The following is a 72,089-nucleotide window of genomic DNA, read 5'->3' as shown; positions in this document are numbered from 1 at the left end:
TACCAATCAGCCACTAGTGGTCCCTTCTCCTCGATTACTGGCCCCCCCCTTCTGGTAGCCTTTGTGACTCGCCCCTTGATACCACTGGCGGCCACCTCCTCTTGATCACGCTGCCCTGCAGCTCCGACCTTCAGCTTCAACTGCAGCGCCCCTATGTCATGCACCAACCCGCCCCCTCAAGCCCTCACTGGGGAGGCCTCTCCTTCTCGGCTCCTGGCCCTCCTGTGGCACTGCTCACTAGCTGCAGCCCATCCATGCACTTAATCGGTCCGTGCGGCCTCTTCAATCCAACTGAGGTGCTGCCCTGCAGCTCTGGTGGCTTTTCACAAGCCAACTCCTTCTCTGCTAGGCCAATAGCAACCTCGCTAGTGGTCGCTTACCTCCTCAAAAACTGACCCGGCCCCTCTTTTTCATGTCGCCCCCCTGGCGGGTTCTCCTCTTCATGTTCACTGGCCTTCCAAAACTGGCCCGCCACCCTCTGCATGGTGCCAACACTTGGCCTTTCTTTTCCTATGCACTCCTCGTCGACTACAACAGCTGAAATACATTTTTTTTTATATATTAATAGCTTTAAAAAGTTTTCTTCGGGCTTAGCCCCCTTGCACACGCCGCAACGGTCGTCTTTGATTGTCAATCAAGAAAACCTCCATCGGGACATTCCTTTGCATAGCCTTGACTTCTCAGGTCCCATTGTCTCAGAAAACACCTTAATGTGGCTCACCGCTCCAGGAAGCACACAGCCATTGTGAGGACCAACAAACTCTGTCGCAATTTGATAGAACTCTTTTCGGACAATGTATCTCGGATGAAAAGCATCACGCCGAGAATGGCCTGGCTGCCATGGTCGTTGACAAACTGGAGCCGAGCTACTAGCCCTCGACTTTCAAGAATTCAAAGAGGTTCGAAACCGTCGGAATGGTGCCCTCATTTTGCAACACTATAACATGAGCTAACAGAGGTACCTTCCACTTACCTTCCACTTACCTGCAATGCCCAATGTACCTTCCACTTACCTGCAAACCTCCATGCATGGACTTCTTACACTTCCATAGATCGACACAGTTTGGTTGTACCAGCGTGTCAAAACAGCCAGCCCAATTTGAGTCCAAAAAAGCATGTAAGTCTGGCGGCAATGATTCCCCCTTCGGATAAAACAAGCCAAGATGTAAAGTGCCACTAAGGTAGCATAAAATCCTCTTGACAGCCTGCCAATGCTTAGACCCTGGGCTATGCATAAATCTGTTGACCTGTGAGACTACAAACTGAATATCTGGCCTCGTGTTGCATACATAAATGAGGCAGCCAACAGCAGTTTGGTAAAGAGTGACATCAGCAAGATTGCCAACATCATGTAGACTCAACTTCAAACTTGTTTCCATGGGAGTGGCAATAGGTTTGCAATCCTCAACTCCAAATTTACATAGCAATGTCACTATGTAAAATGTATACCCAAGTAATGATGCAACAGTCCCAAATCTTTCATCTTGAAATTAGCATTCAAATCAGCCTTAAATTCAGAATTCTCTCTCATTTGGTCCAGTGATCAACAAATCATCTACATAAAGAACCACAATGAGAAGTACATCACCCTCATGCTTTACATACAATGTGATTTCTGTTGGACTGTTACGAAAGCCTTGTTTGACCAAATGAGTGTCATCTTTCTCATACCAAGCACAAGGAGATTGCTTCAACCCATACAAAGCCTTGTTACATTTGCCCACTTTGTCCTCTTGTCCTTTCTTGACAAAACCGCGAGGCTGCATTAGATAAACTTTCTCAAATATGTCACCATTCAAGAAAGCAGTAACAATGTCTGATTGATGTACATCCCAACAAAAATGAGCTGTCAATGCACATAGAAAATGCACAGTAGTCATAAAACAAGTGGGAGCAAAAGTCTCTTCATAATCTATGCCTTTTTGCTGTGCATAACCCTTTGCAACAAGTCGAGCCTTATGGCGATCGATCTCACCATCTGGCTTGCATTTCAACTTGTAAACCCACTTCGTACCAATGGCCTTTTTTCCAGGTGGCAAATCACATAATGTCCATGTGTCATTTTCTATAAGTGCATGGTATTCTGATTGCATGGTAGCCATCCAATTTTCCAAATTCTATGCTTCATCTAAAGACAGAGGCTCCTCAACATCATGTAAGCTAGACACGGCCAAAGCATAACAATCTGATGCATAAGATGCATGGTGAGTGTTGGGATTCAGGCCAACTTGCCGGACATCCCACTTACTACTAACCCATCTACTAACTTACCCTTATACACTTATTCTTAAATACAACAGAATAAGGAGCTGCAACAACAGGATAGAGTTGATGTGCACTCCACCCAAAGTAGGTCTCTCCCTGTGCTCTCTCACTTGCACTTGCACATTCTTCTCGTGTCACCTTCAACTGGTATCAGAGCAAGGTTTGTGCTTGCCGTTTTCACATCCACGCGCGCGCACTTCTAAAAGTGCAAACAGGTTTCCGATTTTGGCATCGGCAAATTTAGCGTTCTGAGAGCGTTTCCATAAGGTGTCCTGAGTTTTAACCCCCTTTTGAAGCTGTTCGTGCAGTCGAAAGCTTCATCCGAGCTACTCTTCAGGAGTTGTATTTTTCAGCTCCACTTTTTCTACATATACAGATACACGTACAGGACACATGTGCAAGTTGTTCAGAGACTATTTTGGGATTGTACATAGCTGTTTTATGGCTATTATGTTCTAGTAAGACGATGTTTACGGGATGATTAGGAGCACTTTTTGGCATCGACATTGTCTCGGGTTTTTCAGGCATCCTTCTCCTCACAGGTTCTTGCATACATACAGGACATCCAAGTTTCTTATAGGTTGCAGTGTTTAGCATCAGCACAGATTTCAGTGGGAGTACTTGATGCACATATGCATTGTTTTGGCACTTTTGATAGTGCTTGAGCTCTTTTGAGAGCGGTTTTACTCCCCATAGAGATTTGTTTACTACTTGCACATTTTGTTTGGCACCTATTTGAGCACGTATACTACACCTTGCAGTATTGTTGAGTGGATGTACGTTGGGTTGCGGAAACTGCCATATGTACCTTTTGTGGAGCCGATTTGGCTTGTTTCTAGCAGTCTCAACCGTTTCTGAGACTCGGTTCAGAGGCCCTTTCTGAGACTGGGCTGGTTTCTTGTCTGCATAACCTTTTCTGAGGGTCGATAGCGTGAGGTTTTCTTGAGCTGTGGGATTCTCAAAAGTTGAGATCATTTCGGTGATACAGGTTGCTGGAGTACCCCTTTTTCGTGTTCTCACCATAGGACATGTATAGAGAGGGCTACATGCATTTGACGCCGTGTTGGCAGTCTTGGGTCAGCTTTTGACTTTTTATGCACAGTTAGTGGTTGATGCGCCTGTCTTATGCTTTCAGAGCATTACTTTTGATGCGTTACTGATCTCTTGTGGCAGTTTTGGATTGAGATTCTGTCAGTTTTTCTGGGAAAACTCTATCAAATTTTTCCCAAAATTACCAGTGTTTATCACCATATTATCTTTAGTTTGCAACCATGTCATCTAATGATGAAAAGGATATTTACAATATCCAATATTTTGATGGGACGAATTTTGCTATTTGGAAAAAGCAGATTCAAGATGTTCTTTTACAAAAAGGCCAGATGGATCCTATCATGGAGCGCCCAGAGGGTGAGTATACAGATGTTGAGTGGGAGAAACTTGATGCTAAGGCCAAATCTACCCTTTGTTTGCATTTGGCCAAATTTGTGTACTTTACTATAGTTGGAGAAAGGACTGCTAGAGATGTATGGGATAAGTTGTGTTCCAGTTATGAGAACAAAAGTGCCACTAATAAGGTTTTCTTGATGAAGAAGTTGTTTGACTTTTGTATGAAGGAAGAGGGCACTATTTGTACTCACATTAATGAGTTCAATATCATTTGCACTCAGTTGACCACTCAGGGTTTGGTCTTCGATGAGGAAATCAAATGTATATTCTTGCTATGCAGTTTACCCTCATCTTGGGATACGTTCTATACTGCAATTAGCAACTCAGCACTTGGAATCAGTCTAGTGGACAATGACGTCCTTGGGAGTTTGTTTACTGAGGAGATTTGCACAAAATCTCTCAAAGGCAAGAAGGATGTTGATGCGTATGTTGCTAGTGATAGACAGAGGGTTTGCACTCAAAGTCGTGCCAAAAGCAAGGAACATGGGGGCTCACGCAGTAAGTCTTCGGGTTCTATGCGTAATGTCGAGTGCTATCACTACCATAAAAAAGGGCATGTGAAGAAGGATTCCAGGAAATTGCAACAAAGGAAGAAGGATAAAAAATCCGGTGACACTTCTAAGTCTGATGACAACAAGGGCAAAGCAAAGTTAGAGGAGATCAATGTGCTAGAGTCTTCAAATGCTCCTATTGTAGAGACTGTTCCAGTGGTTGTTATGCCACTTACCTCTGACGTATTCGTCTTCACAGCAGATGTGCCTATCAAGGCTCTTGTTACAGAAGATGCACATTATGCACAGAATTGGATAGTAGATTCTGGTGCGAGTTTCCATGTGACACCACGTAGAGAGTGGTTCTCTACTTAATCTCGCTCTTGTGGCAAAGTGAGACTTGGTGATGCTTATGAACTAGACATTGAGGGTGTCGAAAATGTCAAATTGCATCTAAGGAATGGCACACACTTTACTTTATGTAATGTCAGACATGTGCCCAAGTTGACTAAAAGCTTGATTGTTGTTGGTCAGCTTGATGATTTGGGCTACAACACCACGTTTGGCAATGGTTCGTGGATAGTACGCAAAGGTAATCTTGTTGTACTCAGAGGTCGGAAGCATGGTACCTTGTATTCCATGCATGTGTGAGATGTTGGTCATGATTACATATTTATAGCCGAGCTGCCGTCTATTGAGTTGTGGCATTGCCGGCTAGGTCATATTAGCTAAAAACGAATGAGATCTCTGACTCTCGTCTTGGCTACTTACTTGTCTTGTCTTATGTTCACTTTCCTATTTGTGAGCACTGTATCTATGGAAAACAGACTAGGTCCGTTCACTTACCATTGAGTCAAAAGCGAGCCGAACCTCTAGATTTAGTACATAGTGATGTTTGTGGTCCTATGTCAACCAAAGCTCTAGGGGGGGGCAACTATTGTGTGACATTCATAGATGACTCTACTCGAAAGGTGTGGGCGTATCCTTTGAAACATAAGGACCAAGTTCTTCCTATGTTCCAAAAAGTTTTAGCACTCGTTGATAATTAGTCCGGCAAGGAAGTCAAGAGGTTGCGGACTGACAACGGTGGAGAGTATGTCTCCAAGAAGTTTGACAATTTATATGCTAAAAGGGGGATTAAAAGGCAGTTTAGTGCACCATATACACCAGCTCAGAATGGAGTTGCTGAGCGCATGAATCGTACGATTCAGGAAACAGTCACAGCCATGCTTTCTAGAGCAAATCTCACACAAGGCTTTTGGGCAGAAGCCGTCTTGAATGCATTGCACATTATAAATCGTTCACCTAGTACTCCATTGAATTATGAGATTCCAAAAGATTTATGGTCTAAATGTAAGCCCCACTATGACCATCTACGTGTTTTTGGTTGTGAAGCTTATGCTCACGTGCCTAAACAACTTCGACAGAAGTTAGAGCCAAAGTCACACAAATGTATTTTCATTGGATATGATGCAGATGGAGAGATGGGATATCGTCTCTGGCACCCGGAATCTCGTCGAGTCATCCGTAGTTCAGATGTGATCTTCAATGAGTCAAAGATGCACAAACAACCTATCAAGGAAATAGAGATTCGGAAAGTCACTTTTGAGGATGTTGCCTCAAAGACAGTGAAATCAACTCAGCAGGCTAGTGATGTACCTTCCACTAGCAATGCTCCAGAGGGAGAGGATAGCAATGGTCAAGGAGTGAGACGGTCTAATAGAGTCTCTCGTCCACCTACGCGTTTTGAGCCAGGTCTTGATTACATCATGTTGACTGATTGCGGTGAGCCAAGCTGCTACCAAGAAGCCATGATGACGGATGATGTGGTGAAGTGGGAGCATGTTATGGAATTTGAGTATAACTCAATTCTGGCTAATGACACTTGGGACTTGGTAGAACTGCCAAATGATGCAAAATCTTTACCTTGCAAATCGGTTTACAAGAATAAATTTACCTCAGGTGATCCAAATCCAAAGTACAAGGCTAGACTTGTAGCCAAAGGGTTCAAATAGAAAAAGGGAGTTGATTTTGATGAAATCTTTTCACATGTGGTCAAGATGACAATGCTTAGAACCGTACTTGGTCTTGTAGCGATTGAGGACATGGAACTTATCCAAATGGATGTGAAGACAACATTTCTTCACGGGAATCTCGATGAGGATGTTTACATGCAGCAGCCTGAAGGGTTTGTTCAGGAGAACGCATCTCGTGAGGAGCTATTATGTAAGTTCAAAAAGGCACTTTATGTCTTAAAGCAGGTTTCAAGGCAGTAGTATGATCAATTTGATGCATGTATGAGGTCTCAAGGATATAAAAGGAGCGAAGAGGATCACTGCTTGTACACAAAAAAGCTAGATGATGGCTCGATGATCATTCTAGTTCTGTTGGGTACGGGCGGCAGGTGTTTACGCTTCAGGAACAGTGATGCATCCATCGCGGGTTCTGCGGATGCAGACTATGCGGGTTGTGTCAACAATAGGAGATCTACATCTAGCTATGTCTTCATATTTGTTGGAGCAACAGTATCTTGGAGGTCATGTCTTCAAGATTGTACGTCGTCTTCCACTACGGAAGCAGAGTACGTTGAATTATCGGATGCAAGTAAAGAGGTTGTATTGTTATCTCGCTTAGTCAGAAATCTTGGCATTGATGAGACTCCAGTGATATATTGTGATAGTCAGAGTGCTCTTGCATTGGCAAGGAATCCCGTGTTTCACTCCAAATTGAAACACATTGAAGTCAGGTATCATCTCGTGAGAGATTTCTTGGACAAAAAGCTCATTGATTTGGTCAAGGTACACACTGATGACAACCCAGCAGATGCTTTGATGAAAGGCTTAGCTTTGGAGTGGTTTACACGTTGCAGTGAGTTGATGGGTATAGGTTGAAGCCACTAGATTGCTTCACGGTTGTACATACCACGTCACTTGGGCTGCGTTGGCCTTCACGTGGGAGTTTGTTGGGATTCAGGCCAACTGGCCGGACATCCCACTTACTATTAACCCATCTACTAACTTAACCATTATACACTTATTCTTTAATACAACAGAATAAGGAGCTGCAAAACAGGATAATGTTGTTGTGCGCTCCACCCAAAGCAGGTCTCTCTCTCTTTACTCTCGCACTTGCACTTGCACACGCTTCCCCCGGCACCTTCAATGAGAGTCTGAACGAGTACGACTAGACAAAGGTCCATCCAATTTACTGTAACACAATGTATGCACTAGCCATTTTGGCATACCTCTAACCTGCTCATTTTCAACCCTTTCCTCATAAATTACATCATGTACCTCTGCATCAGTAATAGGCTGATCTGTAACATTTTCAGAAACCCCCATAGGCTATACATTTGCCTCACTAGAACTTACATTTGTATTTGCACCACTGAAAAAGAGGCAACAAAGTGTCATAAATGTCCTGTGAGCTTACATTACTGTCTCTAGTACAGGGCTGAACAGAATCTTTTACAAACACTACATCCCCTCAAACCAGAATAATCTTTGTTTGCGGATGATACAACCTGTAACCTTTGCTTTCAACACTATAACCAACAAGAAAAATACATTTGACAGCCTTATCATCCAATTTTTTGTGCTATGTTTATGTCACCAAAGCATATGCCAAACAACCAAAAACACACATGTGCTCAATAGAGGGCTTTCTATCATGCCATGCTTCATATGGAGTAATAGACTGCAAAGATTTCGTAGGACACCTGTTTAGTACATAAGTGGCACACATGGTGGCCTCGAGCCAAAAAGAATGCAGCGAAGCTTGACATTTGACCATACATCGTGCCATTTTCGTAAGTGACCTGATTTTCCTCTCGGCAACACCATTTTGATGAGCTGTATAAGGCACTATAGATTGGTGTTTTATCCATGACTAGCCAGAAATGCATTAAATTCATGAGACATATACTCCCCCCTCGATCAGAACGGAGGGTGCCCATAGTACATTTCGAGACATTTTCAGCCATAGCAAGAAATTGTTTGAAGCACATAAAAACTTTGAACTTCGATTTAAGCGGAAATACCCATGCATGCCTGGAGTAATTATCAAGGAAATTCACAAAGTACAGGTAAATGCTCAAGGACGGAGTTTGCATGAGCCCACAACCATCACAATGCACAAGCTACAACTTGCATGTGGCCCTAACTGAACCATCCTTTGGAACCTTAGAATGCTGCATTTTACCCAGAATATAGCCTTCACAGACATGTTTGACAGGTGCTTCAAGAGGCGGCAAAGAAGCAACCATATCAGATTTCTACAAACGCAGCAAACTGGCAAAATTTAGATGACCAAAATGTGCATGCCAAAGTTTTGCATCTGAAATAGCCCTTGAATTTGCAATTGCATTTGCAAAATTTTTTCCACACTTGTCATACAAAGTGATCTTATACAGCCCACGGCACAAAACGCCAGATGCAACGATTTCATCACCAAAACTGAGATCATGAATTGTACATCTGTCATCCACAAATTTGACCAGAAGTCCAAGTCTAGCAAGTGCGGATACAGACAAGCGATTCTTCTTGATCCTAGGTACATAAAGTGCATCAACAAGTATGAAAGAACTGCCATTTGCAGCAGTAAGCACAATCTTTCCAGGTCCATGAACCGGATAAGAGGCATCGTTGGCACAAGTGACTGAATTCCCATGAGGGACAGACTCGAGAGAGGTGAACAATTCACGATGTGAGGTAATGTGCGTTGTAGCATCACTATCGAAATACCACACATGTGTATCTGCACCAACAACTGACATGCATGCATCATGGACAACAGGATTGTAAGTGCACTCTGCACTAAAAGCCCATTCTGCATCAACATCATCATTACAGTCTCCTTTCACAGAAGACTCAACAATGGCTGCATTTGTAGTAATACCAGCATTTGCAGTGGAACCACCCTCTTTCTTCTTAGCCTCTTTGGCCTTCAACTTAGGACTCTGCTTGATCAAGTGATCATTAGCTTTACAATAATGGCAACACATCTTCTTTTTTCCCTTATCACCAAAATTGCGAGACGAAGTGCTGCGAGCAGAAGCATTAGGAACAGAGTTTTTGCCACTCGCAGCAGAACCATAAGAAGTGGTTGCATTACCACCCTTTCTTTGAGAAGCAATAAAAACCTATTCAACTACACGCTACCTAGTCCTGTTTTTTCTGGAAAGTGACTCTTGCAACAGCAATGTGCATAATGCATCAAACTTTACGTTGCATTTATACGCCCGTATAACAAAAATTATACGTGTAAAACATCATTATACGCCGTATTTCCGAATAATACCCGAATACACGTATAAAACAGTTTTCGATCGAAAGCTTTTTTGATCGAAAAATAGCTCGATCGAAAACGTCTATATATATACAACTGTTGCCGTATTCGATCAAAAATCATTCTGGAGATTTTGGGAGTTAGCAAAGCTTGGAGCTTTTGAGAGATTAGCAGATAGCAACAGTCCCTTCGGTTTACAACAGTTTTCAAGTATATTTTTAAATTTTCAGTAAATACTAACTTTTCTTTTGTGTTGTGCCAGACTTGTGTGGTGCAGTAGTTTCGACTCTCACCACAAAGTTGGCTTGCAAGTCGTAGACCACTTCGTGGTGTGTAGCCATATGGCTCACACCAGAAGTGTGTAGAATATAGTCTCCTTTGTCGTGGTGTGTAGTCATATGACTCGCTCCATGGAAGGCTTAGGGTAAATTTAGATTCTCACTCGTATGGTGTAGTAGTATACCTCTCACCATAGAGATGAGTTAGGATTAGAGGTCGACTCGTGAAGTGTAGTAGGCATGATGCTACACCTCTCACTTTAGAGTGGCCTATAAAATTTACAATCTTAAATTAAGTCATTGTTGATTATTCTACATAGAAGCACAAATATTAATGTTCGTCATTTTAAGAGTGCACAGATGCATACTTTATGCCCTCTTCATCTTAATGTGACTTTCGTTATTTTTGTGCTTCTATTTCTGTAGTAACATCATTGTTCATCAGCAGATGACTTGGTGTTACTCTGAACATAGATATATACAACAATTGATTTACATTTGAGATTGTTGAGCTGTTTGTTGATGGTTGTGTTGTGCGTTCCACACACTCCATTGGAAATAGCTTATAAAATTTACAATTTTAGATTAAGTTTTTCTATCATATGTGTTACATAGAAACACAAGCGTTACCACTCGTTATATTAAGAGTGAAGAGATGCGTATTTTCATGCCCTCTTCATCTTAATGTGACATACTGGTTACTCGTGTGTTTCATATTCCAAAAGAATATCATTTTTCATCATTAAATGACTTGGTGTTGTTTTGGACGTAAACACATACGATAGGTAACTTACATCTGCAAGTGTTAATTTATCCACCGCACCACTGATAGTTGTGTTGTGAGTTCCACACACTTTATCAGGGATTAGATTGATAAAAACTATCAATCTATTTTACAACAGCATCCAGGACTTGTGCTGGGAATATCTCACACTAGCTGGGTTGTTCACATGTACGATTTTCCAATCCTTTAGATGTGATTTCTTTCATCATCTCACACTTCTGTACATAGCAGGGTCCAGTTCTTGTGCTGAGAGCATCTCACACTCCTAGCCTGTTTCTCTCTCTCTCTCTCTCTCTCTCTCTCTCTCTCTCTCTCTCTCTCTCTCTCTCTCTCTCTCTCTCTCTCTAATTTAATTTTCATGGTCGATTCGCACAATGTGGTTTGTAATCATAAGATTTTCTCTTTAATTTGCAATAATTTCATATTGTTTAATAAATTTGTATCATCATTTAATATATATAGGGTTAACAACTTAACACTCATTATATAATAACTATGGTGTACAATCTTATCGTAAGATTCTTAATTTATAATTTTGTCATACAGATATGGCAGACACGAAGCTAGCGAAACATCAACGAAAGTTCGTCTCCGAAGTGATTGTGAGACACTTTCATTACATGTCAGAGGCAGAGATTAGGCGTTGTTTAAACCCTGTCGCTCCGGAGCCTTTTTATCAGCTTACAGAGACTCTGACCAAGTTTGTGTTTGAGCAGCTCCAGGCAGAGTTTGCACCAGCTATTTTTGACATAGCCCTCATGACATCAGGTGCTTTAGTAAACATGGTCGAACAAACCATTGTGTAGATCATGAAAACCTTTCAAGAATTGAAAAATCCTACAATTACTTCCTTGCCAAACATAGCTGAGCGCATACATCTTGTGCAACAGCTTTATACAGAGTTCAAGAGCAAGGAAAAGTTAGAAAGAGCAGCAAAGCATGCAAGAGTGGAAGCCAGCTCTTCCGAAGTTGCTATTGAACCAGAAATTCTTCTTAGAACAGAGCGTGCAGCGTCATCCGTTGCTGCATTAGACCTCTCTCAGCTACCACCTATTTTACACCTTTTACCCGACATAGCTGTCTTCAATATCCAAGCTCCACAGCTGGGAGAGGGAAGATGGGTACATGTGAAGCGTGTGGGTGTCACACATCCCGCTTTCAAAGATCAAGTGTATGTTGCAAAAGTGTTCAAAGTACACTTACATGGGCCCACCATGGAGCAACAGGTCAAAGACGAAGCAACAATTTTGGATATTTCACATCGTGGTATTATCTACCCTCTTGCCATGGTGCGCCATGTGGAGTGACCTATGCTCATTTCACGATTTTGGAATGGCGGCCATGTGGAGCAATGGATAAAATAATGCACTGAAGACGGCAGCCAGCTTGTCATTCGCAATTACGTTCTCACTGCAGGAATAGTAGAGCTATTCCAGGAGAATATTTTGCAGATCATCAATGCTCTCCTCCAAACTCTGAAGTATATACATATGCATAACTACCTCCACAATGATCTACACTCTCGCAATATGATGCTGCATTTTGGCGAAAAAGGTGTTTACGCCGGCATTGTGGATTGGGGTTCATGCACCAAAACAAATACGACAGCCGGTTTTCCTCCTCTACGCGATATGCAAATAGAAACTAGAAAACAATATGAGAGAGATTATCCAAGGGCAGCCCCCGAATCTATATCTAGTAATCCTCCCTCCTGGACCAAAGCTATGGATATTTATTCCATGTGTCATACATGTAAACGCATTTTGAAGTGCTTACCAGAGCCCCAAGAACAAAGCAAGAGACATTTTTTGAGTAATGCATGTTGAAAGCGGCAAGCGCATTCACCCCAAAACCCGGCCTAATGGTTTTGATCTCTCCTTATGTTTAAATGGTGCCCATAGAGTGGGTTACAACATTGTAATGACATCTGTCTTACGACCAGTTGATGATTAATGAAAACGTAGTCTCATGATTTCATCATTGTTTTACTTTTGGTGTCAGATTTAATTGTATGTTTAATTGAGCAAAATTCTATGTTTGTCATTCGATATACTATCAAATTAATTGAATGGGTATTTAAAAGTAATGACATGTTCACCTGATATGTAGATATGGAAGAAGAACTCAACCACGCTGAAGCTCAGACAATTTTTAAAGAAGAACAAGTTAGATGTGGACAAGCAGATCTTTCTACTATTGCCAACATTGAAGAAGATGAATCTGAGCTGTAGGGCTAACCATTCACCCGTAAAGAGTGCAAAAAGCTTTTCCCTAATCACTTTGTACGCCATCAACTATTTCAAATAAGTGGCAATGCAAAAGATATAGCTCCGTTAAAGCTCTCTGATTTGCAACATAAAGGACTGGCACGTGTATTGCTGCAAAGGTTACGATAAGAGAGATGCCTACCAAACAACAACCAAGTAGCAATTTACTTTATCCATAGCAATGCTATGTTCGATATGTTTTTCTGAAGAGAGTGGATTGGTCAGATCGTCCAGGCACCGCTGGCGTTGGACGTGGATGCATTGCAAAAAAGGTGCCAGCACGCAATGCAAATAATCCAATGCCTCCTCGCAAGCTTCCTATTGTTTTACTTCCTAAAGAGTCAGAAACACTGACTGAATTAGCCAGCCAAGGACAAGACCTTGCCAGCCAAGGAGAAACACCGGACATGCTTCGTGGTCGGATTCTTGAGCTTGAAATAGAGATAAGTGATGCACAAGCAAAGCTTCAATGATATGAATCATTGTGTGGACCTTTGCCAGATGATACTACCACTTCACATCAAGATGTTGCCGAACCATCCCACGAGCTAGGAATTACAGATTTTACCATAGACGTACTTATAGCAAATCTATCAAACTCATAAGTCACTCAAAAGCTTTTTGTAATCTCAAAATTATATCAAACTCTTTTCGATTGAGTGATTTCCCAGAACCTTGTTGTAATTTCAAACCTACATCAACTTTATGTAATTTTTATTCGACAAGATATTATCGACAGTTTATTATTTTCAACTAAAGAGACCACATCTCTTAATTGTGTATATATTTGAGTGTGAGTGAATATGTGTGTCTGAGAGAGAGAGAGAGAGAGAGAGAGAGAGAGAGAGGTTTTGATGTGAATGACAACGAGATAACACTTTCTTTCATCATATACAAAAACTTGTTGAGTAAGTATTACAATGGTACTCTCACAAATCATCTCCATCTTCAATAGTAAGTATTGCTTTTGAGTGGCTCTAGGTGCAATGTTTTGAGGCTTATGAATAAGTCTCATATTGCAAAAAACATACACCAAATCAGCAGCATGTTTAGTATGAAGTCTGTTTCGCTTTTTAGTGTGCACAAAGTCGAATGCTGACCAGTTTCGCTCGCAACTTCCACTTGATGCAGCTAATGATAAAACTCTAACTGCAATGTGTTGCAACTCCACTTTCTCTCCACTGTACTCCTTCCACCATAAAGGTGCACTTGTTTTGCCAATGGCATCTATATGCCACGGATCCTGAAACATACTAGTTCTGTTTGAACTTGGCATAATCTACTCGCTGATGAAAAGCTACTTTTCCATCTTCGTGCCCTAAGAGTTGGGAGCACACTGTTTTGAAGTCAGACATAACTTCTTTGTTGGCAGATTGCTGATGCATTTGAAACTTAGGATCCAATACAAAAGCCGCACCATGCAATGGTGTATGCAACTACACCCAACGCTTGTTAACAATTGTAATCATGGTAGCTTTATCCTTTGTACCAAAACTGACATTTTCTTAGCTTGTGTATAGACTCTGACATATACCAGTAGAACCGACCAAAAATAAAAGAATCTGTGTCAACTGCTCTCAAAAGATCTACAAATGGCTTTGACACAGTTACTATTCTTTCTACATTACGCCAAAAGACTGGCGAGTTTACTATTTGCGCACATCGACCAGTTGCTTTGTGATAACTTGGATGTTTGCTGATCCATCCATCCCATCTTCTGTCTACTAAGGTTTCCATCAATGCAGGCTTCAACTCTTACAAAGCAGCAAGAACATAGTATGTCGTAGCAAACCTTGTCGCGCAAAATATTTGCAAAGCTTTATTTGGTGACTTGGTTCGAAAAAGAGCATACGAAAATTGATGCTCTCTAATGAATTTCACCACATGATTTGCATCCAATAAAGTTTGCTTCACACATGCTATTTTACCAATATCTTTTAAAAGCAAATTTAGAGTGTGAGTTGCACATGGTACCCAAGAAATCTCTGGATACTTGACTTGAATAGCTCTTCCTGCTCCTTTGTAGTTGGCCGCATTATCTGTGACAATAGCAGTCACATTCTTTGTTCCACATGCCTTTGCAATTGCACGCTTATACACCCCTGCTAGGTAGGTGATAGTCTTCTCTTTCAATGAGCTGTCAATTGCTTCCATGAACATAGCCCCTCTAGGGTTAATAAGCATTACATTGATTAAAGATTTTTTCTGACAGTTAGTCCATCCATACAATGCTATGGTGCATCCATATGCTGGAACAAACTCTAGCGCTGTGCGTTTGAGAATGGCTTCAGTACTGTCTTTGACTTTATCAAGATATTCAGTTCACATCTTGTTATAGTCAGGAAGCACAAATCCTTTTTTGGCTGTACTCATCAAAGCATCTTGAAATATTGGATTGCGCATAGCATTGAACGATATGCCACACGCAACAAATGCTTGTGTCCATTTTAAATGCAACTCAAGAAACCATTGTTTATCTAATGCTCGAGGGAGCTTCTGTCCATTAGATGACGCTACGCCGGATTTTCTTGTGCTAGGAACTCCTCCTGATGTAGAAGCATGTCCAGAGGGTTCAATTGAGAATTCTGATCGTTTACTTGAGTGGTAAACACCTGTTTTGTTGCCTCATTGCATACAGATGCTTCAATATTTGCATGAATATCGTTAGAAACATCACCTTTATGATTAGCTGCAAGAATCAACTTTACTTTGCGAGAATACATGGAATTTTTCATGAATATCTCTTGGTAGTGCCCGACACGTTTCAACATTGCCAGGGACTTTAAATAAATGCTCTTTAATTCTGGTTGCATTACCACTGAAGTGGTGGCCACAAGATTTACATTTAAGTTGAGATGTATTTCTCCCAGCAACTAACTCATGCATATAACTCCACTCTTGTCCTTTCACCATGATGCACAAAAGTAATCTGCTAGTGAAAACAAATTCAATGATCATTTTCATAATCAAAATCAATTTAAACATTAAATTAATTTAACTAACAATGATTGAACTTTAAATTACATAGAATTAATTTTTATGTAATTATATTTTTAAACTAATTATCTCATGTGAGAGTACACTCTACACACAACGATAATATCCTAATTTTTTTAATTAGTCACTTTCAAATGTCAATTAATTGAAGACATTGACAAGTGATTCTTATAATTACATTTTGTATCAGGTGAGAGATTAAACTCTTCACAAAATACAAACTTTCAAGTATTTACTAATTTATTCAAAACAAATTTATAAATTTGAAACACAAAACTTAAAATCCATTGAATTTTAATTTTTATCTAATTCAAATTGTTTTATTTTTTTACATATTATTCTTTTATTTGTTTCGTGCGAATACTCACATGGAAAACACTAACTTTGTGAATGATGGTGTGAAAATTGGCTGTCACGTGTTGCTTTATATACTAATGTATTCGATCGTTTTTTTTTTCGGCCGATATTTTTTCCGATCGTTATTATTTTCGATCGAAAATAATTTCGTTCGAAAAGTTTTTCGATCGAAAAACTAAGAAGTTATACGTTTGGCCGTGTATGCTGATGTGGTCCCGTATAATACGGCCGTATAATTTAAATAAACGAATAATACACCTATTATTCGCGTATTATCCGTCTCCCGAATAACGAATAATGCAACTTAGAACTTGACAACTTCAGGATTTCCTTGGGTCATAAGTATCCACGTTCTAGCAAAAGTCTAGTAAGAATCTGGTAAGGCATCAAGAATAGTCTGCACAAGGGAACTGTCTGAAATGACTTCACCTCTGCAGAAATAAGTTGCTCATTGATATCCTTGACACTAGTTGGTCTTCGTTGCGACTTGCATAAAGACCAGCTAGTGTCAAGATTTTACTGAATGAATGTGAGGAACAATGGTGCGCTTCACAGGTAACGCAATCAATGCATGAGCCTACGCATCCTTTACATCCCAACGAGCTTGTTCTGCCATAGGCAAAACAACTCTAATAGCAGCAATCCTTGCAGCAAGACCTGCAACATCCTCAACATCGCCTACATCCTCAGAACCAGGACGTACATCAATGCCCTGCACAATATTCCAAAAGTCCTTTGACACAAGAACGTGTTGCACCATATAAGTCCACAGTCCACATAGGGTAATTGTCCCCATCCAAGCTGTCCTCAGTAGCAAACATCTTGAACACATCTGTGTTGTTGTCAGCCATGGTAAATGCTGCACCTAATGTGAAAACTGCCCGAAAAGAGGAGAAACGGAGCGGGAAAAATGCGTGCTATATAGCACAAACCATGGAATATTGTAAGGCACATGTTATGCAAAAAACGGCACTAACAGAAATTCTGCACAAAATGACAAAATAGCATGTGCAGTAATGCCTGTAGTGGAAACGGAGGCCGAAATGAGCCCGAATCAAAAATCTGAGCAAACTAGCCTCTACGAGCTTTCCCGAAATATTTGTCGACCTGCGAAGGCTTGCCAAACCTCACTGAAATCGAAGAAAGTAAGCAGGCGTGTGCTGGAGCAGCTGGCGACTAAGCTCGGGAGGACGCAGCCTACTCTAATACCAATTATTGGAATTAGGGTTGCAGAGAAACGCACACAGCTTGGAGAAGATGAAGGAAGCTCAAGGCACACAATAGAGAGTGTGTTACTTAGTGTGCAATGGAAAGATGGATAGCCCTAGAGTGATGGGCGTATATATAATGCACGGGGGAAAAAACCTCCTAAAACAGGGAAAAAGTACCTTGGCGGTCCTAGTGTGTTCACACAGATCACTACCACATGGATATGGTAACAATGTGGTCTCAATGGTGTTTGATCCAGGAGATTCTAAGGATATTCACAAGAAGATTCAATATGGATGGATACTGTTAATAAGTATGCATAGTAATTGCGTACTATTTGAACCAGGGGTAGCATATTTGCACCAGAAATGCTTGATATTGCTTGATACAGGAAATGTATACTCATGTGGATATTATGATGCTCCAGTGTGTGGGCAATTTCTTATTATCCCATTTGATCCTAGGGGCTACCGAAGTGCAAGTTGCAGATGCAGAGGATACCAGATGTCTCTTGTAGTAGGTTGCATGATACAAGATTTTGGTTTTTAGATTATGCTAAGTTGGAATAGTTTTTGGTTATGCATTCAATAAGATTACATGGATGGCTTCCAGTTGAATTCTTTGAATAATTGATGAAGTATCTTCACATCTTTTGAGTTGGTTCTGCTACCAGAACTTGAGGTAAAGGACTTGACGACCATTCTGTGTGTAGACAGAGTAAGGCATACTTGAGCTTGACAGGGTTCCTTAAAGCGAGCTTAATTGTCAAGCCGGCTACCTCTTTTCTTCTTTTTTCTATTAAACACGGGCTTAATAAGGGGATGAGGTTAGCTCAAAGAACTTAATGTGCATCATTAAGTGGAGCACTTGAGTCTCGCGGGGTTCGCTAAACAGGTTTTTCATAATTGAATGCTTTGAAGATACGGCAGATACGGTTCAGAGATTTTTGATGGGCAGCTACCTAATGATTAAGCTAGAACATTGATGATAGGGTATAAGCCTTATTTTATTGATCATATGTTTACTAGTTACATGAGTCTGATGATGGCAAAGAGCATAAGGTACCTATAGCAGATGCAGATTGAAGTGTTGTTGGTACAAACAATAGGCTGTGCAGGTTCAGAGGGGGTGGATGTCGTGCAACTCCACTTCCATGAAGAGAAAAAGAGCAGAGAAATGCAAGCTAAGATTCTTTGAAGCCTACACATTTAGTGAGCAGTGATCAAGGCTTGTTAACAGGCCAAGTTTATTGATTAATGTATGCCAGATGCGGCTTAAAAGGGCCAACAGATGCCTCAATGATGCCAAAAATGAGTATGCTTGAAGTGAGCACAAATGGGAGATTATGATCTAGAACTACAGTGCTTGAAATGCTCTACCGGCTATCTTTACGGCTCATCGATTGGAGCTATGGTAAAGAAGTTATGGCACTTTGAAGTTTAACTCGATTGCAGATCCGTATCGGATTGGGCAACTGTATAGCTGAGGGGACAGAAATGAAATGAATGCATGGGCATGAAGTGTTCACTTTGTGGAACGTGTCGGTCTTTTCGGACCAGTGATCGGAGTTACGATTGCCAAGTTATTGGCCGTTAAAGATTCACCGGGGGCCAGTTCTGTACCAGTCTAGTTCGCTCAGTCGCTCTGCCATAGGGAATTTTACAGCCTCAACAGGGTTTGTATGCATTTTTTGTAGTTTGAGGGATTTTCGGCTTGGCAGGCAGAGTCTGGTGCTAGTTGTCGGCACTGTTGAGCTGGGTAATTGTGGCATTATTCGAGATGTTGTTATGGGCAATAAGATTCACGAAGATATTGTTAGTCAAGGACTACTGGAGAAAGGAGTCGTGCTTGGTATTGCTTTGCTTGGGTGAATATGTATGCCTAATATGATGTTGTTACGAAAGCACAAAAAGACCTTGATGAGCTCATAGTCTGAAATGTCATCTCATGGAGGCCTTGGCCGGTATGTCAAATGTGATGCCCTTACAAAAGCCGCCCGCCCATAAAATCCACTGGCTGCCCAAAACCATTGAAATGGACACCCAATAGGGTAAGCAGTGTGAAGGCGAATAAAAAACAAAGGCGATGGTGTAGTCAGCTACAAAGAAGCTCGCATTGGGCTAGATGTAGCTCGGCCGAGCTCGGACATGAAACGAAAGTGGGAGAGCACGCCAAGGCGGTTCTTTTTGGCGCTAATTGCAGAGCATTCCGTGCTAGTTGGGATCCGGCCCTGTCAAATCATCTGTCCCGCTTCCACGGGCCTAGCAACGACGACGTTGCTAAGGGGCTTAAAATAGGGGGGTTTTTAGGGCAAGCAAAACGAGGAGGAGGAGGATTTTGAACAAGGAAGAGGAGAATGACGAGGGTAAAAGGCATCGAAGAAGAAGAGAACGAACAAGCAAGAGGAACTCTCAGCTCCTCCTCGAGCAAGCAAGCAAAGCGTTCTCTCTCTCTTGGTCCTCCGCATGCGAAGGCTATCGAGGAGGAGGAGGAGAAGGGAGTCTCTCGTGCATAAGCAAAGGGAGTTCTCTCTCTCTCTCTCTCTCTCTCTCTCTCTCTCTCTCTCTCTCTCTCTCTCTCTCTCTCTCTCTCTCTCTCTCTCTCTCTCTCTCTCTCTCTCTCTCTCTCTCTCTCTCTCTCTCTCTCTCGTTCCAGAACAAGCAAAAAGAGCTTGCTCTCGAGCTTGAACAAGGGCAAGACAAAGGTTATTTCTCTCGTTCTCGTGTTAGAGAAATGAACCAAAGCAAGAGGATATAGCAAGGAGAAGACAAGACAGGAGATGTTAAGTAGGGAGAGGATGAATCAACAAGCAAGGAGACTCTTCCTCTCGCTCTCGGATCTAAGCAAAGAAGCAACTTAGAGGCTTTTGCTCTCGACATTGTGAGTCTAAATAAGAGAAAGCAAGGACGGTCTCTTTTGAGCTCTCCCTCCTTCAATTCCCTTGCTTTTGATTGGGGGGAGAGAGAGAGAGAGATAGAGAGAGAGAGAGAGAGAGAGAGAGAGTTTCCCTCCCTTGCTTGCTTCCCGAGAATGAGAGCGAGAGAGAGGGAGAGCGCCCTTGTGCAATCTCCTTCTCTCTCTTGTCCTGGGCCCGTCCTCGGCATGAAAAAGGGAATGTAATGGAATTTGCCTATTCAATTTGGGAGTAGCGGAATTTAATGAGAGTACTTTCAAGAAATGATTTTGTGAGCATAGCGGGTTGACATAATTGAAGATAGCAACATAATCATAGCAATTAGTTAACCAGGCATAGACAATACTTTTGCAAGAGAGAGATTTTAGAGAACATGACAACAATTGAGGACCGGATTTATGTGGAGCCGGTCCCCCCTCCAATAGGCATTTGTATTATGATTTCTCCCATAAAGAGAGACTTGTTACAATACAGTCTTTGTGTTCCTTGTGACCTAGGTGATGCCATGAAGATGGAAGGCTTCATGCATCACAAACATAACATAAACTTGGAGAAAGCTTTAACTATCCCAAGCCTCAGTCCCAAGACCTCAAACACCTTCGAAGGTGGAGAGAGCTAGCAGGGAATGAGGGTAGGGAAGAGGAAGAAGAAACGTTTCGTAGGAGAAAGAATTAGTTCCTCACTTATCATACTCTTGTTGCTAGCATACATAATAGCATAGTAATGAAGAAGAAGGAGATGGCAAGCTTAAGCATTGAAGCATGGCTCTTGGTTGGATTTGCACTCCATAGCCAAGAGTGTTGGTGTAGGCTCTCAACCTCTACTTGCTTGGAGAGGGAGCTCTTCCACTTTGCATAGCACACACTGAGAGTGTTTGTGAGTGTGTGTGGGTGAGTATACCCCCTAAGCACCCCCCTAGCTTGCTTGGGTCGACCCCTCCTTGTAGCTCACGCTTGAAGCTCATTGGACCCCTCCAGGCCTAGCCAATCACAAGCAGGAGCCATTACAAGCAACATGGGTAGCCTTGGGACAAGTGTCCCCCTTTCCCTTTTGAGAGAGAGGACTTGATAAATGCAAAAACAATTAGATAATTCAATTAATTTATCATTGGACCCCTTTGAAGCCTAGCCAATAGGCTTCAAGCAACACATGAAGGTAACATGGGTAGGGACCTGACATGTGTCCTTGCTGCCTCTTCAAGCTGGGGCTTCCCTTGTGAGTGTGAGTGTGTGTTCTCTCTCTAATCCCTAGGAAAAGGGCTCGCCCCCCCTCTTGTAGGGATGCTTTTGACTTTAGGAGCTCAAGCACCTTAGTCATCAAGCATGACAAAGCACTTGGACTAGGGGGGTATTCCCACAAGCATCTTAGGCAAGCATGTCAAGGCACCTCAAGCACCTTAATCAAGCGGCAAGTCAAGCACCTCAAGCATGGAGTAATTCAAGCACCTCAAGCAGGACAAACACCTCAAGCACGACAAGCACCTCAAGCACCTTAATCAAGCGGCAAGTCAAGCACCTCAAGCATGGAGTAAGTCAAGCACCTCAAGCAGGACAAACACCTCAAGCACGACAAGCACCTCAAGCAGGTCAAGCACCTCGAGCTTGGTCCGGGTTCCCACCTCAAGCTCAGCCCTAGCTTACCTAAGGTCAAAGGACTTTTACACACATCATTTGGGTTGGTTAGATATTAGATTTTATGACATTACCTCTCTCTTGAAATCATAGTCGTCCTCGACTATGAGGTAGAAGAGATAAAGGCTTAGTCATTAGTCAATCGTACTTAGCGGGTAGAGGATCCCTTTTTTACCCTACGACATCTTTCCAAGATGGATGACTAATCCATTTGGTGCTTGGGAGACATAGCTGCCGCAAGCATGTCTGCTCTTTAGTCCATTTCATTCTCCCAAAGTAGAGTGACAAATTCTACTTGGTGTTTGAGAGACGTCGTCATCACAAACATGATTCTAAGCATGCATACTAGTTAAATTTGTGCACAATTAAAAAGAGGACTAGTCATATAAGACAAAAACATGAGTCATTTAAAAGAAATTTGTACATTTGCTTACTCTAATGTAGCATTGTAAGCATTGACAAGGTTCATACTATCCTTAAGTTGTACTCCTTGCATCCATCTAGCATCTTCAAAAGGATAATTTTTGAACTTAATAAGATACCGTCGGATTATCTTACCATGTCGTATTACCTTGTCTTCATGTCGAAGGACAGCTTCGGGTTGTAGCACCTCTTCTTGGTCTTCAACTTCGGGAGGGTCTTCAATAATTGGTTCAGTTGGTGGCTCTCCTTTGTAGGGCTTAAGTAGGCTTACATGAAAGGCATTGTGTATAAGCCAATGGTTGGGCAACTTGAGTTGATAAGCCGTCTCATTGATGGGCTTCAAGATTTGGAAAGGACCATAGTATCTTTTTGCTAGTTTAGAATAATACTTTTGATGGCCCATAGGATTTTTTCCCGTCGTTTGCCTTAATCGAGCCTTAGGAAACTTGAGTAATACCCAATCATTTTCTTTGAACATTAAGGCTCTTCTGTGCTTATCAGCAGCAGCTTTTTGCCTTTGTTGAGAGTTGGCTATAGCCTCCCTAATCTTTTGAAAAGATTCTTGTAGGTCACGGCTATACTCATCGGCGGCGAAGATCTTCCCATTTACTTTGAGTAGCAAGGGACTTTTAGGTCTTCCCTCTATGATCTCGAAAGGTGCTTTCCCGGTAGAAGTATGGACAGTATTATTGTAGGCATACTCTACTAGAGGTAAATACTTTTCCCATTGTGAGCGTTGATCTACTTCGGTAACATAAGTCTTGAGTAGATCGAGTATCGTAAGATTGGCTATCTCACTTTGGCCATCCGTTTGTGGGTGATAGGCCGAAGAGAAATTCAATCTTGTTCCTAGATTTTCAAAGAGACCTTTCCAGAAATTACTGGTCATTCTAGGATCTCTATCTGACACGATGGATGTGGGTAATCCATGGTGCTTGAAAATCTGAGATATGAAGAGAGTTGCCATTTGATGTGCCTTAATAGTCTTTTTGACAGGAATAAAATGTGCTTGCTTGCTAAACCTGTCGACTATTGTCCATATTCCTGTATTCCCATGGATAGACTTGGGTAATCCAAAGATGAAATCCATGGATATACTCTCCCATGGTGAATTTGGAATAGGCAATGGCTGGAGTAATCGAGGTTGCTTCCCTCTATCATACTTGGTCTTTTGGCATACTACACATTTTGAAACATACTCTTGTATGTCCACTTTCATGGTAGGCCAATAGAAATACGTCTCTACTCCTCGGAGAGTAGGTTGAATACCTCTATGCCCTGCATATGGAGGAGCATGGGATTCATACATAAGCTTCTCACGAAGGGAATGGGTAACACATAACCTATTGCCGTGGAGAAGATAACCATCCTGCAAGGTGAATGGTTCCTCTTTCTTCCCCAAAGCAAGGGCTGACATTATGTCTCTAAAGTCAGCGTCAGTAGCATACTCATCTATCATAGAGGATAGATCATTGTGAGTAGCTATAGACACCGCATTAACTTTTGGTTGTCGTGAAAGTGCATCGGCAACTTGATTGTGCTTACCAGCTATGCGAGCAATATGGAAATTAAATTGCGAAAGAAAATTTGCCCACCTCATTTGTTTGTCGGAAAGCTTGGTTTGCGTCATGAAATACTTGAGACTTTGGTGGTCGGTTCGTAGGATAAATGGAGTCCCCAATAGGTAGTGCTTCCATGTGTCTAGGGCATGTAGAACAGCTAAAATCTCTTTCTCATAAATGCCCAAGACTCGTTCATCACTATTGAGCCTTCGGCTCTCATATGCTATGGCATGCCCTTCTTGAAGCAAAACCGCTCCAAGGCAATCACCACACGCATCACATTGGACCTCAAATGGCTTTGAGAGATCCGAAAGCACAAGGACTGGTTGGGAAGTAAGCTTCTCTTTGAGTTTTTCAAAAGCATTTTGCTCCTTAGAAGTCCATACAAACTTAACGTTCTTCTTTGTTAAGTCGTGTAGTGGTCCTGCTACTTGAGAGAATTTTGCTATGAAGCGTCTATAGTATGCACACATACCAATAAAGCTTCTTAGCTCATGTAGATTCCTTGGGTTAGGCCATGATTTTATTACCTCTAACTTTGATGGATCCATACGAATACCATCGTGAGAGATAATATGACCTAGATATTGAATCTCTTGAAGGAAGAATTCACTTTTCTTTTGGTTGAGAAAAAGTTTGTTCTCCCTCAAGGCTTGAAAAATCACTTGGAGATGTTGCTTATGTTCCTCCAAAGACTTGGAGTAGATGATGATATCATCAAAGAACACTCCAGTGAATTTACGATATGGTCTAAAAATTTTCTCCATGAGACGATTGAAAGTAGCTGGTGCATTAGTCAAGCCAAAAGGAATGACTAGATATTCATAAATACCAAATGTTGTGCGAAACGCGGTCTTTAGGATATCTTCATCCACTATCCTTATTTGATGATAGCCACTCTTAAGGTCAATCCTACTGAAGTAGGTAGAGCCTTGTAGCTTATCGAACAGATCTTCTACCCAAGGCACGGGAAATCTGTTTTTGATAGTGATATGGTTTAGTGCTCGATAGTCCACAAACATACGGTATGTACCATCTTTCTTTTGCACTAAAAGGACTAGAGAACAAAAGGGAGAGGAACTAGGCCTCACCATCCCTTTGTCTACCAATTCCTGTACTTGCCTCATAATCTCCTCTTGTTGAGCTTGTGAGACTCGATAAGGAGGTTTGTTAGGCTGTGAGCTTCCTGGAAGGAGCTCAATACGATGGTCATCATCCCCTCGTTTTGGAGGTAGGTCCATAGGGATCATCGATGAACACATCTTGGAATCCTTTTAGAAAAGTAGACAAGTCTAACTCTTCTTGATTCCTATCATTTTCATTTGATGAAACATTATTAGCTTTTAGAGACTCTTTGACATAAATCATGTACGCAGAAACTGAGCTCTTCATTGATTTATCAAAAGAAAGAGGATTTACAAGTGGAATAGTGCGACCACGCTCACTAGCATCTATATACATGTTCTTTCCCTTGTAGGTGAAGTAAATTCTCCTTTCAGGGAACTTCATGTTGGCAGCCATGCGATCAAACCATGGTGCCCCTAGGATAACATCCTGATGTTGGAGAGGAGAGACGAAAAAGTCTTCTTTGTCGACATAGCTTTGGACATGAAGCCTCAACTTCCCAATCAAGGGAGTAACGGAGGCTTGTTGTCCCTTGAAAGCTGCATCAACTGTTACTATATTTCCCATCTCAAAAGCTTGAATGCCCAACTTGGTGGCCAACTCTATTGATATGAAGTTGAGAGTAGAGCCTAGGTCAAACAAGATGAAGGCATCATGCTCTCTTACCTTTCCCCACACATAGGAAAGTGATGATCCTTTGCAATGACCATCCTCTTTTGGAGCTTCGATGGTGGAAGCCCTAGGAGTCTCATTGCGAGTATTCTTCTTGGGGCAAGAACGATAGCCATGTCCTTGCTCTCCACACTTGAAACACTTATGGTCCTTGAGAAAAGCTTCAAGCTCTTCAGGAGAGAGTTTGTTTTTACCTTTGTAAACTCCCTTCTCCTTGGACCGATTGTTGTTGTTGTTGTTGTTGGAAGTGCCTTGGGAATTATTTTGAGCATTGGATTTCCCCTTTGCATCATTTTTATCTTTGTTTTCCATGGGCTTGACATTACGTTGAGAGTTGATGTATTCGGCCATCTCTTCAGGTAATCCCGCACAGAATTGCTGTCTTTTTTCGGCAAAGTCTATCTTTTGAAAGACAGTAGCTTTGAGATGTAAATCCCAAAACTTGTCTACATACTTGTTGATAGACTCATGAGAGAGAAGCTTCAAGCCGCGCCATTCGGTAAGAACTTTATCTTTAGTATCACTTGGAAGAAATTGCTTCATGATGGAAACTCGTAGAGTTTTCCATGTCTTTGGGGCTTCTCCATTGCCACGAAGGCTAGCCCACCATTGACGAGCTGATTTTTGGAAGTGCATAGCTACATGGCGTAGCTTGGAGGACTCTGTGAAGCCCTCGTCCCCAAAGGCCGCATCAAATTGTTGGATGAAGGCCAACACTTTGTCGGTAGCACCAAAGGTGCCATCATAGGTGAGAAAAGAGATACTCTTTCTCCCTCCTTGAACTTCTTTAGCTTTTGTGACCTTCGCCATGCAGGAAATGATTTGCGATGTCCTCCCCTCTTGTATTCTCTAGGAGAATAGCCATAACTTTCATCGGAAGAGGAGGAAGGTGAAGAAGAAGGAGAAGAGGGTGACCTCTTCCTAGCCCTTTTCTTCCTTTGTTTCCTATCTTGCCTTTCAGAGTGATGAGGAGAAGGACTATAGGTTGCTCTTTTCCTCTTGGGAGGAGTAGGCAATCGTCTAGACCGCCGTCTTCGTGGAGCCACATCTTCAGAAGAACTTAGACTGTCATTGCTTTCTTTCTCTTTGGATTCCTCCTCTCGAATGGGAGAGAGTCTTCTTTTGGGGGTCTCTTCAAGAGGCCTCCTAAGCTCTCTCTCTTCTGGGAGAGGAAGGGAAATTCCATAAGCACGAAGTTGTTGAGTAACTTCGGCTTGCAAAACAAGGTTGCCCATAGCTTGTTGCAACCTAGTGACGAGATAATTCACAAACATGGGAGCATCATCATTAGCACCTTCATGTGCAAAATCAAAGCTATCAATGTTCATTCTACTCTCTTGATTATTGTAAGCCATGTTAACAAAATTTATGTTTATACTTAGTGTATGCTTTGGCAATACAAAACCTTAGTTGCCACTCCTCTTAGCCTTTGAAAATCGGCTCTTAAGTATCTACACCCACGGCTCAAAGTGGTTAATTATAGAGAGTAGAGGAGTAGGTCTAACATAGCAGAGTTGCCAAGGGCTAGCTCCTTTCGGACTTCTTATGGCTCAATAATGGTAAAGCCGTACGCAAGTCTAAAAAGACTCCATTATTAAGTCCAAAGCTCCCGAGGTGTGCACCATCCCCCACATAGTGGGCTTAACAAAACCGATATTAGATCCCAGTTCCACTTACTCTATTATAATTAACAACATCAAACATTTATAGGCTACTTAAGGACCTCTCTTCTTAACCAAGAAAAGAGAAACCAAATGCTCTGATACCAATGTAATGGAATTTGCCTATTCAATTTGGGAGTAGCGGAATTTAATGAGAGTACTTTCAAGAAATGATTTTGTGAGCATAGCGGGTTGACATAATTGAAGATAGCAACATAATCATAGCAATTAGTTAACCAGGCATAGACAATACTTTTGCAAGAGAGAGATTTTAGAGAACATGACAACAATTGAGGACCGGATTTATGTGGAGCCGGTCCCCCCTCCAATAGGCATTTGTATTATGATTTCTCCCATAAAGAGAGACTTGTTACAATACAGTCTTTGTGTTCCTTGTGACCTAGGTGATGCCATGAAGATGGAAGGCTTCATGCATCACAAACATAACATAAACTTGGAGAAAGCTTTAACTATCCCAAGCCTCAGTCCCAAGACCTCAAACACCTTCGAAGGTGGAGAGAGCTAGCAGGGAATGAGGGTAGGGAAGAGGAAGAAGAAACATTTCGTAGGAGAAAGAATTAGTTCCTCACTTATCATACTCTTGTTGCTAGCATACATAATAGCATAGTAATGAAGAAGAAGGAGATGGCAAGCTTAAGCATTGAAGCATGGCTCTTGGTTGGATTTGCACTCCATAGCCAAGAGTGTTGGTGTAGGCTCTCAACCTCTACTTGCTTGGAGAGGGAGCTCTTCCACTTTGCATAGCACACACTGAGAGTGTTTGTGAGTGTGTGTGGGTGAGTATACCCCCTAAGCACCCCCCTAGCTTGCTTGGGTCGACCCCTCCTTGTAGCTCACGCTTGAAGCTCATTGGACCCCTCCAGGCCTAGCCAATCACAAGCAGGAGCCATTACAAGCAACATGGGTAGCCTTGGGACAAGTGTCCCCCTTTCCCTTTTGAGAGAGAGGACTTGATAAATGCAAAAACAATTAGATAATTCAATTAATTTATCATTGGACCCCTTTGAAGCCTAGCCAATAGGCTTCAAGCAACACATGAAGGTAACATGGGTAGGGACCTGACATGTGTCCTTGCTGCCTCTTCAAGCTGGGGCTTCCCTTGTGAGTGTGAGTGTGTGTTCTCTCTCTAATCCCTAGGAAAAGGGATCGCCCCCCCTCTTGTAGGGATGCTTTTGACTTTAGGAGCTCAAGCACCTTAGTCATCAAGCATGACAAAGCACTTGGACTAGGGGGGGTATTCCCACAAGCATCTCAGGCAAGCATGTCAAGGCACCTCAAGCACCTCAAGCATGGAGTAAGTCAAGCACCTCAAGCACCTTAATCAAGCACCTCAAGCAGGACAAACACCTCAAGCACGACAAGCACCTCAAGCAGGTCAATCACCTCGAGCTTGGGCCAGGTTCCCACCTCAAGCTCAGCCCTAGCTTACCTAAGGTCAAAGGACTTTTACACACATTATTGGAGGTCTTCAATGAAGCTAACCCTAAGGTCTTATGCTCCATTGGTTAACCTTGCTCTTGATAGACCATCTTCCATTTGGGCCCCTTTACTATTGGCCCCGTGTTGCGATAAATCTATAAGCACATATCTATATCTTAACACTTGTTCCCGTTTATTCTCCCACATTAAGTGATCAATTTAATATGAGAAAATCATTTGGGTTGGTTAGATATTAGATTTTATGACAGGGAAGCTTTCTCTCTCTCATCTTTGTTTAGGCAGGGGATATGGGAGAAGGAGAGCGGAGAGGAAGGAGCCGAGACCAGGGAGCTTGGAAGGGAGGCAAAACTCTCCTTCTTCTCTTGTCCTCCGCTACCAAAGAAAGTGAAGGTTTTCTCTCTCTCTCTCTCTCTCTCTCTCTCTCTCTCTCTCTCTCTCTCTCTCTCCTCGACCTCGGCTTAGTTCAACAGAAGGAAGGGAGAAATTTGGCATAGCAAGGAGAAGGGCAAGAAGTAGGGAATTGAGGGCTCTCTCCCGCGCTCTTTCTTGTTTTCCGTTACAAGGTGAAAGTCACCACTCTCATGTTGGAGAAGCAAGAGCGGATCTCTTTCTCTCATGCTTGGGAAACAAATAAAAGCCATAGCTCTCTCTCTCTCTCTCTCTCTCGGCCCTTGAGAAGCTTGAGAGGGCATGAAGCATTAAGGAGGAGTCGTCTTGGCAAAGAAGACGGAGCAAGGCTTGGTCGGCAAGATAAGGTGAGCAAGAAAAGAAGGGGATCCGGGTGCTTGAGAAGGAGTGACCTTGAAGATGTTGCATGAAGGTGACATGAGCTCGGAAGAGGAAAGCACAAGGCATGCCAAAGCAAATGTAGCGGCCAAGCAAGGGTTAAAGCTTCGAATAGTAATTTAAGAGCAGGAGGAAGTTAAAACTAAAGAACGGCAAATAAGGCAGTGCAAAGCGCACAAAACAAGAAGTTGCAGGATAATTGATAACAAGTGAAGCTTGATGATTGAGGGAGTGAGCAGAATTGAAGCTTGTAGAATCCACGGGGCAGTTGAAGCAATTAAAGTGGTATAAGAGAATCTTCATCACCGACATCAGTCCGAAGATTGATTAAACATTCTGTTAAGTCCGGTGTCGTTAACGGCCCGGTTAATCCTATAAACGGGAGCTTAAACTTCTAGTTAGCAGATGATCCAGGTGACGGTGCTGTTAACAGCTCGCCTTGGCTAAGGATTAAGTTGTACTCAAAGCGTTAGTCAATTAATTGATGATTATGGTATTGCCAGATCTTTTGGTGTCTGCTATTCTCTCTCTTTCACACCTCTCACAATCAGAGACGTGGCGCCTACCCGGCTCACGTTTCAAACACATATCCCCCAACAGCGTTTCACCTCCACGATTTAAGTTGCATCGATTCTCAGCTGAGAAATAGCGTAATCCTTCAAAAAAACAAGGGGGTAATGGACTGATAGCAGGGCTACGAGAAGGTAGGAAGAGGGCTATTTTTGGGAGATTCCATGGCGGTCTACCCCTGTTAACACTGGGCGCGACCCAGCCCTCAAAAGACCCCCCCCGCGATGCGCCTTACGAGCAGCCATCTGTCCTAGTCCAGTGATCAAATCCCTGCTGCTCTGCCCAAGTGGGCCAACTATAGTGCAAGCACCCGCCATCGCTGCTTCCCTTTGCTGGTTGCACTCAACAATTCTCTTTTCATTTCCTACCAAGCAGCGGGTATGAGCTCATATTCCTCTCTTTTTTTTATTTTACACCTTCATATTTTATTCAATCATTAGTGAGATTCCTCCCAGGCTCCCACTTCAAGATTCTAGGAATTTCTCTCTCCCCCTTTCTCTTACCCTCACAAAAGGCAAGTGTAGGATTTGAATCATCACCCTCACTATTTTCATTCGACACATAATGAGGTGAGTTAAGTCATCTAGACACACGCCTATGGTGTCCGCAACATGTCCTTCCATTTAAAAAAAAATCCCCCCCCCCCCCCCCTACATGTCTCTATTTGACACCCTCAATTTTTAGAGGGGATCTACGGTCCCAGATCATTGTTGATCGTGGGCCGTCGATTCATTGAGAGGAAAAAATAAGTTGGGTAGGATTAGCCTCACAACCTCCCCGTCCCAAGACCAATGCGTTACCACTACGCTATTACACGCGTTTTGATAAGCATGTAGAACTGTAGCATCATATTGTGTAGATCTGGCTTGTCGCGATCTTAGTTCACATCAAGTTTACCTCGGGTTCACATCGAGTTTACACCACAATACTATAGTTCACAAACTTTGCAGAGTTCACATCTAGTTTACATGCAAGTTCACAACTAGTTCACATTTGTCCGAGTTTACATCGAGTTTACATCTAGTTTACATCAAGTTCACATCTGGAATCAAAGGTTGTGATTTTCGCCGACAAGCGACGCCAATTTTCAACCGTAGATCCCCTCTAAAAATTGAGGGTGTCAATTAGACCTCGTTCCCTCATAATCCCCCTCCCTTCCTTACTCCTCCTCCTCCTTTGTTGCGACGCTCTTAATGTCCCTCCACCATGCAACTACTCTGCCCGATTGCGTCAACCGTCGTGCACACACCCGCCATCGCAGCTTTTCTTTTCCTGCCTGTGCGAAACGTTTTCCTTTTCATTTCTTGCCGGTATCATGTCAGATTCGTCTCTTTTTCCCGATTATTCGCCAGCTGGTACCCCCTACTACTCGGTCCATGTTACGTTCCATTAATTAATTGACGGAACAGATTCGTTTTGGTATCTGACTTGCAAAAGCAAAAGTCCGTGATTCGGTGGTTCCCACAGCGCATCGCCCCTCACGCCGTCTCTCCTGTCCCCTGTGCATTCTGTGCCGACAGAAGAGCCACTGCCCCCCATCTCTGTACTCTACTGCGTGCGCCTTCACCATGATCCGTGTGCTATAGTATTCTGCTCGACTTTGGCTGTACTCCAAACTCACTTCTCCTGTGGCCATCACGAAATACAGAGAAGCAAACCTCCACTTACAATGCATGCTACATGCGCCACCCACCCTGTAGATCACCCTCGAGACACAGAACGTGCAGCCTCAGACCCCATGCAGACGTCTCCACCATACTTGCCTGTGTGAACTCGCCTGCACTGCATATACCCCTGCCGCTCGTGTCTCTCTGCCTCTCCCTCTCTTACACAAACACACACACACACACACCCATTCGGACGATGGCAAGCCTATGTCGCGCTCTGAATCGAGACACTCAAAACCCTCCTGCAGATGTCCGTCCCCTGTCGCCTGAGCGCAACTGCCGCGCTTGATAGCCCATGCATGCCACCTCACGGGCCACCTGGTGGCTACATCTCCGCGCGCCGCCACCTCAGTCATCACCCCAGCTGCCACGATCTTTTGCTTTCATTTTTCACAAGGCATCTGCCAAGATACCGCTCAATTTGACCTGCTTCCAAGATTGCGGCAAGTGTGCATACTGGCTTAATAAATTTGTAGTCCTAAAGGGTCACTTGGTGGCAAATACTCACAAGGCAGCATGCAACCTTGTTTGTCCATGTGACGCCCTCGTTCGGGGCGTCGCTGAAACGGGGCCGCGTCGGCTCACCTGCGATGCAAACGGGACCTGCAGGCAAGCAAACGCACATACAAGAACGCAACTTGAAAACTGAACGCAAGAGGGACACGAGAATGAGGGACGCGAACGAATGATCAATATCATAAGAAAGTGCCGAATACAAGGGACGCGAGCAATCACTGAAAAACGGGGCTGGAAAGTTGGGGGAAGTGGCACATACTTCCCTTATATACTCCCCCGGGTTGAGAGAGCTTGACGCCCACGTCAAGCCGGGGTTTTGAGGCGTGCCGATACAAAATTTGTTGCCGAGGTTGAGGGGTGGATATTTACAAAGATGAGAGTTTGTTGTTGTTCCAAAATGTCTAGCTACCTAGGGTGTTGCTATTTACAAGGGGGGTGAGGACTATTCTATGTGGTGTCATGTTGATCGATGTCCTCCTCTTCAGTGGGCATGTTGTAGAATCGGAGCACAAGGGGTCGTCCGAGACGGAGCATGATTTCTTCAGGTACCCAAGTGCATTCCGTCATGGGTCGGTTGCGCCACTTGACATAGAATAGTTGTCCCCGGCGCCCAAAGCGCGACTTTAGGATGGCCTCCGGCTCATTGGGCGGGCCATCCTTTACATATTTGGGGACATTCCGACCATAGGTGCTATCCGGTGCAAACCTCTTGAGGAGACTTACATGGAAAGCGTTGTGGATGTTGATTTGTGGGGGTAGCTCCAGCTTGTAGGTGATGTCGTTGTAGCTCTTGAGCACCTTGTATGGCCCGTAGAATCGGTGGTTGAACTTCGGGGAGAGGCCTTGAGGGAGGTTGATATTTTGGGAGCTTACCAATACCAAGTCACCTTCTTGGAACAGCTCGGCCGGTCTTCTCTTTTGGTTGGCGTATTTGGCTATGCGTACCTTGCTTTGCTCGAGACTCTTCTTTGCGCGTTGCATGCGTGTTTGCCATTGCTGCAAAAACTCTTCACATTCCAGGTCCTGGGCATGCACGTCGCCGGTTGCCAGTGCAAGAGGGGTGATGACTTCTTTACCTGTGGAGAGTTCGAAGGGGGTGTAGCCAGTGCTGCTATGGATGGAGTTGTTGTAGTGAAATTCCATGATGTCCATGTATTCGGACCAGTCCTTTTGATCTGCTTTGACGTAGTTGCGGATGTAGTCTTCAATGCCTTGGTTGACTCTTTCGGTTTGGCCATCGGTTTCTGGGTGGTAGGCGGAGGAGAAGCGGAGTTGGGTTCCTAGCAGCTTGAAGAGCTCGCGCCAGAGGTCGCTGAGGAAGCGGGTGTCGCGATCAGAAACTATGGCTAAGGGGAGGCCGTGGTATTTGAATACTTTGGCGAAAAAGTGTTTGGCGACTTGATAGGCTGTGACTGGAGGCTTGGCCGGTATAAAGTGAGCCTGCTTGGTGAAGTAGTCGACGACCACGATGATGGTGGTGTGGCCGTGGGAGGGGGGGAGGTCGACGATGAAGTCCATACTTACCATGTCCCAAGGCCGGGAGGGTGTTGGCATTGGGTGGAGGAGGCCAGCAGGCTTGACTCTTTGAGCTTTGACTAGTTGGCAGGTTGGGCAGGTACGCACGTAGTCGATTACGTCGTCCTTCATTTTTGGCCACATGTAGTGTTGATGGAGTTTGTCATAAGACCTCTTCTGGCCCCCATGTCCAGCTAGCTTGCAGTCATGAGCCTCCCACATGAGGTCTTTCTTTAACTCTGGGTCATTGGGAATGTAGATTTTTCCATGTGCGTAGAAGAGGTTATCTTTGACTTCAAAAAGACCCACTGCCGCTCTCCCAGAGATGTGGTCATTGAGCATGCGGAGGACAGCAGGATCAGCTTTTTGTGCGTCGAGGATCCGTTGGCGTAAAGTGCTGGTTGCTGGTGGGCATTCGGCTGAGGGCATCTGGCATGACATTTGTAGTACCCGGTTTGTGTATGATGTCTATGTCGTATTCTGCGAGAGTATCTTGCCATCTGGCTTGCTTGGGGGTGAGTTTGGGTTGTGTCTGGAAGTACTTGAGGGAGATGTTGTCAGTGTATACCTTGGTGTGTTTGTCTTGGACATAGTGTCGCCACTTTCGGAGGCAGTGGACGACAGCGAGCATTTCCTTCTCATGGGTGGTCCATCTGGTCTCCACGTCTGTGAACTTGTGGGACTCGTAGGCGATGGGTTGATGTTCTTGCATGAGGACACCACCAATAGCACCATCTGAGGCATCGGTGTGGACTTCAAAAGGTTTGGTGAAGTCGGGTAGTCGCAGGACAGGGGTACTGCACATGGCTATCTTCAGGTCCTCAAAGGCTTCTTCTTCTTTAGCGGTCCACTGAAAGGGTTTGTGGCCTTTGGTTATCTCTGTCAGTGGCGCCGCAATCTTGCTGAAGTCGCGGATGAAGCGGCGGGTGTACTGACAGAAACCCACGAACTCTCGGACTTCTTTGATGGATGTCGGTGGGGCCCACTTGATGACAGCGTCAACTTTCTTAGGGTCCACCATAATGCCTTCGGATGTGACGATGAAGCCCAAGAACTCGATTTTCTGCACAGCAAACTCACACTTCTCCAGCTTGGCATAGAGTTGGTGTTCGCGGAGGCGTTGGAGTACGGCGGCCACATGCTTTTGGTGCTCTTCTAGGGTCTTGCTGTAAATCAGGAGGTCATCAATGTATGTGATGAGGAAATCATCTATCATGTCCCGGAAACTGTCATGTATGATTCTGCAAAATGTGCCAAGGCCGCCAGTGAGACCGAACCCCAGGACCATCCATTCCCAGGAGCCATAGCGCGTGCGGAAGGCAGTCTTCGGGATGTCTTTAGAGGCGATGCGGACTTGGTGGTAGCCCGATCGGAGGTCGATGCGAGTAAAGTATTGGGCACCCTGTAGTCTGTCCAGCAGATCTTCCATGAGGGGGACTGGGTACCTGTTCTTGATTGTGATCTTGTTCAGGGCCCGGTAATCCACGCAGAGTCGCATCGAACCGTCTTTCTTCTTAACGAACAAGACTGGGGCGCCAAAAGGGGAGCTGCTTGGTCGGATGAACCCTTGGTCTTCTAACTCTTGGAGTTGCTTCTTGAGCTCTTTGAGCTCGGTGTCGTTCATGCGGTAGGGGGCCTTTGCCGGGGGTGTGCTTCCTGGGATGAGGTCAATCTCATGTTGAATTTGCCGAGGGGGAGGTAGACCGGGGGGGAGTTCTGGGGGCATGACATCCTTGTACTTCTGGAGGATGGGGGTAAGGGAGGGGTCGCCCACTTTGGCTTGCGCGATGGTGATGGAGTTGAGCCTTGCTGTGGGTTGCTCCTTTGCTTGCATGATGCAGAGATGCACCTGAGCTCCTTTCTTGAGAGCCCTCTCTGCCTGCTTTGCACTCATGAGGTTGAGTTTGGGGGACGAGTATTCTGGGAGCTTCTGTTTTCCTTTCATCGCTGCTAACTGTGCAGGGTCTTGGCGGTTGATGGGTGGGACTTTGGTTTGTGTATGCGCCTGACGGGTGAATGCTTGCTGCGTTGTGAGTCTGGCGCCTTGCACTGTCACTGCTTTGCCTTGATTATTCAGCAGTAGCTGATCCACCTTCATGCCGAGGAGGGCAATGAGATATTTGTCGTTGAAGGACAGACCAATGATGGCCTCAAAGTCGTCCATTGGGACCACTATGAAGTCAAGGCGGCAAGTGAATTCACCCATCTCGACCCTGACTTGACGTGCTGCCTTTACGTTGTTATCCTTTCCTTGGGCAAATTTGACGGTCGTTTCATTGACAGTGGTGAGGCGTAGGCCCAGGCGATCAGCGCACTGAGGGGACAGGAAATTGTGGGTAGCGCCTGAGTCTACCATGATCCATTGTTGTTGGGTCCCGATCGTTGTCTGGACATACAAGTTCTGAATGTCCGTGATTGATGCTGCCATGCATTGAGGGTGGAGGGCTACGGCTCCAATCCGAAGTTGTTGGTCAGCCCTAGCGTCAGCCGTTTCTTCGATTCTTCTTTGGGGGGGGGAGGGTGGTTCTTCGATTTGTATGGTGTTGGCTCTGCCATATGATGTTGAGGCGTAATCGCGTGTGCGTACACAAGCGTAGTAGGGACCATGATGCTTCTTGCAGTCGTTGCACCACACGCAGTCAGGAGACAGGTTGTTATTATTGCCGTTGTAGTTCTGGGAGGCAAAACTGTGGGGTGTGTGATTGTAGGGGTTGCTTGCAAAAACGCTGCGTGGGACTAAGGCGCCATTTCCGCGGCCTAGTCCCGGGTGGAGATGGGGCGGTGGGGGGCGGGTAACATTACTTCTGTTATTCTGTACAAATCCGCGACCTTGTCCGACGGGTGGGTTAGGCCAGTGGTTGGGTGCAAAATTGTTGGGACGGTTGTTTGGAGGCAAACCTGGTATGGTGTTTTTGTCACGGAGCTTTTCTGCCATGTTGGCGGCCAATTCCCAGGTGTTGGGACTCTGTTTCTCTACCTCTCGGCGGGCCCAATGCTTAAGGCCGTACAGGAACCCATGCAGCCTGTCTGCTGCGTGCATCAATGGGAGTTGGAGCATGAGTCGCCGGTACTTGACAATGTAGTCTGATATGGGGCCGTCTTGGTGTAGATCGCGCCACGAATCCCTGACTTTGTTGCCCTCATTTTCTGGGACAAAGTAGCTTAGCATGTCTTTTTGTAGATCCTCCCAGTCCTCCCAGTGCTTAAATTGCTGTTCAGTGAGGAACCAGACATAGGCGTCGTCGGCCAGAAAGGTTTTGGCCACTTGCACATATCTGCGTCTGCCTATGCTGTTCCACTGCATGTCTTCTACCTCGCTGAACCACTTGTTGAGTGCCAGTGAGGAGCGGTTGCCTTTGTATTTCTCTGGGGGACTGGGTTTGAATTTTCCTAGTCGGTTTTCGTCTTCTAGATGTCGGTCCGGGCTGTAGTAGCGTCTTTCACTTCGATCATCCTGATCATCTTCGTCTTCGGGTCGTGTCCGTCTTTGGGTGTTACGTCGCGTGTTGACATTGCTGGGACCTGGTTGGTCTTCGTACCGTTGGCCTAGCTGTGTTTGAATCAATTCCCCCAAGTTAGCCGACATCAGGCTGATTTGTTGTTCCACGGAGGCCATGATGCGGGCCTCGAGTCTTCTTTCTACTATGTCTTGTGCATCCTGTCTTGTCTTCGTTTCTTTCTTCTTCTTCTTATTTAGATCAGGCTCGGTTCTGTAGCCGTCATCATATTCTTGATCTCCAGCCATTCCTGTATTTTTGTGGCCGAAATGAAAAGAAACACTCAAAAATGTCGAAAACTGACAAACTGTGCGCACACGGCTTGAAAACGTTGAAAAACTATGAAACAGTGCGAAACTGGGTCCAAAATGGTGAAAACTGCGAAAAACTGCTCAAAAACGGTGAAAACCGGTCCCAAACGGTGTAAGACGGGGCAAAACGAGGTAAAACGCTGAAAAACGGAGCAAAACGGGGCAAAACGGGACACGAATGCGAAGAACGCGGTGAAAACGGGGCGAAACGCGGGTCAAACGAGGCAAAACGGTGAAAAACTGTGAAGAACGTGGAGAAAAACGCGCTGAACGGGGCAAAACGGAGCAATCACGTAAGGAACGCGGTGAAACGGGTCAAAACGGGGCCACACGGGCCGAGAACGCGGAGCAAACGTGGAAAAACGAGGCAGAACGGGCCGAAAACGTGGTGACAACCACGGGCCGTGGGCCGACGTCGGGTCGGCGGAGACTCGAGCCGAAGCTCTGATACCAAGTGTGACGCCCTCGTTCGGGGCGTCGCTGAAACGGGGCCGCGTCGGCTCACCTACGATGCAAACGGGACCTGCAGGCAAGCAAACGTACATACAAGAACGCAACTTGAAAACTGAACGCAAGAGGGACACGAGAATGAGGGACGCGAACGAATGATCAATATCATAAGAAAGTGCCGAATACAAGGGACGCGAGCAATCACTGAAAAACGGGGCTGGAAAGTTGGGGGAAGTGGCACATACTTCCCTTATAGTCCAGAGCTGCTTGCTCGCAAGAGCGGGCCTCAGGACTAAAGCGGGCGGCGTATAGTGAGAAGGAAGGGTGGATGTCTGAATGAGAAGAGGCTTAGCTGGGCAACCAGATCTCTACCCCGATTCCTTCTTCAGAAAGGCAAGCAGTAGCGATGGAAGCACCCATCAGCACGATGCAGCACACTTTGCTGAAGCCTTGAAAGAGTTTGGCAAGAACAGAGCCGTAAATGAAGGCAGACGCATCCACTCTCTCCTTTTCATCAGGTATGGCGCTCTCCTCCCCACTTTTCTTTCTGATTCTCTGGTCCAAATGTATGGCCTTTGTGGGTATCCACACGACGCCCAGAAGAGCTTTGACGCAATCCTGCACCCTACACACGTCTCATGGACTATTCTCATCAGAGCTCTTGGCCACAATGGCGAGGTGGCTAAGGCACAGAAAGCTTTCTTCTCCATTTGTATCCCAGATATTTTTGCTTGGAATGCAATGATTGGAGTGTATGCAAGACATAGGCATAGCCAGAATGCCATGAATCTTTTCACAAAGATGCAAGTGGATGGTCCTGCACCATCTGCGGTCACTTTCGTCTGCATTCTTGATGCCTGCTCTGATTTGCTTACTGGGCTTGTCATACATTGCCTTGTAGTCATGTTCTGCTATGAGCAAAACACAATTATTGGCAACACTCTAATTACCATGTATGGAAGGTGTAATGATGTGCTTGATGCAAAGAGTACGTTCTCAAAGATGTATGTGCGGGACCTTGTTACATGGAGTGCATTGATTGCCCAATGCACTCAAAATGGGAGGCCAATGGATGCACTACAATTGTTCTGGAACATGTTTCACTATAGCTTAATGCCCAATCATATCACGTGCATCTCTGTTTTAGATGCTTGTGCGACTTTGGGTAAAGCAGAGGATGGCCAATTGGTTCATACAATTATTGTTGATTGTGCATACGAACAGAATTTACCTGTGGCTAATGCCCTTGTCAACAAGTATGGAAAATGTGGAAGCTTGCTAGATGCAAAGAGTGTGTTTAACAGGGTTGATGGGCGGAACATGGTAACGTGGAGCTCTTTGATGGGAGCGTATGCAAAAGCAAGCTGTTACAAGGAGGTACTACAAGTTTTTCACCAGATGCAATGTGAAGATATCAAGCCAGATGAAGTGACATTTCTTCATGTGCTTGATGCTTGTACCGGCCTAACAGATGTGGTGGCTGGCCAAGAAATACATGCATCTCTTGTTGAAAGGGGTTATGCATCAGTAGTTTCCTTGGGGAATGCCCTCATCAATTTCTATGGCAAATGCAAATGTCTTTCTCATGCAAGACTTGTTTTCACTAAAACGACTCCGAAAAATGTGATTACATGGAGCACAATAATTTCTGCTGCTACCCAAAATGGCCATGGAAAAGAGGCGCTGAATCTCTTTTCTGAGATGCAGACTATGGGCATTAAGCCTAATGATGTAACTCTAGTTAGTGTCCTAGATGCATGTAGCACAGCCACGGAGGTGCACATTCTCCATACCTTCTTAATTTTTCGGAATTTTGAGCATAATTCTAATCTTCAAACAGCACTTGTCAACTTGCATGATAAGGTGGGATGTTATCATGACGCTATGTACATATTTAATAACAGTACTCACAAGGATGTTATTTCTTGGACATCAGGAATAGCAGCATGCGCACACACTGAGCATGGTAGAGAGGCTTTGAATCTTTTTTACCAAATGCTGGCGCAGGGTGTGGAGCCAAACAGTGTTACCTTTGTTTGCACTTTGGATGGATGCTCAAGTCTCACAGCTCTTGAAGAGGGAAAAGAGTTGCATGCTGCCATTGCTGAGAATGGATATGACGATGATGAGGTGGTTGTGAATGCTCTTATCAATATGTATGGAAAGTGTGGGAATGCACCTGAGGCTGTAGGTCTCTTTTGGAGCAATCATAAACCAGATTCAGTTTCTTGGAGTGCTGTAATATCAGCTTGTGCTTTGAATGGGCAAGCAATGACTGCACTGGATATTTTTAACCAAATGGAAGCATTGGAACTTAAAGCCAATGAAGCTATTTTTCTGTGTGTTCTTACATCATGCAGTCATGGGGGCCTCATTGACCAGGGTTTGCGACTCTTCATTTTCTGCATAAAAAGGCATTGCTTGTGTCCTGGAGAGGAACATTTTGCTTGTCTAATTGACCTTTATGGTCGGGCAGGCCAGCTAGGAGCAGCTGAGAGACTACTTGAGCTTATTCCCTTTGCACCAGCCATGTCAGCATTGGCAAGCTTGCTTGGGGCCTGCAGGTTCCATGGAGATGGTGATCGGGGCTTACGTTGTGGGGAAACTTTGCTCGACATAGACCCTCATAATGCTGCTTCATACATTGACTGTGCAAATTTGTATGCTGCAACCACAGTCTGGGAGTAAAACAGTAAGTGAGGTGTGAGCAAGTTGTACATAGGCCAACCGATTGAGCTGCCCAAGGGTTCGCAGTTCACACTGTACAAGTTCAAAGCAAAGCCATAATGTCGTGGCATGTTAAGCTACGCACAAGCAGCCAATTTCTTGTTCTGGCCGGCTTGAGCCAGCCAAGGGGTGGACGACAGTTCGTAGGACCAATCAGCTATCAGTTACGGTCGGCGCAGAAGCACTTCTTGCAGTCTCTGTGATGCGCACTGTGAACAGCACGAGGGCGGAGTGGTATGGGCTTGAAATCCTTGGGTGGAAAAGCGTATTATAGGAGATGAGCAGGCTAAATGTGCCCTAAGATGCGACCTAACAAGTTAGCATCAATACCGGGCCAGCTTTCAGTCGAGAGCGTGCTTTTTCGCGAGCTCTGCAATGTGAGTGGTTACTGCCTGCTTTTTGTTCATCATTACCAGGTTACTTTGCTTTTCTGACACTAATAGTGTTTTGCTCAACAGGCTTGAAGGTCTACAGTCAACTGACAAGGATTTAAAATAAAATAATAATTTCTGTGCAGGTTATCTTCAATATCAATGTTGACTGATTAAGGGGGCCCATAGAATGTATGTGGACCATATAACTAAATTTTTCTTCTCGAAAAGAGAAGAGTGGAATGCCATAAGAGGAAGAAGCAATGCTACATCGACCACTGCAGGAGTCCTGAGAAGCTTTACAGACTAATTGACATTGCCATTGCCATTGGAAGGACACCAACTTATTCAAGATTAGAAAACACTCTAGTGTTAGTTGGCCTTGGCTATTTGGAGCAAATTATACAATCAAAGCAACTTATGAGGTAGTGTTGTGGGAGGAGAGCTTCTCAATGCCTTGAAAAATGTACTAGACTTATTTATATGTCCCATTAAGAAATTTCGGAGGTCATTTGGAGGGCCTTTTAAGAAAATGTATTTTTTGCACTCTCTCTCTAAAAAAAATAGCAAATAAAAGAGCTGGGTCTTTCATAGTAAAACTTCAAAAAGTGTACTTTAAGTAGATTCTTTACTCTTCTGAACATTCGTTCGTAGTGATTGAGGGATAATCCTCTTTTCAGTTGCATTGAATGAACAACGTCAATACGGAAGGAATGAAGCTAACATGGAGGGACGAATCCGCAGTCGCTATTCACTTTCCATTAAACCTGCACATTTGGCTAATGGCGCACTCTTCAAATGGCACAAATGTTACCCAGAAACGAGCCAAATATCACCTTCACATTGATTTGGACAATGAGTACCAACCATTGATTAAGCGCAGTAAAACAAACACACATATACCTCCCGCCTCCATAAACACGTTCAGAGCTCAAGGAGCTAAACACATAGATATCTGGACGAGAGGCTCTCTCTACTCTAAGAATCCAATAACTAATGTGTTTCCACCGTTTGTCAATCCTACAAGCTTATTGACCTTTGTTGGTGATGGAGAAAAGGGCCTTCTGGGTTATTGTAAATCACTTACAAGAGAAGCTGAAACTTACAAGAGCATTCTCCAAGCTCAACAATGTGAGATTGTTCGCCTTTCACATTTACATTCTACAGATCAGGTTACCATTTTGCAACATAAAACAGAGGTACAAGAACTGAAAGGAAAGGTGCGAAGTTGTCAAATGAAGGACACCATCTTGGGTGGTCGTATCCGAAAGAAGAAATTGCGCAATCTTGAAACATTGCAGGTTGCATCAGGAGGTCTCAAGAAAAGAATCCGAGCATTAAGGTGATGCTTCTTGGTTGGCTATATTGTTTTAGTTAAGTAATCTTTTTGTTTTTTCTTGTTATGCATTGTTTTCATGTGCCTAAATAGTGTTAGTGAAGCAAATTTTCTGTTATTTACTTATGCATTGTCTTCATGTAGAGATTCAATCTATCCTGACAAGGAAAACATTGACCCCAAAGCCAATATAGGAAAGAGATTGAAGCCACTTATAAGTAGAAGCCTGGCAGCAGATATAGTACATGACAAGAAGTTTAAGGTTCTACAAAGAAATGTAGTGGACCGCTTTATTTCAGAGAACTCAGTGCTTGCAAAAGAGATACAAGGCACACTTGATTCACTTGGTGTAAGCAAAAGAGGATATTCGGCTATCCAAAAGTCTGTCTCATCCATCTTTGTTAGGAAGGGTATAAAATCCAAACTTCTACCATCAGTCTCAAGTGTTTGGAAAGAGAGGCTTCAGCTTAACGAGGCACAGGGAGACTATCTTGGACAGCCCTTTCATATTAAAGCAACTTACAGTGGCCATGGAGCGAACATGGCATATGATGAGTTCAACAATATTTTTATGGACCTGCGGATACTACAGAAGAGAATGGTGGAGTTTTACAACATCACATTTGAAGAGTCACGTGGGCTATTACATTTTGTGTTAAAACTGGATGAGTGTGAGCTGTTAAAGAGAAAAAGCTAGAGCGTGTTACTATTACTTTAATGAATAGAGCCCTCTCAAAGTGTCCCAGTGATGATCCTTTATATTTTAGTGTTCAATCAGAATCTAACATATGGTGGCTTGGTGCGTTTGAGGTAAGCGATATTCTCAAGTAAGCTCAAATGTTCAGATCTACTTAAGTCTCATTTATTTTGTGTTGCAGGTAAAGAAAGAAGATCATGAGATTCTATATTGGGTGTTCCATCGAACTAATATTCCGGAGGTGATTGATCGACAGACTAACCAGGGAGAGGTACTACGTATAGATGGAAGGGGAGACTTTCAAGTTCAGTGGCATCTTGCAGGTGACCTTAAAACATTAAAGTGCATGTATAATTGTGGAATTGGTGCAATGGCAAAGTCACCGTGTTTGTTCTGCATGGAGCCTGCAAAGGTCATGGACCCAAAGTGGTGGAGAAAAGCTCCAACACGTCACATTGAGGATCCTGCTTTTCGACCCGTTTTGAAAATACCACTTGTGAATGTCCACATTTGTACAATGCATGCCCTTTGTAGAATTGTGGAGAAATTGGTCTACTTATACATTGGGTTTGCTTGGAAGATTAAGAACTCCGCAGAACGACAAGTAGCCCTGCAGTGCTTAGAAATGGTACTGTCGGATATGGGGCTTCATGGTGGCAATGTGAAAATCCAGCGGGATGAAAAGAGATCAACTGCTGAGAAGGATGTCCCATGCAAACCATCCATCGGTGGGGTGAAGGCACGGAGGTTTTTATCTAAGCCCCAAGGTACAAGAGATCCAAAGCTAACAAAACATGGAAAAATATATAACACATCTTATGTTAGCAAGGTAGAGTATCAGAGCTGGAAAAAGCTACATATTGCAGTCAAAGACCACGAACCAACTACTCGTAACGCGAAGGCTGAGCTTTGGCGATCAATAGACATCCTATTTTTGATGTGCGACAAAGATGACTGGTCACAAGGTGATATGAACAAGTTCAAGGAAAATCTCAACCTTCTGAAAAAATCATTCAAGACAGCATGGACAGACACCCAGATTACTCACTACATGGTATTATAATGTATTTCTTTCTCTCTTATGTGCAAATATGTGACTGTAAAACATTCTAACTAATCTGTTTTCATATCCAGCACATCATCTTCAATCATTTGCCATATTTTATACAGAAGTATGGGAACCCGGCAATATGGAATACCCAAGGGATGGAAAAGTCTCATTACATGGCGAGAAATGCTTATTTCAGGCACACACGACATGGTGGCTCTCGAATCAAGGCTAACAGTTTGAGAGAACTATTTGAATGGTTCTATCGTAGAATCATTCATCGAATGCAGGCAAAAGAAGTCTTGGCAAATTCAGCAACAGCACAAGCCATCAGACATTTACAACAACAAAAAGCTAAAAGATCAATGGCATACAACAACTCCGGAGCTCGTGAAAGTCAACGAAGGTGGAGAGAGACAATGGTGTATGTGAATCACAAGTGGAGAAAGATACTCTGAGTGGATGACATTGTACAAAATTTATGTAATACATGATCTTATACAATTGCTACTCGAAGTGTATCAAGATTTTGCAGGTTCAATTTTGTTTTTTGGCACGTCACCCTTGTAACGAATCATGAGATGTTTGCCATACTCTAAAAGTTCATCTGGGTTTTGTCTACCAAGAGCTAGTGCCATTGCTGTGTAGGTGTAGTAATATGCTGCCCGACCACCTGTATAGCTTGGGCAGTAACCAAAACAATCTCTAGCAAACACTTTGTCCACAAGAATGACTTTATCTGCACTTTTGGGTAGCACCGGTCCACCCAAGAAGCGTGATAGTGTCTTGAATGTGTAAGTTGCTATTGAACCCTCTTGTGACATGGAATTGTGAAAAACTACTATCGGCGACTCGCAAAGCTTTGAAAGGTACTGTGCTAGGGCCGCATCTCTTCCTCGATACTCTCTTGTCCGGCGCTGAAGGAAGTCATCCTTGTCAGCAATCCAAGACTGCACATACAATGTCAGAAATGACACAAAGAGAGAGAGAGAGAGAGAGAGAGAGAGAGAGAGAGAGAGAGAGAGAGAGAGAGTTACCATGAAGCTCTCATCCTGCAGAAATAGGTTTTCTTGCCACAGGTCTACAGATGTAGTTGACCCCTGACCTGAATGGTTAAACCAATCCTCCACTTCTTTGTTACTTTTCGATGGTCTTAGGCTTTGTCTTATTGCTTGGAAGGTGGCTTCATCAGGTAGTGTCTCCTTGTATTTTTCAGCTTTCTCAAAACATCTTCGAAGGCATTCCATTGGATTGCTGGATGTTTCCATTGCCTCATCATCACTACTATCCTCTGAAACAAATCCACTCCTCTCCTCTTGGACTCTGGAAATAATAGCTAGGGAGAAATCCTCCCTTAAATAAAACACACTTTGCACATCATGTAAGAAGATATAGGTCCTGTCTCCAATCCTGAAGTCAGGCACAGCAGGCAACATCATCTGAGCATGCTTCTCAGTGAAGTTACTGACATCCAATGGAAGTTTGATTTCTGTGGTTTTCACAGAAAGCATCTTATTTCTTTGTACTTCAATTGCCTCAACCTCAAGGTCGACTGTGTCTTCAACGTCCTCGACTTCTTGCATATGAGTTGTCCCCTCGCATTCCTCATCTGGTGCTGCATCCTGCTCCTCTAACACCTCATCAGGATTCTGCATGAGGAATCCAAACAGGCTGTTCAGGTAAATCATAAAGCCAAAGGCTTCCTGAATGAGTTTGCATTCTTTTTGATGCAAAGGGCAGGCTGAATGTCGGCAAGAGGGTGGTAATTCCCTATACTTATTCACTCCCTGTCCCTTTCCACCACAATCATTTAAATGCACAAGAGTCATAGTAGGCAGAACAACCCTTCCTACCTGCACCATCACTTCAAACTTATCTCTGTAGGACTGCAAGAAATTACTGTGCTGAGCTAACAGGTCTTCAATGTCAAACTTTGGATTAAACATAGAATGAACTAGATCATACTTGTCCCCAGCACCACAAGATGCTGCAAAATCAAACAGCCTCTCATCAGTTGCAGCTGGGTCTTCCAGAGAAGACACATCCTCTTTGTCTTTACATTTAGTTGCACAGGGACTACTTTCTAGCACATCTGCATCATCTGAGAAGTCTATATTCCTCTTTCTTGTATTTTTCTTCAGAAGTACTCTACAGGGCACCACACCCTTGTAGGGTGAGGGATCCTCTTGCCTTGGTGACCTCTCTGATTGATCTTCACCAATCGACTTTTCTTCAGATAAGTCCTGACAAAAGTCAACAGTTCTTTTGGCAGATACATTAAGCAACTGAGCCTGCAAGGGTTGAAATCCTGGCACAATCTCTGGATCTGGTTTCAGCCTCTTCTGCCTACTGGACCTTAATCCTATTCATCAAGAAACATGACAAGTCAAAACCATCAGGAAACATGACAACTCTGCCAAAACCAAACCATCATGATCTCTCTCTCTCTCTCTCTCCTGATAGATATAATATATATATAAATAAATATATAAATATAAATAAATAAATAAATATATATATCTGTCTCTCACCAAAGCACAAACAAAAACACACCTAGTCTCTCTCTCTCTCTCTCTCTCTCTCTCTCTCTCTCTCTCTCTCTCTCTCCAAAGAACACTAAAAAAATACACACAGCCTCTCTCTCTCTCTCTCTCTCTCTCTCTCTCTCTCTCTTTGTATTTTTCTATTTGACTAAAGGCGCGCGAGGAAGGAAAAGTGCGTTTTGCAACTCTCTCCGCGCGCCTTAAGTACAACTGAGAGAGTCATAACAATACTAACGGCGCGCGGAGAGAGCTGGAGCCAATATTTGGTTGGCTATGCGCGCCGTTAGTAATGTGTACAGAGAGGGTAGGAAAAGAGACAATGTATATATATCTCTGTGTGTGTCTGTGTGTATGTGTGTCTGTGTCTCTGTCTATGGAAGTATGGGTATTGAGGTGTGTGTGTTGAACAACAGTCACACACACACACACACACACACACACACACACAATTTGTACCAACTGTTGGAAATAGAGAGAGAAAGAGAGAGAGATCACCTTTTTCTGGTGGGGTTTGCAGGAACTCAAAGAGAGGTGTCTCCTCCATTGCTTTTTTGTGTGTCAAGCTGACTCTGTCTTTCTCCCTCCCTCTCTCTCTCTCTCTCTGAGAGTAAGGACTCCCTCTCTCTATCTCTCTCTCAATCTGTGTCTCTCCCTCTCTCTATCTCTGTGACACTTTGATCACTCTTTCTCTCTCTCTGTCTCTCTAAGACTCTCTCTCTCTCTCTCTCTCTCTCTCTCTCTCTCTCTGTCTCTCTCTTTCTCTGGCTCTCTCTCTCTCTCTATTGTTCTCTCTCTTTCTCTCTCTCAAAATCACACTTATAATGGATATACATGGCGGCGCCCCACGTGTCACTATAAATTATAGTATATTTGCATGCTGTCGCACGTGTGGTCATTATTGAGACCGTATACTTTTTGTACGCCATATAAAGCAGTCAAGAGAAAGAGAGAGAGAGAGAGAGAGAGAGAGAGAGAGAGAGAGAGAGAGAGTGCAAGAGCCGTCGTCTGCGTCTCCGACAGCAAGCCCACCCATCGACATAACGAAGGTTTGCCTTTGCCTCTATCTCTCTATCTCTGTTTCTGTCACCCACACACACACACTCACAAACACACACACACACACACACACACACACTTACAAACACACAGACACACATCTTTAAAATACAAACACACACACACACAGACACACATATACACACCCACACACCCACACACTCACAGACACACACCACACACACACACCCAGACACACACACACACACACACACACACACACACAGACACACACACACACACATACTCTCTCTCTCTCTCTCTCTCTCTCTCTCTCTCTCTCTCTCTCTATACCAAAGGCGCGCGTAGAGAGGCATACCTGTAGTGCATGTCTCTATGCGCGCCGTTAGTACTGTGCATTGACCAGAGAGAGAGAGAGAGAGAGAGAGAGAGAGAGAGAGTATGTGTGTATTATTTTACCCTATACTAACGGCGCGCGGAGGTGCTTGTTGAGGTGAAAACGTGCTCCGCGCGCGCCTTTAGTAATGCGGACTCTCTCTCTCTCTCTCTATTTATATATGCTAAGCTATAGAAAGGAGAGAGAGAGAGAGAGAGAGAGAGAGAGAGAGAGAGAGAGAGAGAGAGTCATAGAAAGAGAGAAGGGGATTGAGACTCTTCTTTTGGTGTACAGTGAGATGGCTAGAACAAAAGCCACTGCAAGGAAGGCAGGCAAGGGTCCAGGATTAGCATCTAAAGCAAGTAGCAGATCTGCAACCCCAAAGAAAAGACCTGGAAAACCAAATAAAATTATGAAAGGGCCAAGGATGAAGAAGCTGCAAACCTGCATGGGACTTTTCAGAGAAATCAGAAAGGCACAGAAATGTGTAGATTTATGCATACCAAAGCTGCCCTTCCAGAGGATGGTGAGGTCCATATGTGATGAAGCTACCTGGGGCACCAAAAGGTGGAAGGTGGTGGCATTAATGGCTCTACAGGAAGCAGCAGAGGACTTCCTACTGGAGTACTTCAGTGACATGACCATTGTTGCAGCCCATGCCCACAGGGTTACTATAATGGACAAAGATAGTGAGACATTGAAAAGAATAAGGTGGAGGTATGACAAACTGCTGGTCCCCAATGTCTGCAAGGATAAGAAAATGAGGGAAATTTTGTTATACCCCCCGGAGCTAGTGCCACAGCTCACAGTTGTAGATGTCACACATGATGTGAATACAAGGGCAAGGGCAGAGACTATTGCTCGCCAAACAGAGGAAATGAAGGAAGCAGAGCTTAAGGAGAAAGCAAAAGTAGCAGTGGAGTCCCAGATGCAAACAGAGTGCAATGTGACCCTGTCTATAGAGGCAATGAATCAAGAAACTCTACTTTCAATGAAGAATGGTTTGCTTGCAGAGATACCATTTGTAGATGGAACCAGAAAGCTAGCTCTGGAAAAAGTGGACATTGATTTATTGCAGAATCCAGATGCTCAGATTTCAGACACAATTATCTATGATTGTCTTAAGTAAGTGTTACTATCTTGCTAGCTTTGAAAACTCAGATAATAGGTTTGCTAACTCAGGTAGAGCCTCTGCAGCTTGATCAAAAGTCAACTCCCACTGCACACTCACACATAGGTGTTTCTCCTTGATCCACAAATGTCTGTAATTATTAGACAAAAGAACAGTCCATCTGGGACCTTTGAGAGTTGGTTTCTCCACTGTGCTATGCTGGAAGTTACTGTGATCATCTTTCCATATGAGAACAACCATCACTGGAGTCTCATATGCCTTGATGTTGACCAACCAGCAGTGTGGGTGTTCAATTCAATAAAAGGAACCCACCCTGAAATTAGGCTGTAAGTGTTTTGTATCAGAAAGTGTTTCTTATAGATATCCATGTAAATTTGAAGCCTCATGCTAACATCTTGACATTGCTTTGTGTAGTTGTATAAAGAGGTTGTTGCTTGCCTATGGCAAGCTATGTGGAAGGTATGAACTATACAAGGCCCCAATCAAAGAAGTACCTGTCCCAAATCAAACCGATGGGAATTCTTGCGGCTGGAGATGTCTTCTCCATGTAGAATATGTCCTGCAAAGCTACTTTGCATTAAAACCTTTCATGACTAAGGTACCCATTTGGCAATGCATTCAGTTAGTTTTGGTTTAGTCTATAAAAGAATTCTCACCATGTGGTCTTTCAATTTTGCAGAGTGCTTTAAAAAACTACACATATGATTATTTGCAAAGATACCGGGTAAGTTTAATACAACACCTGCTTACTATGTCTAGCCCTAGAGAGCTTGAAGATAGCGGCTTGGATGAGCGCACTATTGATCTTACAAAACATGACGTGCCACCACGACAAATCCCTACATCCGATACAGTGGAATCGCAACGGGCCGAGGGTGTCATATCAGCAGAAGATGAAAGAGCCGAGGATGAGGAAAGGTCAAATGAGCATATGGAAGGTGCTAAGGTTCAACCGGAGGAGACAATGAAAGAGCCAAGTCAGCCAGTGGAGGAGCCAAAAGAGCCTATGGCTGAAACCCAAGATGAGGAAAGCAGGCCTATAGATGAGCAAAAGGATATGGATGAGGAAAGCAGGCCTAGGGATGAGCAAAATGATATGGATCAGGCAAGGATGTATGAGGCAAGCCGATCAACCTTGAATGAGGCAGAAAGAGCCATGGGGGAGACCCCTGATGAAGATGTGAATGATGACTATGAAGATAAAGCGGAGGAGAGCAACAACGATATGAACACTACAGAGACCCAGTATGGACCCTTGCTACCTGTAGATACGGTTGTTCCGGTAATGTCTATTCAAGTATGGCAAAATATGTTCAGCTTCTAACTACTTATATGTACTTGTCAACTTTTACAGAGGTTGATTATCTTGGACGTCAATGGATTGCTGCTGATGCGGGTGCCTCTCGGTGACAGAGGACCCTTTGAGGATTTGCAAACGTTTCGGATGGGAACTTGTCGAGTCGTGGTTCGTCCAGGAAAAGGAATTTATTTTTTCTTCCGCGCTTCAGAGTTGCCATATGGTCTTCAATGCAAAGGCAAAACTTACACAAGTTGCAATAGTTTGCAGTGTATGCCAAGCTCACAACGTCAGATTTTTCCTTTTTGTATGATCAAAGAAAATGCGTTACCGTTGAGGGCCACTACCACCCTAAAAAACCAAGCTTACCTCTTTTGTACAAACCGTTTAGCCAAATCGGTGTACCCTTTGATGCAACTAATACACTACTAATTGATGATACTCCTGAAAAGGGAGAACTAAATCCGCCGGGAACAACTATCTCACCACCTTCTTTCGAGGGGCATTCCTTCGATTTTTACCTTGAAGACATTCTGATTCCATACTTACAAAAATTGTATCTCAGTCCATTGTTCACGGACGAGTTTGTACTTTCTAATGAATTAAGATGATTCTTCTATCATGTCTTTGTCTTGTCTAACATATATATATATATATATATATATATATATATATATATATATATAGAGAGAGAGAGAGAGAGAGAGAGAGAGAGAGAGAGAGAGAGAGATTTGACGTGGTAAAGAAATGTATTTCAAGCACACTTTTTCACAGGGCACAATTGAAAAATGAGATCAATAAACTTCATGTCTTGAAAGTCATTTGTATACACTTGGGTTCACAAGAATATCTGTTACATTGACACTACTTCAACCCGACCATCCAACTCTTTGCACAAAATATCTTTTTCCCTTCGTCGCATCACCTTACGGCCAGCTAAGAAAAAGGAAAAATCTGATAGGTCCTTGTCCATTGACTCTTCAATGATGTCATTTCGCAAATGCTGAAGACTGCATAGCTCCCTTATTGTAACCACCAATAGTAGGCCATGCTCTTTATCAATCACTTCCACATCCACAGTAGGATTATCTTCCAAACCTGCAGAAACCTGGTCCATAGGAATGTACTTATCGTTTAGCCAGTCTTTTGTTGCTCCTCTCTGAGTACTGTAGAGAACCAATGTGGGCATGTACAACATGGAAGAGGCCTATTATGCACTCCACAGGTTCCCATTGCTCATAAGAAGAGGGATAAACATCTGCAATATATATAAGAAGAGTTAAACTAAGAGTATCAATAAGTACAAATGACAAATCTAATGTAATTGACCTGTGAAGAGTGGAGACATTACTCATAACAAGCGGGAGAAACATTGCAAAATATATAAGAAAAGTTATAATGAGAGTATCAGTAAGTTCACATGTCAAGAGTACTTACAATTGCAACGTGGTTGATGTATATCTGATACATTTCCACCGTTTGCTATCACCTCTGGATGGGTAAACACATGCTGAACAAGAACTTCCTTTACAGATCTTTTGCCGATTTCAACTTTGAAATCCAACACCCTGGCCTTCCATGCTGAGCGGTAAACGTTGATACCACTAGACCTCTTGGGTCTTCTTGGTTGCATGAGGACCCATGAACCTTTGTTTATCCTTTGTCCAACCCATTGGTTCTCTGCACTTATTGAAGCTGGTATTGTAATTGAGGATATGCTACTACTTGGCCTTCTAGGCAAAGTGCCGTTGTTGGTTGTTGGTGTGAGAGACAGTAAACACCTGGAGGCTCTTGGGCGAGAAGACGTGGACGCCATAACTCTCAGAGAAAAGCTTTAGTGCAGGGAGATTCACTTTGAAAGCATTCTAATGGAGGGAAAGTGTTTTAGAATTCCAATATCTTGTGCGGGCTTAATGGTCACCCTCCAGTACGTTAATGACCATAAGAGAATATCAGAAGTGGGACCACATGCAAGCACCTAAAAGCTCGGTAAAAGGAAGGAAATTACTATGCTACAATCCTAGATTCGTGAAAGTTTTATGCTATTTTCCTATTTTTTGAGTCTTTCCACGTACTTTCCTACGTAACGTAGCCTTCATGCTCATTGGACGCGCTCTATTTTTCTCTCTCTTCATATGGCCCTCCAAATGACCTCTGAAATTTCCTAATGACTCGTGCATGCACAAATTTACCTCACCTTGAATTTTCATTCCTTGTTAAATGGGTTGATCACAACAATTGACTTGACGTTGCATGTGTATATCGTAGCTTTGAGATGAATACCCATGTATTTATGTTTTTTGGAAGGTAATTTGAAGCATTTTGGACCTTCCTTCACAAGGTATAATCTCTAGGATAATATCTTGGAGTAATATTTTACAACCTCACCATAGAAAGAGAACTATTTCAAGGCATGGATGCCAACAATTCAATCAAACCAATTTAGAGCTTGTTGATTTTTCCAATAGTGAGCACATCTTGTGACTAAATGCACTTAGGAAATGTCTACTTGTGGGAAGGAAGTTTCTAAGGACACTCCGTTTGAATCCTCGGGGGGTGCACTTATCAAACACTGTCAAAATCGTGTGGATTCCAATGGTAGTGAGAAACTCTTTGTACTTGCACATTGTGGGGCAATAAAATGACCCTTTTCTCTTTTACTTACAGCTTTTTTTTTTTGAGTTTCAATTTAAACCCCCTTTTTTAAGTAAAATAATTTAATATAAATAAATTTTATGAATTAAAATACCCCTCCATTTGTACACACATTGTACGCTATTTTTTTTTTTTAATAATGTTGCCCCCTCAAGTTTGAATCAAATTACATTGCCACAACTTGAAGGCAAGCTTTGTATCACCACGACAATACCCTTGTACACAACCACCCTTAAAAAAGTATATGCAATGTTTTGCACATGGCGCTTGGGTTTAGACTTGCGTATGAAAAAGACCACTCACACACACTCCCATTGTAAGAGGCTAGACAATAGTCATGTAAAATGATGATGTGTGTGGATGACCACCTTATAGAGAGTCAATATTTTATACTATCTTGATATGTTCGAAATCATTTACATGGTAGATAAAAACAATGGATGTTGTTATGCACAAAGGCCCATGAGGTCTGCATGCCTTTGGTGTCTCCTAACCAATTCCTTCACCCAAAGAGGGTGAGTTGATACAATATATTAACCATAAAAGAAAATTGCAGTTGTTCCATGCTCAAAGACCGAGCAAATGGAGATTATATAGAGACTTAGAGAGTCCATACCAAACTGACGAGACCATACTGTCGCACATACAAGCCCATAGTTTTGGGCTTTTTACATGGAAGTCCATAACCAATGCATAATTAATCCTTATCTTGTGTCAAGGGGCTGCCACCCCACCTAGGCTGCACAAAACCCAAGAGTCCTACATAACATGATACAAAGCAACAAAGCCGAGAGAAGTGGCACAAAAAAGGATAAACCACTAAAATAAAAAACATAGAGGCTGTTTTTCTTAGGACAGATTGTGTATTTGAGTTGAGCAAGAGTGTGGAGAGAGAAAGATATAGCTTCATCTCAACTTCAACATTGAAGGCTTGTAAGGCGCGTGCACACACACACACACACACACACACACACACACACACACACACACACACACACACACACACACACACACACACGACATTGACGAGTTCTCCCCTCGGCATCTGTGGATTCTTCTCTCTGTATCGGACACACACACACACACACACACACACACACACACACACACACTCCAACTTTAGTTTTGGCAACTCCAACATCTTCGATCACCTGAGATACTTTCGTCTGATGGTGGAAGTTGACATTGGCAATTCATTTTCCCGGCTTATGGCATCGGCCCGACATTGACGTGCAAGGGTGAGGTGCCTCTTCCATAGAGAAGTGACATGCGTCATTGTCATTGACTTCGATGATCGACTATAGGTTTTCACACGCTCTCTGGCATTGTAGATATCAACACAAAGAGACAGTTTGTTGGCAGTGGGAGACAAGTTATAGATTACCATTAGCAATAGTTTCATCATTTTTGAGAGAATTTTTTTGGATTTCCATATGCATTTGGTCATGATGTATGTTTTATGTGGTATTTCTTATGCATAGCTATTGCCGGCCTCTCAAAGAAAGCTCTTAGATACAGTTTCACACGGACAAAGATAGTCACAGGTTCTCTGGACACAACAGATCGTGCGAGCATCTTTGGCAGTGACAACCATTACAATTCCAATGGGAGTTTGGATGCATAAGGTTTATGTGTGACTAGCACTTGAGAGTGCTCGTGCTCTATTGGAGGTGTTTTACTCCTCGTAGGGAGCTAGTTTTGTGATTTTTCTTGCATCTCATTAGCGCCCGTTTCAACTCACATTTCACAATTTTGTAGTGACAGTTTCACATTTTTGGATGTACGCTATGGATATATGAGTGCTTCCGGTGTGTGTCAAGGGTGTGAGTGTGTTGTGGAGCCATTTTTTGGCTTGTTTTGGCAGTCCAAACCGTTTCTAAGACTCGATCCAAAAGAGCTCTTTCTGAGATTATGGCTAATCGTGTCTGCACAGCCTTTTGTGAGGGTCATTGCGTGAGGTTTTTTGAAGCCAAGCACTAGGGTCCGGGTTACCCAGTGTGAGGTGGTTTTAGTATGTTGGAGATCCCCATTTGTGGCCTCTCCATAGCATGTATAGACATGTATAGGAGCTTTGATACCAAGTTGATAGTCTATCAATAGTTTCTTTGAGCAGTTTATGCTAGTTTATGCTAGGTAAGAATTCTTTGTTGGTTTAAGCATTGTTTTTTGCTCAATTTTCTTGAGGTTATGATCTGTGTATAGAGGAGACTCTGCCAAATTTTTCTTGTGAGTCCTCTAGTTTGCCTACAACCCTTTTTTGCATTCAAATTGCAGTGATTAGTCTAAATTTCTTGTTGAGATTTTGATCTTTGAGCAGAGGACACTCTGTTGAAAGTTTTTGCAAAACAAGTTGAATTTTCCATAAGTTCTTAGCATTCCTTTCTTGCAGGTAGCTTTTGTCAATATGAGTGGATCTTTTGAGAAAGAAGACTACTACATTAAGATATTTGATGGCAGAAATTCCACTATATGAAAGTAGATAATGCTTGACTTCCTAATCAACAAAGAACATGAAATTCCATTGAAAGAGTGAAAAGAGGATTTGTTCATTGATGGTCAATGGTAAGAGCTTGATGCTTCTGCCATGACCACAATTATGTTGCATTTTGGTGAGTCTATATTTTTCATGATTATGAACAAGACCAATGCTAAAGAACTGTGGGAGTCTTTATGCTCAGTATGATATGGAAAGAGTGCATCAAAAAAAGTGTTTCTGATGAAGAAGCTTTCGTATCTTAACATGAAAGAAGGTAGCAGCGTCAATTACACTTGAAAAAATTTAACAGTGTGTTTACTCAACTGACATCAAAGGGGCTATCTTCAATAATGAAATGAAAGCCATTTTCTTGTTCTGTTCTTTGATTGCATCATGGAATACATTTAACACTACCATAATGGCTTTGTCCTTAGGGCAAGCTTGTTTTTGGTGATGTTACTAGTGCTTTGCTCATAGAAGAGATTCTACGTCACTTTCTTGACACTAATGGACATGGTGATGCATATATGGGTAGTGGAAGCACTCAGAGAAACAAGCAAAGGTAGAGATGTCATAGTCACAAGTAGAGATGCCATAGTCACAGTTGCTGTCATTCTTAGGATTGTAAGAATGCATGTAACAAGAGCCGTGGACGTGACATGAGGAACATTGAATACTGCGATTGTCACAAGAAAGGACACATGAAAAAAGATTGTCATTTATTCAAAGAGAGAAGGGTAAAGTCATTGTTATAAGTTTTGCACCTCTTAAGAACAGTGTGAAGATAGAGGAGCTCAATGTCATTGAGTCCCCACATGTTGATGTTATTCCTAACATGCTGCAACTATTAGATGTATTACTCTTTATTTTTTATTTGAGTCTAGAGGCATTGTCAGCTCTTGACAAATGCTATACAAAGGATTGGATTATTGACTTAGTCTCTAGTTTTCATGCTACTCCTCATAAGGAGTGGTTCAACCGTTATGATTGTACACATGGTTCAACTAAGTTAAGTGATTTTCATCAGCTTGAGATATGTGGCATTGGAGATGTGAAGCTGCATATGTGCAATGATATTGAGTTCTTGTTGCCAAGTGTGCCAAAGCTAACTAAGAGCTTGATTTTACTAGGATATCTTGATGACCTTGGATACACTATGGTGTTTGGAAATGGCCCCTGGATAATTAGAAAAGGTAACTTGGTCATGCCCAAAGGACAAAAGTCTCATTCATTATATTCCTTGTATGTGTCTTTTGTGAAAGAGAATTCGATATTTGCCTTCTTCTAAGTTGTGGCATAGCTGGCTTGGTCGTATGGGGAATGAAGTAGTTACAACATTTTGCCTATATCCTTGTGCTAAACTATTTTGATTTTAGTTTGTGATAGCATTGCATACACTAAAAATAGACTAGGATTACCACTTTTCCATTAGATCAAAAGTTAGAGAATCCTCTAGATTTGGCTCATAGTGATCTATGTGGACCTATGCCACATAGGTCTCTAGGGGGGGGGGGGGGGGGGGGGGGGGGGGGGGGGGTCATTATATTTCCTGGCATTCATAGATGACTCTACTTGAAAGGTGTGAGTCTACCTCTTGAAGAGGAAAGACGAAGTCTTTAATGTCTTCTAGAAGTTCCTAGCTATGGTCAAGAATCAATCATGCAAAAAGTTGAAGGCCTTACACACTGACAATGGAGGAGAGTATGTCTCCATTGAATTAATGGACTTCTGTATAAACTGAGGCATTAGGAGGTAATTTACTATGTCATACATGCCTACTCAGAATGGAGTTACTAAGCATACGAATAGGACTGCTCGTGAGAGGGTCACTTCCATCCTATCTGTAGCAAATTTACCTCTAATAGAGCTTTGGCAAGAGGCTGTCATGATAGCAGTGTATATGATCAATAGGTTGTCTCTAGTGTACCATTGAACTATAAGATTGTGTAGGAGATGTTAATAGCAAGAAGCCCAATCATGAAATATTACGTATGTTTGGGTGTGAGGCATTCTCACATGTTCCCAAAGAGCTTAGAAAGAAGCTGTACCCCAAGTCACGCAAATGTATTTTCATTGGCTATGGTGCAAATGAAGAGAAAGGTTATTGATTATGGCACCCAAAACTTTGAATATTTATTTGCACCTCACAAGTGATCTTTAATGAATATAAGATGCACAAATAGCCCATAGAAGAGGTTGAGTATCATAAAGTAAAATTCAAGGATATAGACTCAAGTCTAGAATTGCAAACAACTCAATCTACTAGTGATGTACCTATCACTAGTAGTGCTCCAAAGTGAGCTAGTGATGCTCCTGAGAAAGCAGAGCCTAGTAGTCAAGCATTGAAGAGGTCCACAAGTGTCTCCTGTGCCCCTAAGAATTTTAGGCAAGGTCTAGACTATCTGTAGGTCACTGGTTGTTGAGAGAATACCTGCTACCAAGAGTCTATGGAGATGGAACATAGTGTTGGGGTTAAGGCCTATGTGCCTTGACCGGTCGCCTAGGTCATGGACGCCCACCCATTGTTACCCTATACTTATAGTGAGTATACTGTATAGGGGGAGCTGCCACTTCACAGTCTCCCCACCCACATCGTGTGTGTGTGTCTCCTTCTCTCTCTCACTCTCCGTCTGTGGTGCTCCCCGATCCCCTTCAATTGGTATCAGAGCGACAGGTGTGAGAGCATAGATGGATGGCTTTGCGATGAACTCGTCGCGGCTATGGCGGAGAGGTCATAGATTTGAGCAAAGAAATAGAGGAGGCTTGTGGGAATCCATACAGAGGCTTACAGGAGAGCTCTCAGGAGCTTCCTAGTGCTCACAGATCAGTCCATAGTTCCTCTACAGATCAGCCCATTGTGTACAACAGTTTCCCTCTTCTCGGCAAGCTTTGCAACGGCTACATCGGCAACAGATTAGAGCTTGGAGCTACTAGACCAGGCGAGGCTTGTATTGGCATTGCGGGAGATCTATTTTGGAGTGTGTCTCACAGGTTTTACATTGTGTTTCTAGCCATATTTGTAGACAGTTTCCAGGTGTTGTTGGTGAGGTGTTTTTCTATCTAGCTTGCTACTTGTGCTCATGGGAGAGATAGGTGATCGATTAGATTGTGACCTCTCATAGATGCGCCTATTTGATGGGTCAAACTTTGTGGCATGGAGAGATTGTATGCTTGATGCACTGACACAACGAGGGTTGCATCGACCATTGAGTGGTGATGCAGGTAGACCTTCAAACATGTCTGACGATCAGTGACATGAGCTAGAGAAGATGGCGCTATCTACGCTCTCTTTGCACCTTGCGGAATCTGTATATGCTCTTGTCATGTATGAGACTACTTCGAGAGCACTTTGGCGTAGATTACATGATATGTATGATAGATCTGTGTCATCAAGGACTCATGTGAGACATGTACATTCATGAGTACGCCGACAGGTGACATGTTGGTATTGTGGTCATTCTGGACACGTTAGACGGCGCTGTTTTCGTCGTATGCGACATGGTAGGAGACATGGCAGTCTCAGAGATGTATGTAGTGATGCCATGGATTCAGTTGCTTTGACAGTTGAGGCAGATGTAGTGTCGGAGTATACTAGTGACGGGGATGTCACTTTTACCTCGAGCTATGCACGAGATGCTATACATGTGTATAGTGCACTCCCTTCGTAGTGGTTGCTAGACACAGATGCTATATTTCATGTCACGTCGCATCGTGAATGGTTTTGTAGCTATTCTAGCGGGCTGCTTGGTAGTGTACGTTTGACCGATGGATCGGTGCACGCGATAGCAGGTGCAAGAGATGTGAGACTGTCATTACCGAGTGGTGCATCTTACTTGTTACGACATGTGCGCTATGTACCAGATTTGACAGTGAGTTTGATCTCGATTGGGCAGCTTAGAGATTATGGATGTCAGATTTCACTTCGAGAGCGAGATTTTGTGATGCATTTGGGTTCTCTAGTGATTGCGAGAGGTGCCAGGAGTGGTCCAGGTTACCCATTGCATGTGGATCACGGGAGAGACGGCGATGTCTCTGTGATCATGTAGCCAGGGAGACAGCGAGAGAGTAGGCAAGTCTCTTTTGCTTGTGGGTTACAGGATGCTTTGCATGGAGTGCAGAGCAGTGACCTTGTTGTGCAGGTTGCGTGTACGGATGCATAGGTAGAGCGGGACACAGCTAGTGAGTCACACCAGGATGAGTCATCAGAGGTGATGACAGAGACGACTCACATGGATGCTGAGAAGTCGGCTATTGTGGAGTCATTTCTTGATATGCTTATGCCAAAGCTTGATGCAGATTCAGGACAGATGGATACTCTTGGTACACATGTGATATGCGGTGGACACGAGGAGTCACTCCATAGCTCGGAGTCAGAGTGCCATGGTCTCTATGATAGGGGATAGGATTGCCATGAGTTGAGTTCTGAGTTGGAGGTGACAGAGGTTGCCAGGGTTGCATCAACGTTCGGTGTCCTCATGTAGGTGATGCTGATCTCGAGGCCCAACATAGCAACTGTAGTGGGAGCATTTGCAGCAGGGTTGATTAGTTGTTCGATGATTGATCTCGCCGTAGAGCATAGGGGAGGTTTGCAGGTATTGGACTGATACTTGCAAGAGTGGATGAGCTCTTGTAGACTCTTTGCAGAGCTTGGAGCTAGCTTTGTGTGGCTTCCACAGCGGGATGTTTGTCTATTAGTAGAGCCGGATGCACTAGCTCATCGAGAGTCAGTGGGCATAGGTTGAGCGAATCTCTCACCTTCTATTAGTTGTACACTAGTAGATCTTGCTTAAAGGCACATTGGCCTTTAAGTGGGAGGTTGTTGGGGTTAAGGCCTATGTGCCTTGATCGGTCGCCCAGGTCATGGGCGCCCGCCCACTGTTACCCTATACTTATAGTGAGTATATTGTATAGGGGGAGATGCCACTTCACAGTCTCCCCGCCCACTGTTACCCTATACTTATAGTGAGTATATTGTATAGGGGGAGCTGCCACTTCACAGTCTCCCCACCCACATCGTGTGTGTGTCTCCTTCTCTCTCTCACTCTCCGTCTGTGGTGCTCCCCAATCCCCTTCACATAGCATAAAGTGGGAGCAAGCAATGCAACTTGAGTATAAATAAATTATGACTAGTAAAACTTGGGAACTAACAAAGTTGTGTGAGGGCAAAGAAGCGTATATCCACCACAAAGACTTGCAATGTCTTAATATGCAAGGGAGGAGGCTACATTAAGTACCCCAATGCAAGCATATGAAAAACTTACCAAGAATGATGATCCCAAGTCTCATGCTAAGAAAGAAAAAATGGCCAATGTACCATATTCTTTAGTAGTTGGTAGTCTAATGTATGCCATGATACCAGATATTGCTTTTGTAGTGGGAGTGGTTAGCATATTTATGCAAAGTCCTAGCAGAAAGCATTGGAAGCAATCAAACACTTCTTGAGATATCTAAATGGTATGATAGACAAGTGCTTATGCTTTGGGAATAGTGATGCAACCATTGTGGGTTACACGGATGTGGATTATGCGGGTTGTGTGGTTAGTCAAGGATCCATGTATGGCTATGTATTTCTATTTTCTAGAGTATTTCTTGATCGTAGGAAATTACAGCTCGGTGAGGGTGGCCTTGACACCTCCATCTATCCAGAGGCACCTATCACCTCAAGAGAAGAGGCTCTATCTAGAGAGAAATCAGGGAACCACCTAGCGAGTATGCGGCTAGGATGCAAAAACAAGACTATACAACACACTACACATCATGTTGCACAAACAAACATGTTATAAATTGATCCACTAACTCACACCACATGAGGGATGTGGTAGTGGAGGAATGAGATGGGACAAAGAGTAAGCAAGAAAGAGTGAGTGAAAGATAGTGTATGGATCACTGTTCATACAAGAAGTGGCAAACCTGTACACCTCTCAACATGCAAAGAAAAAGAAAGAAACAACCATATAATATACAAGGATTTTCTTGCCAATGAGACACATGGAGTGGCATAAGGAAGAAAGTAGATTGCTAGAAGGAAAAGGGTATAATGGGTGGAGAAGGTCAAGAGAGAAGGGAGGAGACCATGAAATGCATCCTTGAAGATGGGAGTTGATGGCAAGGAGTAACGTGAGAGCGGCCATCATTCTTGTTGATATCAAATTTTGAGCCCTCCATTGTAAGTGCATGAGGGTGTGATTGTTGATGGTGATGGAAGGGTAGAGTGTGCACTATGGTTTATGTGTTCCATAGTCCTTCCTATGTGTGTGTATCATGTGTTTCATTCCATCATAGAGCATCATGTGTGTGGCGCTTCATGTAAGTGGGTGGGGTGGCGTGTCATACTCTCAATTTGGTGTGTGTGTGTGTGTGCGTGTGTGTATGGTAGTGATAATCTCATGTCCTGTGTGTGGCCATGGCCTCCTTATATTGGGAATGAGAGAGGATTTAGCAATCTTTAAAATTTAAAAAAATATTAGTGACTAGGAGAATGGGGGTCATGTGAGTATGGCCCATCTTGTCTCCTGCTTGAAAATTTCCATAGCCAAGAGAGAGATGAAGGGAGAAGGTATGTGGGTCTTAGGGAAAAGAGATTCACAATGGCTTGCCAAAATTACTAGGGAGAGAAGAGAGAGAGAGGAAAAGGAATTTATAAGAGGAGTTGTTGGAGTTGAGAATTCTGATGAGGATGAATCTGCCAAAGATGGCGGTAGACCTCCATGGATTAGCCAAGAGAACCATAAAGATGCATTGTATTCTTCCAATCATGCCATTGAAGACTTGTAGCACCACATTCCTGGTAGAGTGTGAGACTGGAAATGGTATGTTTCAGCAATTTGTGAGCAAACTAGGGTCCCCTATTTGGATCATATCTTGACGCTCCAATTTCCATTTTTTTAAGAAATATATAGAAAAAAGCTTCAGCTCACAGGCTACATTTATCTAGTTTTGAGTTTTACCAAATTCCAAGTGAAATAGATTGCCAAAAATTCCACAAAAATGTGTACCTTGCTACCATAAAATTCTTTGGTAGTCCCATATTGGTAATGTGTACCTTGCTCATAAACGTCTTTGGTAGTCCCATATTGGTTGCCACTTCCATTATGCATCCCACAAAGTCTTTAACCATGTGTGAAAGCATCCACAAGGAACTTCAATTCCCTCATGAAAATACAAATGGTGTCTTCTTTATTAATTTTATAAAACCAAGCCCATAATGCTATAGTCAACAAGTATTATAAAAAAACTAGGAAGGTGGAATAATAATATTTACATGGTGGAATAAAATATAGTAAAAATCACAAAAAATATGATGAGATGAAAATTTGTGTGGCAATTAGTAATGGTCTTCATGAATGTAAAAGCTATAAAGTAGAAATAAGCCTAGTTGAAGTTAAATAATAGATGTGAAGAAATTAGGTGAGGTTCTCGCAATGGAGAGAAATGGACCAAAAATTTGAAAAGCGATCCTCGTTAGCCCTTAGGGCTAGATGTATTCATGACTCTAGCTCCATATTTTAGTTAGCTTGAGTAGTAGTGCAATCCTCCTCCTCTAGAATGTTGAAAAGAATGCCCAAAATCTCTCTTATATCAATTGAGAGAGATAACTTCTTATAAGGCTATGGCTAAGCAAGAAAGGCTGAAATGCTTCAAGTAGCCCCAACACACACATTTCTACGGCTTCACCTCACCTTCTCATGACCCATGAGGGCTGCCATCAGCTTGCATGGGAAAAATACTTATTTAATTAACACGTAGCCTTCATGGACCTTATGGATGCTCTCAGAGGTGGTTCCCACGGTACACAACCCCTAGCCGGGTATGGTGTGTGCACCCTAGCTATAGGATACTTCATATTCCTTCCGCCTTAAGAAGAATTTTTGTCCTAAAGAGTTTGGTTGGAAGGAATAATCTTAAAGCTAGAAAACCTTTTCTTGAGAGTGCTTATTTGCTCCCATGTTGAACTTTGTTCAGTACAATCCCTTCACTTAACCAAACACTCTATATAAATTGTATTCCTAGTTCGTCTAGTATTTTCTCTGGCTCATGTGGAAGAGATTGAGTATTTATGAGTTCTACTATTTGATCATCTTGAATAAGATTATCAGATTGACCCAGTTTCTTATTGACTCTGCTAATGTGGAATGGTAAATGTATACCACTTGTCTTTGCTAATTGGAGTTTGGAAGTCATATCTCCAATTTTCTTTAGTATTGTGTAAGGTCCACAATACCTTGGTGATAATTTTGGATATGGTCATGTTTTCATGGTTTTATACTTTTTAGGAACTTTTAAATAAACTTGCTCCCCTTTATCAAAGGTAAGAGGCCTTCTATGCAAAACAATATATGTCTTTGCTCTATCTTATTCAATTCTATATTTTGAAAATTCATACCTCTCTGTTCTAGGTAATCCAATTGTAAAGTCCATGGAGATACTCTACCATTTCCATGAAGAGATGTCTAATGGATGGAGTAGTCTTCCCATCTTAAGCCTTTTAGCTTTATTGATATGGAATTTGATACATTTAATCACATATTCTAGGACGTCCTTATACATTTCAGACCAATATAATTGCCTTTTAACAAGACTACAAGTCATGTTGGCACTTGGGTGTCCCATACTTGGACTATCATGACACTCATAAAGTATCTGGTGCCTAATCTCTTCATCTTTTGGGACACATACTCTACCTTTGTAGAGTAAATAGCCACCATCTTTGGAAAACTTTTTCCACTTGAATCCTTCTAAACCACCTGTCAATGGTTGATTCTCATTGGAAAACTCTTGTTCTAGAACCCCTTTTTGAATGGTTTCCTATATCTTAGAATATACAAGATCAACCTGACATTTCCCTCTCAATGATTCAAGTAGATCACTATTAAATCGGGTAAAACTCAATTCATTTATTATAGGCATCCTACTAAGAATCTGATACTACATTATATTTCCCTTTGCAATACCTAAGATCATAATAAAACTCTTGTAAGAGTACAACCCATCTGGCCTTACGACCCTTTAATTTTGTTTGATTGGAAAACCATGATGCTTTCCTGATCAAACAATATCATAACCTTGAAACCATACATATAGTGCTTCTATTTCTTTAAAGCATGGACAATAGCATACAACTCCCTCTCATATACTGAGTAATTCTGTTGGGCATGGTCTAACCTTTTACTTTCAAAAGATATTGGTCAACCCTCTTGAGTTAGAACCACACCTACAACAAAATTAATAGCATCTATCTCAAGCACAAAGGGTTTATTGGGATCCGCAATGTATAAAATTGGAATTGTAGCTATTGCTACCTTTAATTTTTGCATACTTTTCTTTTGGTTTTCCCCCCACTCAAAGGTTTTTCTCTTTCCTTTGAGTTGGTTAGTCATGGAAATTGCTATCTTGGCATAATCCTTAATGAATCTACGATAAAATCCAGATATTAATAAGAAGACTTGTAGCTGTTCTAGGTTCTTAGGTTTAGGCCATCATAAAATAGCTTGAAATTTCTTTGGATCCATCGTGATTCCATCCTTAGAAATGATATGAACAAGATATTTCACCTCTTTATCAAAGAATTCACATTTGGATTCCTTTACATAAAGATAATTTTCTCTAAGAATTTGGAACACTTTTCTAAGTTGTTTTGAATGCTCCTCTCAAGTATGACTATAGATGAGGATATCGTCAAGAAAAACTACTACAAATTTGCCTAGGTAGCGCAGTAAAACACTTCATTAGCTTCATAAAGGTAGTTGGTGCATTAATAAGCCCAAAAGGCATTACCAAAAACTTAGAATGCCCATAACTAGTCCAAACAGCTTTGTTTGCAACATCTTCAGCCCTTATTCTAACTTGATGATAGCCAGACCATAAATTGATCTTAGTAAAATACTTGGCTCCCTCGAACTGATAAAAAAGATCTTCCATGTTAGGCATAGGAAACCTATTCTTAATTTTGAGATTTTTTAGTGCTCTTTAGTCGATACAAAGTCACATAGAACCATGACTTTTCTTCACCAATAAAATGGGGGAAGCCCATGGAGAATTGTTGGGTCTAATGAAACCTTTGTCTATATAGTCTTGTGATTGTTTTTCTACTTCTAAGTGTTGTTCTTGGCCTAATCTGTAAGGTGGTTTATAGACAAGCTTTGCATCTTTTGTTAAATCAATAACATGATCCTTCACCTATTTCAGGAGGCAAACCTTTTTGCAAATCAACAAGAAAAATATCTTGAAATTCTTCTAGCAAGACTTTTAGATCACTTTCACAATCATCATGAGAAGACAAAGACAAGTAGGAAACCTTATTTAAGACAATAGATCGACACCAAAGTATATATACTTCCTAAGACCTTTCATTTACAAGATTTTGTAACTCAAGAGAACAAATCAATGGACTATTATGTACATCATGCTTACCTTGTATAACAAACTTTTTACCTTCTTTTTCAAATTCAAGAGACTTTTGCTAATAGCTTCATTTTAAAGAAGGTCCTAGCCCCCTCAACCATTCCCTTCCCAAAACCAAGTATGGACAATCCATATTCATAATTTGGAAGTCAAGAGTGTTTTATATGTGAGCACTTGATTGCTGAGAAATATTTAGTTTCTTGACAAGAGCATAGTTTACAAAGTTATATGTAGCAGAGTAATCTATCATGAACCTTTCCTTTTTCCCATTTACAAATCCATGCATTTTTACGAGTTCATGTGGGCGAAAACTTGATTTTCACACGCTGGTTGATAAACAACAATGATGCTCTTTGTCTTCATGCATCACTTCTATGAATTTATACTTTTCATTACCACTTATCAAAAGTGTTTGGACAACATTAATTTGCCTATCTTTATGACTCTTGTCTAGACCGTTATCCTTTTCATCATCTTTTTTCCTTTTATTCTTTGAACAATTCCATTGAGAATGGTCAGATGACAAACAAGTGAAACAAAATTTTTTCTTTTTAGCCTTTGCAAAGTCTATTGGAATTAGGGTTGCAGAGAAATGCACACAACTTAGAGAAGATGAAGGAAGCTCAAGGCACACAATAGAGAGTGTGTCACTTATTATGCAATGGAAAGCTAGATAGCCCTAGAGTGATGGGCGTATATACAATGCTCGGGGGAACAAACCTCCTAAAGAGGGAAAAATGCCCCGGTGACTCAACAATGGCTGCATTTGTAGTGGAGCCAGCATTTGCAGTGGAACCACCATCTTTCTTCTTAGCCTCTTTGGCTTTCAACTTAGGACACAACTTGATCAAGTGATCATTAGCTTTACAGTAATGGCAACGCATCTTGTTTTTGCCCTTATCACCAGAATTGCCAAATGAAGTGCTGCCAGCAGAAGCATTAGGAATAGAATTTTTGCCACTCGCAGCAGAAACATAAGAAGTGACTACATTGCTGTTACCACCCTTTCTTTGAGAAGCAATAAAAGCCTGTTCAACTGTACGCTGTCTAGTACTGTTTTTTCTGGAAAGTGACTCTTGCAACAATAATGTGCATAATGCATCAAACTTGAAAACCTCTGGATTTCCTTCGGTCATAAGTCTCCAAGTACTAGCAAAAGTCTGGTAAGAATCTGGTAAGGCATCAAGAATAGTGTGCACAAGGGAACTGTTTGAAATGACTTCACCTGCAAAAATAAGTTTCTCATTGATATCCTTGACACACCAACAAGGAAAGTGTCCATATCATCTTCCTCATGCATAATCGTTGACTCCTGCTCTTTACGCAACAAAGCAATTTTAGCCTCATTGCGGCTTGCATAAAGACCTGCTAGAATATCCCAAGCCTGTTTTGTAGATTTTGTTGAACGAATGTGAGGATTAATGGTGCACTTCACAGACAACGCAATCAATGCATGAGCCTCCTCATCCTTTGTAACATCCCAACAAGCTTGTTTTGCCGTAGGCAAACCAATTTTAATAGCAGCAATCCTTGCAGCAAGACGTGCAACATCCTCAACATTGCCTACATCCTCAGAACAAGGACGTACATCAATGCCCTGCACAATGTTCTAGACGCCCTTTGACACAAGAACATGTTGCATCATATAAGCCCACATAGGGTAGTTGTCTCCATCCAACCTGTCTTCAACAGCAAACATCTTGAACACATCTGTGTTGTTGTCAGCCATGGTAAATGCTGCACCTGATGTGAAAACTGCCCGAAAATAGGAGAAACGGAGCGGGAACAACACGTGATATATATCACAAACCGTGAAAGACTATGAGACATCTGTTATGCAGAAAACAACACTGATAGAAATTCTACACAAAATGACGAAATAGCCTGTGCAGTATTGCCTGTAGTGGAAACGGAGGCCGAAATGAGCCCGAATCAAAAATCTGAGCAGACTGAGCTCTACGAGCCCATCCAAAATTTTTGTCGACCTACGAACTGTTGCCAAAGCTCACTGAAATCAGAGAAAGTGAGCAGGCGTTGTGAGAGGGATGGAAACACATAGAACGCCTCTATAACGACCCGACACACACTCTTGGGAAGATACACACACACACACACACTATGGGGCACCACTCGGCTTACACAACCCACTTGGCCGAGACAGGGAACACACTGATGGAATGAGAGGAGAGAGACTACCCATTTGCCCACTCCACACAGAGACACACACACACACACACACACCCAAAAAACACAGCTCAAAAGAGGAGAATTTCTGATGTTTAGGTACAATAGAGTTTGGGCCAACACCAATGGGGCAAATAGCTCACACAATATAGATAAAACTTGCCAGATACAATCACAAATTGGAGCAGCAGCTTCGCTCATAGGAGAAACTTACACAGCAAAAACAACACAAAAAGAGTGAGGAATTTGGAAAAATGGATAGCTCCATCGTGTCCGGAACGGCCCAAAACCCTAGTCTACAATGTCAAAGTGCTCAAATCCGACCTCGGATGAGCAGTTTATGGCCAAAACAGGCTCCAAAAACACACCTGCGGCTGTTCCTCCTCTCTTCTCCATGTTTTTTCTGGTCTTCTCTCAGTTTTTTCAGTTCCCACACTTAGCTTTATTACTTGGGCACCCTTGGCCTTTTAGATGACCTCAAACAGACCCCGAACAGGCCAAAAACTGATCTCGCAGTGCATAGTTGTCACCTTTTTGCATCATCCGCACACCTGGCACTCATTTCTTTTCAATAATGCATCTCGCAACCACGTGAAGTGGCCCCAAAAAGTGGTCCTAATGATGAACTTTCTGCATAACTCTCACAAGAAAACACCCACGTTGTGTCCGTATTCATCCACGTGCCAATATTGACCCCGTTCGGCCTCCTCACGCCACTAGATGCCATCTGACGCACCTGCTTACCTCATGTCATCAGCCTGTGGATAGATTCCTCGAGAAGTTTTACGCGCTAACAACTCCTCTTTATTATAGAAAAAACACAGTGGTACTGGTAATAGTGAAAATCGATGCACTATGTACACCTTGTTCTACCTGTACACATGTGGGCCCCACGTAACCACCTGGCTCTGAAAAATGGGCAATTCTTTATTTGATGCACCATGCATGTATATGTACATATGCGCAATCCCTTGCTCCAAAAAACTCCTGACATAATTTGCCCATCCCCTAGCCTGCTAGATCATTCATGATCAGCAGCAGCAAAGAGAGATATGAGACTCGCCGCATCACAGGTCTCCTCATCCCTCACCAACATTGCTTGATCCATAGACAGATCATCTTGCTCCACTATCATCAATCTAGCATGATACAATTTAAGACGCAATCCATTTACCCTTGACTTATGTAGAACACCATCCAGGTTAGCCAGTTGATATGTGCCATTTGGAAAACACTCCACTACCTTGAAAGGGCCTTCCCACTTAATTTGAAACTTCTTTTGGAAGGTGTTGTCCAGCTTACTGTTGTAGCACAAAACCAAGTCATGTTTCTTGATACCCTTACTTTTGACATTTTCATTTATCTTTGCCAAAGCCTTATCCTGCATCTGCCCATAATGCTCCAATGCGCTCATCCTATCCAACTAAACCTCTTGTAACTGCAAGAGCCTCTCTTTGAATGCATCACTAGGCGGCCGAAGCAACTTCTCTAACATCTTGACCGCAGGCAACTCTACCTCCACAGGCAATAGTGCTTCCTTTCCATACACCAAATGAAATGGAGTAAACCCTGTATCTGTCTTCACCGAAGTACGGTAAGCCCATAATGCACTAGGAAATTCCAAATCCCAATTCTTTCCTTGGTGCTCTGTCACTTTAGAAAGAATTTGTACCAACTCACCATTGAATCTTTCATTTAAGCCATTACACTGCGGGTAATAAGGAGTGGTATGCTGGTGCCTAATCTTCATCTTTGCGCATAAGAACTCTAGCAGTTTAGCTCTAAATCCTGGCCCCTTATCTGAAAGTAGCTCTAATGGCACCCCAAACTTGCAACATATTTCATCATACACAAATTTTGCCACATCCTTTGTAGTGATGTGTTTTACTGCTATAGCCTCTGCCCATCTAGAGAGATAGTCCACCGCAGTCAAAATATAGCTTTTGCCCCCGCTTGTGATAGGTAACGGGCCTATTGCATCAATCCCCCACTTTTCAAACACATCAAACTCCATAATGGTTTTTCGTAGCTCTGGCTTCAACACTCTCTTCCCAAATGCTTGACACCTATTGCAAGACCTACACCAATGGTGAACATCCTTGTGCAAACTAGGCCATACATACCCCTCTTGCAAGATCTTATGCAAGGTGATCTTTAGAGCAAAATGTCCACCACATGCGCCTTCATGATTCTCTTCCAACACTCTATAAAAATCCTCCCGCCAAGGTACACGTCTCAACACGAGATCAACCCCTTTCATGTATAAGACATCACCAATCAATTTGTACCTGTATGCTCTACGCACAAAACCATACTTCTTAGACTTCTGAATCTCCTTTGGAATGATTCTTGTTAGCAAAAACTCCTCTTCTTGAGCCAAACTTTCCCGACCATGGTAAAGAGGTAAGTTGGTCCTCAACACAAATAGCTCCCCAATCATGCCTTGAGCCGCTTCATGTGCCTCACCATTTAGAGCACGTTCAATGTGTTTGATGGTCCATGCTTCAAACTTTTTTAACAAGCCTTTAATTCTGAAACACATTTCCTTCAATGAGCTGTTCTTGCTCTTCCACACACCCAGCACTTGCTTCACCACTAACAAGGCATCACCTTTTATGCTCAACCTTCTAACCCCATGCTTCAAACAAATGTGTAATCTAGCTTCCAACGTAGCATATTCAACCTCATTGTTACTATGCGCATCCAACTTGAACCCTCTCTTGCATACTAGCTTCCACTCTGGATCATAAAGTGCTATACCCCCTGAAGCTGCATCATGGCTCTTTCTGTATGAACCATCAAAGAACAACACATGTGCATTGCTGATCTGTGGCACTTCTTCAACTACCTTTCTCACCACCTCTTCCTTAACAATAAGGGGATTCTCCTTGTAGGTCAACAAATCAGCTAGGGTAGCCCTTGTACTGTCTTCCACTAGGAAGAGAACTCAAACTCTTGCAGCTCTATTACCCATTTCTTGACCACATTTGACATGTTAGTGCCATTAATTAACTGTGGCAAAAAGGCATAACTCGTCAAGAAAACAAAAGGTCATGGTAGCAAGTAATGATGAAATCGTCGACAAGCAAATATTACACTGGCCATCACTAGCTCTACTTCCGAGAATTTTCTATTTGCTACCAGCTTCACACGGCTTGCACAATACACTCGCCTCATATAATGGCTACCCTTACCCTTTTGCAATAGAATGGCTCCAATGGCATCATCCCCTACTGATGGATTTACATAAAACACTTTCTCCCAATCAGGAGCCTACATGGCTGACAACCCCCCTAACACCTCTTTCACCTCTTGAAACACTTCTTCACACTTGTCATCCCATTGCAATGGATCATGCTTTGCCACTTGTTGTAATGGATAAAGAAGCTGCGAAGACAATGGAATAAACCGTGCCATGTACTTCACTTTGTGTATAAAAGTTGCCAATTGCTTCGTACTTGTAGGTGATGGAAGAAGAATAATAGACTTAACCTTGTCTGGATCAGCCTCAATGCCATTTTCTGACACCATATGGCCCAATAACTTCACCCTTGGCTGTGCTAGATGACATTTCTTTGGATTTATTTGTCCTCCACATTCATCATATCGAGCCAATACCATCTGCAACTTCTCATGGTGTTCAACCCTACTGCTATAGACACAGAAGTCATCCATAAAAGCTTTAACA

The 72,089-nt window shown here is 42.9% G+C and overlaps 2 protein-coding genes across 2 annotated transcripts; one reads left to right on the top strand and one right to left on the bottom strand.

Annotated features, from left to right (window-relative positions):
• Positions 1–33,714: 33,714 nt before the first annotated feature.
• Positions 33,715–37,628, bottom strand: LOC147456014 (uncharacterized). Its single transcript, XM_086513792.1, has 3 exons — positions 34,506–37,628; positions 33,893–34,312; positions 33,715–33,780 (listed from the first exon to the last, which is right to left on the bottom strand). Exons 1-3 carry the CDS (start codon positions 37,626–37,628, stop codon positions 33,715–33,717), a joined length of 3,609 nt encoding a protein of 1,202 aa, XP_086369918.1.
• A 720-nt stretch (positions 37,629–38,348) lies between these two features.
• Positions 38,349–41,217, top strand: LOC147456013 (putative pentatricopeptide repeat-containing protein At3g01580). The gene has a single exon (XM_086514597.1). The coding sequence runs from the start codon at positions 38,478–38,480 to the stop codon at positions 40,827–40,829; it is 2,352 nt and encodes a 783-aa protein (XP_086370723.1). The 5' UTR covers positions 38,349–38,477; the 3' UTR covers positions 40,830–41,217.
• Positions 41,218–72,089: the final 30,872 nt, after the last annotated feature.

Source organism: Adiantum capillus-veneris, chromosome 6, assembly GCF_014529385.1.
Source record: "Adiantum capillus-veneris isolate H3 chromosome 6, ASM1452938v2, whole genome shotgun sequence".
NCBI lineage: Eukaryota > Viridiplantae > Streptophyta > Polypodiopsida > Polypodiales > Pteridaceae > Adiantum > Adiantum capillus-veneris.
This window is presented reverse-complemented; position numbering and strand designations above follow the sequence as displayed.

What these genes read in the sequence shown, in the direction of transcription:
- LOC147456014 (XM_086513792.1), bottom strand. Translation starts at nt 37,628, where the DNA reads ATGGCTGGAGATCAAGAATATGATGACGGCTACAGAACCGAGCCTGAT. An exon ending in ATGAGAAGGAAATGCTCGCT is followed by an intron (nt 34,313 to 34,505) that starts GTCGTCCACTGC and finishes ATGTCATGCCAG; the next exon opens with ATGCCCTCAGCCGAATGCCC. An exon ending in CCTCCCGGCCTTGGGACATG is followed by an intron (nt 33,781 to 33,892) that starts GTAAGTATGGAC and finishes CCAAGCCTCCAG; the next exon opens with TCACAGCCTATCAAGTCGCC.
- LOC147456013 (XM_086514597.1), top strand. Translation starts at nt 38,478, where the DNA reads ATGAGAAGAGGCTTAGCTGGGCAACCAGATCTCTACCCCGATTCCTTC.